Genomic DNA, 72,089 nt, shown 5'->3' with positions numbered 1-72,089 from the left:
TTTGTTTGTTTTGTTTGTTTGCTTGTTGTTGTTGTTTTGTTTGTTTTCTCAAGACAGAGTCTTTCTCTGTCACCCAGTCTGGAGTGCAATGGCGCGATCTCGGCTCACTGCAACCTCCACATCCCAGGTTCAAGCGACTCTCCTGCCTCAGCCTCCCAAGTTGCTGGTATTACAGGCATGCGCCACCAGTCCCGGCTAATTTTTTGTATTTTTAGTAGAGATGAGGTTTCACCATGTTGGACAGGCTGGCCTCAAACTCCTGACCTTGTGATCCGCCTGTCTAGGCCTCCCAAAGTGCTGGGATTACAGGTGTGAGCCACCACGCTCAGCCTGTTTTTTGTTTTGTTTTTTTTTTTTTTGAGATAGGGTCTCAGTCTGTTACCCAGCTTGGAGTGCTGTGGCACGATCTCAACTGACTGCAATCTCCACCTCCCAGGCTCAAGCTATTCTCCCACCTCAGCCTCTTGAGTAGCTGAGACAGCATGCACTACCACCATGCCCAGCTGATTTTTGTGTTTTTTGTAAAGACAAGGTTTCTGGACGGGCGCAGTACCTCACACAGGTAATCCCAACACTTTGGGAGGCCCAGGTGGGCAGAACACTTGAGGCCAGGAGTTAGAGACAGGATTTTGCCATGTTGCCCAGGCTGGTCTCTAACTCTTGGGCTCAAGCAATCCTCCTACCTTGGCCTCCCAAAGTGCTAGGATTATAGGCATGAGCCACCATGCCCATCCATTGAAAGTGTTTTCTATTCCGTTTTAAGAGAATGTTCTTTAATTGAAACGCACTATCTTGTTTACTTTTTTCTTTTCTTTTGAGATAGAGTCTCACTCTATCGCCCAGGCTGGAGTACAGTCGTGCGTTCATAGCTCACTGCAGCCTCGAACTCCCGGGCTCAAGCCATCTTCCTGCCTCAGCTTCCTGAGTGCCTGGGCCCACGGGCATGAGCCAGGGCACCTTAAAAGAAGTATACATTGGAGCTTTTGTAGCATCAGAGGAGTAAAACAAAAAACAACAACAAAAGAAACATGTTGGGACTGTGCCCCTAGAAGGCCAGATATGACTTGAAATAGTATGAGACATAAATTTAAAGAAAACAACCCAGTGTGGCTGAAACCAGGATCCCCTAGTACCTCTGTGTTACTTGCAGACCAACAGTCTCCTGTCATCCAGCCCTTCCACTCCTTCCTCGGCATTTCCGCTGAGGAGTCTCAGTGGCATCTCCAACCCAGGGTTTGCAATGCATAGGTTCTTCCATCAGATCTGCCGGTGGCACCAGGATTCCTTTAGCAGCTAAAGCCAAGAAAAAAAAAAAAAAATCGGCTTACACCTATGGTCCCAGCTACTCGGGTGGCTGAGGCAGGTGGGGGGCATCTGCAGTCTTAGCTATTTGGGAGGCTGAGGCGGGAGGCTGCAGTGAGCTATGATGCTGCCACTGCACTCCAGTTTGGGTGACAGAGTGAGAACCTGTCTCTAAAAAAAAAAATAAAAATAACAATATATAAGTAAAATAAATTTAACAGAGTTTAATTGAGCAGAGAACGATTCACAAATTGGATAGCCCATGGAACCAGAGTAGGTTCAGAGAGACCCCAGCACTGTCTTATGTTGAGAGAAGATTTATGGACAGAAAAAGGAAAGTGATGTGCAGAAAACAGAAGTGAGGTACAGAAATAGCCAAATTCGTTCCAGCTCACCATTGGCCTTATTTGAGCATGGTTTGGACAGTTGACTTCCTTCGGACAAAACTTTGTGATTGGCACAAAAGTAGGTTTCAGCCTGTTTACACATCCAATTAGGTTTCAGTGCACTGCGTATGGAGAAACCTTTAGGCAAACCTTAAAATATGTTAGGGGGCAGCTTCAGGCTAAACTGAATTCAACACATCTTTTGGCGCTCAGCTTAAATATAGCTCTTTCCTTAAACATGAACAGTCTAAGAAGAGGGCCGTGCCTGTCTAGTGAGACCTGAAATTTCGGCTGGGTTTTGGAAAACCAGTGACACTTGCCCTAAGTTACCGTGAAGGCTCCAGGTGTGGTCTGGGTGATATCACCCATGTTCAGGGTGAACTTCATGATGAAGGACCTCCACTGTTGCACAAGGCCCTGTCATCAGAGAGACCAAAATAAATGCCCCTTTAGCAACTAAAACAGACCCTGAGGTTAAGGAAAGAAAAGTTCGCTACAAGCTGAGTTCACAGAGAGGCTAGAGTGGCAACTTCCTAAATTCCTACGGCTATAAGAAAAACCACACTCCTGCTAAACTCCCTAAGAAGACGAGCTACCAGGCAAATTATCAGACCCTTCCAACCCTTTTTTTTAAACAAGGTCTCACTGTGCAGCCCAAGCTGGAGTGCAGTGGTATGATCATGGCTCACTGCAGCCTTGACCTCCTGGGCTCAAGCAATCCTCTCACTTCAGCCTCCTAAGTAGCTGGGACCACAGGTTCATGCCACCATGCTCAGCTAATTTCTGTGTGTGTATTTTTTGTAGAGATGGAGTTTCACCATGTTGCCCAGGCTGTTCTCAAACTCCTGAGTACAAGCAATTTGCCTGCATCTGCTTCCCAAAGTGCTGGGATTACAGGCATGATCCACTGTGCCCAGCCCCTTCTAAGTCTTGACAACCCAGACTACTATTCAGACAGAGGAGCAGCTTTACACACATTCTTTTCTGATAAGCAACTGCAGACCTTACTCCAGTTTCACCAGCTCATAGAGGCTTCACACAAACTGTCTTTGTGTCCTATAGTTCACCTCTTCATATGAAGAGCCAAATCCCAACTCATTTTTTTTTTTTTTTTTTGGATACACAGTCCCACTTTGTCACCCATGCTGGAGTGCAGTGGTGCAGTCATGGCTTACTGCAGCCTCAGTCTCCTGGGCTCAATCGATTCTCCCAACTCAGCCTCCCAAATAGTTGGGACCACAGGTGTGTGTCACCATGCCTGGCTCTTTTATTTTTATTTTTTGTAGAGATATGGTTTCACCCTGTTGCACAGGCTGAGCTCAAGTGATCCTCCTGCCTTGGCCTCCCAAAGTGCTAGGATTACAGGCATGAGCCACCATGCCCCACCTCATTTTAATGCTAAAACATAGCCCCAAAGTGAACATGGAACATATGTTACATATATGTTTACCATTGGGCATGCACTCAGCTCCCCTCATAAATATGCATAGCTTCTCCCCCAAATCTGCAGAATATGCATGACTCTATTGTGTAATATGATCCCTATGAGGCATGAGACCCAATCTCTTTTCCCTCTTCAGAGAGCACCTTCTGTTTATGCCAGGGACACTCACTCCCCAGTTTGCAAACTGACATCACCAATAAAACTCTACTTTCTATTACGCTATTTGGCCACTCGGGTGGTCTTCTGCAAGACAGCTCTAAACTTTGCTTAAGGCTCTTGTAGGAGAGAAGGATAGGTCACCCCAAAAGATATCACTTTGGCATAAGGGTTATTTTGAGCTGAAGACAAATGAGAGGCAAGAGCTGCTAAAAGAAAACAGAATAAACCTCTCATGGGGGTTTGTTATACAGATTAGTTCATCACCCAGGCATTAAGCTTAGAACCTGTGAAAGGATAATATATCTTGAGGTCTCCAAGTCACTAAGCTGGGAAAAGTCAAGCTGGGAACTGCTTAGGGCCTCTGCCTCCCATTCTAGTCAAAGTCCTCCCTCTGCTCGCTGAGAGATGCGTATCTGCTCGCCTCCTTTGGAAAGGCTCATCAGAAACTCAAAACAATGCAACTGTTTGTGTCTCACCTATCTGTGCCCTGGAAACCCCCTCCCTGCTTCCAGTCTTCCTGCCTTTGCTTCAAGCTGTCCAGCCTTTCTAGACCGAATCAATGTGCTTCTTACATATATTGATTGATGTCTCATGTCTCCCTGAATGTATAAAACGAAGCTGTGCCCCAACCACCTTGGGCACGTGTCGTCAGGACTTCCTGAGGCTGTGTCACGGCACGTCCTCAACCTTGGCAAAAGAAACTTTCTAAGTTAACTGAGACCTGTCTCAGACTTTCTGGGTTCACATATCCATTGGTTATTTTTCCTGATCCTCTCCCTCCTCCCACGCTCCACCTTCCAAAAGGCCCCAATGTGTGTTGTTCCCCTCTTTGTGTCCGTGTGTTGTTCCCCTCTTTGTGTCCGTGTGTTCTCATCATTCAGCTCCTATTTATAAGTGAGAACATGCGGTATTTGGTTTTCTGGTCCTGTGCTAGTTTGCTAAGGATAATGGCCTCCAGCTCCATCTGTGTTCCTGCAAAGGACATGATCTCGTTCTTTTTTCACTCAAACAATAAAAGCAAGTCAGCTAAGGGAGTGGAAAACAAACAAAAAAAACCCCTCTGCACTCTCCTATTTGCCTGAAAGTGGGCTTAGACTGTTAATTATCAGAGACACAGGCCTAGAGGAATCTACGTAACAAACCTTACTCAATTTGCCTTTATCTTCCATTTGTTTCCTCCTGTATTTGTCTTCCCAAAGTTTGTAGCTCCTAGGAGCTTAAAAGGCCTTTTTCCTTTGCCTTTTTCCTTCTTGACAAATGTATTGTTCTTGGCTGATTTGTTGTATGCGCCCCAAGTTCTAACCATGTTTTTGAGTTATTCATCACTGAGTTTCACCACATGTGGATATGCACTGCATGTCTTAATAAATTCTGCTTTTCTTTTGTTCTTTTGACAGTTTAATTTCCAGAGCGGTAGCTGGAGAACTGAGGAGGACAGAGGAAAAAGTTGTTATTGTCGTTGTTGTTTTTCCTTCTGCTCTGGGGGCACCCTATCAAAATTCTTAAACATTTTGGAACAGGGAGCTCTTAAAAGAAAACTTCAGACAAGTGAAATTTGATGGAGTTTAATTGAGCAAAGAAAAGATTTGATTGGATCAGGCAGCCTCCAGAATCACAGCAGATTCAGACAGACTGCAGGGGTGCCTCGTGGTCGGAACAAATTTATAGACAAAAAAAGTAAAGTGGGCCGGGCACAGTGGCTCACACCTGTAATCCCAGCACTTTGGGAGGCCGAGGCGGGCGGATCATGAGGTCAGGAGATCGAGACCATCCTGGCTAACACAGTGAAACCCCGTCTCTACTAAAAATACAAAAAAAAAAAAAAAAAAAAAAAAATTACCCTGGCGTGATGGCTGGGGACTGTAGTCCCAGCTACTCAGGAGGCTGAGGCAGGAGAATGGCTTGAACCCGGGAGGCTGAGCTTGCGGTGAGCCAAGATCGCACCACTGCACTCCAGCCTGGGCGACAGAGTGAGACTCCATCTCAAAAATAATAACAATAATAAAAAAAAAATGTAAAGAGAGGTACAGGAATCGGAAGTGCGGTACGGAAACATTGAAATGGATTACTGCTCGGCGTTTGCCTGATTTGAACACAGTTTGAACACTCAGCAGTCTATGAGTGGTTGAAGTATGGCCACTGAGATTGGCCAACACTCAGCTATTGTTACAGATGCATGCTATTAAGTTAGGTTTTCAATTTTGTTTGCCTATTAAGCTAGGATACCCTTCATCCACAAGGACTCAAATATGGAAGTACAGGGTACTTCTCGGGCCATGTTTAGTTTGCTTTAACAAACATAACCATTTTATTTTTACTTTTACCTGTTTCCCCAAGAGCTGAGCGTTTTCATTTTGCACTCGGCCTTGCAAACTATATACCTGGTTCTATCCACAAGGGAATGATGCCAAGAACTGAGGTTGCTTAAGTCGTTATTACTCATACTGATAGCAAGAGTGGGTTTCTTCAAAAGTTTGCTCTTAAATGTGCATATTTCCTAAGTCTATACCATTGATAGCATTTCTCTGGCAAGGACCTAAATTCAGCTCTTGGGGTTAAAGTTAGGGAATCTGGATTGCTGATCAAAATTCCGCTTAGAAGAAACAAAAATAGGCTGGGCATGGTGGCTCATGCCTGTAATTCCAGCACTTTGGGAGGCCAAGGAAGGCGGATGGCTTGAGCCCAGGAATTTGAGACCAGCCTGGGCAACATAGTGAGACCCATCTCTACAAAGTATACAAAAATTAGGAGGGAGTGGTGGCTCGTACCTGTGGTCCCAACTACTTGGGAGGCTGACGCAGGAGGACACTTGAGCCTGGGAGGTCGAGGCTGCAGTGAATGATGATTGCGGCACTACACTGCAGCCCAGGTGACAGAGCAAGACCCTGTCTCAGAGAAAAAAAAAGAAGGAAGGAAGGAAGGAAGTCTTTACTGTTTAAAGAATGGATACAGGCTGGAGATGTGGGTGGATATTTGGCATTTTCCAAGTGGGAGTTTCACTTGCACGTCATCTAAATGCAATGGAAAATCAAACAAGGCATACTTGAAGAGGCAGGATTTTTCTGAACCTGAATCCAAGCTTTCTATTCTGCAGAATCTGACTGTCATCCTGCCATCCGCAGCTGGAAAATGTCCATTGCTCAATTACCCTCACCAAGAGGTGGCTGGGCAACTAATCATCACCTCATAACATCACCCCAAGGTATCCACCCATACAAACTGTGCTTCCATGCAATGTGTACTTCCTGTATCTCCCGCTTTTTTTTACAACACTGCTAAGGAAACCCGCTCCAGCCAGAGGCAGGGCTTCTGAGGCCATTTGCAGATCTGAATAAGGAAAACCCTATAACCCTAACCCTAGGAGTCTTTACCATTTGTGGGTCCATCCAATTTGGGATTTGCTCTTGAATCCCTGTACCACCCACGTCAAATTTCATAAAAGATTTGGATTTGAAAAAATCATTGCAAGTAGGCTCCTAAATACACTGCTTCCTTAGCTAAATTATATCCAAGATCTGAGGTGCGGGTGCTGCTTTCAGCCAAGCCTTTTGAGATTATTTATTGTTGGCCCATCTCAACTCTAATTCACGTTGCTTTACTCATCCTCCGAAAACGGTCTTGAGACAGAAGAAACTACATATCTTTTCTCCAACTTTAGACCAGTGCCTGGATTATTCTAGGTTCTCCATTTATGTTCACCCTCTGGGGGATGAATGAGTAGCACGGATCGCATATACTAGTTGTAAATAAAATATATGTGCTTAGAAAAATCCAGATGACAAATGATGCACTTTGATACTTCCCTCTCTCTCTCTCCCCCGCTACCCTTCTGTCTCTTTCTTTCTCTAATTTTTGCTTTCTGTTATTCCTGTCTGAAACTTTAGGCAATGCATTCCATTCCTTCAAAGCTATTAAGGGTTTGAGGAGCTTATGTAAAATACTGACCACCTCAGATGGATAAAGTAGGTGGAGGTGAATTTATGGATGCAATCAAACAATATGGGTTGAAAAAGGTGTCTTTCCTTTTCAAATTCCTCTTCCGAGAATAAAGTTAAAATGTATGCTATCTTTACAAAAATGAAATAAATGTACACATTTATCGTATTAGGAATTTGGAGCTAGCTGTGCAGGCAGCTATATTAGCATGCCACCTAGTGTTTAAATTCATCTAATGATTAAAAACACGCAGTGCTCAATCAGGCTTGTATCCCTCGATGCGAAGGAAAGAATATAAATTATTTAAAGGGTAATTCAGAATGAGGAAATAATAGACATCCCTTAAGTAACTATATTTGTAGACTGAATTGTATAATTTATCTTTCTATTTAGGGAAAAAGGTTAATTAAGGGCTTAAGGGGCATATGGAAAATATTGACCACCTCGGATAGACAAGGCAGGTGAAGGTAATTTTCTCGATGCAATGGGTCATGATAGGTTAATTAAGCATTGAATTTGGAGTGTTTAGACCAATGGCAAAGGTTTGTATCATTTTGATAGATGACATTCTTTCAATTTTAATCTTAAGGTATTTTCAAAATAACCACTAGAAAAGGAAATATAATATTTATTAAGAGCTACCTATGGGCCTATGGGCTGTGTGCAAAGTCTTTTACAGATATTATCTCCATTAATCTTTGTAAGTCCCGTAATATACTTTTTAGTTGCATTTCACAGATGGAACAATTGAAGTATAGATAGGTTAGGGAATATGCCCAAAGATATTTAGCTGGCAAGAAGAACAATTCCCATTCACCCCATTTTGTCAAACCCTAGAGAATATTCTTTCCACCTCTGAACAACACTGTGTGGAAAAGAACGTGTCCCCTTGGTTGTACATAGCTTGCTTTTATCTACTACCTTCTCCTTGCCATGTGGTTAAAGAAAATGGAAGGACTGGAGCCAGGCAGGGAGAAGGACCTTGCATTTGGAGTTGACAACCTTGGGTCCAGACCTCATGGTCCTGCTCCCTTTACAGTGTAGACTCATCAAAGCCTCTTCATGTCTTCACACTCTGTGTTCTTCATCTGCAAAAATAAGAGCATTTGAGAAGATGATTTCAGAAGTTATTTCTCAGGCTAAAATCCTAAGATTCTGTTCTAGGGTATTCTAAATTCAAAATGAACCTCCTCCTAAGAGTGATGAGAAAACAAAGATGCTTTAGAGATCTTAGAATAAACAGTGGCAGAGAAATGCTCAGCCTTTGTAAGGAATTCTTTTGTGGACAAATAAGGTCTAATATGGTTGCCCCAAATCACTTAAGAAAAAGATATCCTTGTTTAGTAGTTAATATTAAGACAGTTGGGGGAGGAGCCAAGATGGCCGAATAGGAACAGCTCCGGTCTACAGCTCCCAGCGCGAGCGACGCAGAAGACGGGTGATTTCTGCATTTCCATCTGAGGTACCGTGTTCATCTCACTAGGGAGTGCCAGACAGTGGGCGCAGGTCAGTGGGTGAGCGCACCGTGCGCCAGCCGAAGCAGGGGCGAGGCATTGCCTCACTCGGGAAGCGCAAGGGGTCAGGGAGTTCCCCTTCCAGGGGTGACAGACGGCACCTGGAAAATCGGGCCACTCCCACCCGAATACTGTGCTTTTCCGATGGGCTTAGGAAACGGTGCCCCAGGAGAGTATAGCCCGCACCTGGCTCAGAGGGTCCTACGCCCACGGAGTCTCGCTGATTGCTAGCACAGCAGTCTGAGATCAAACAGCAAGTCGGCAGCGAGGCTGGGGGAGGGGCGCCCGCCATTGCCCAGGCTCGCTTAGGTAAACAAAGCAGCCTGGAAGCTTGAACTGGGTGGAGCCCACCACAGCTCAAGGAGGCCTGCCTGCCTCTGTAGGCTCCACCTCTGGGGGCAGGACACAGACAAACAAAAAGACAGCAGTAACCTCTGCAGACTTAAATGTCCCTGTCTGACAGCTGTGAGGAGAGCAGTGGTTCTCCCAGCACGCAGCTGGAGATCTGAGAACGGGCTGACTGCCTCCTCAAGTGGGTCCCTGACCCCTGACCCCCGAGCAGCCTAACTGGGAGGCACCCCCCAGCAGGGGCAGACTGACACCTCACATGGCCGGCCAGGTACTCCAACAGACCTGCAGCTGAGGGTTCTGTCTGTTAGAAGGAAAACTAACAGAAAGGACATCCACACCAAAAACCCATCTGTACATCACCATCATCAAAGACCAAAAGTAGATAAAACCACAAAGATGGGGAAAAAACAGAGCAGAAAAACTGGAAACTCTAAAAACCAGAGTACCTCTCCTCCTCCGAAGGAACGCAGTTCCTCACCAGCAACGGAACAAAGCTGGACAGAGAATGACTTTGACGAGCTGAGAGAAGAAGGCTTCAGACGATCAAATTACTCCGAGCTACGGGAGGATATTCAAACCAAAGGCAAAGAAGTTGAAAACTTTGAAAAAAATTTAGAAGAATGTATAACTAGAATAACCAATACAGAGAAGTGCTTAAAGGAGCTGATGGAGCTGAAAACCAAGGCTCGAGAACTACGTGAAGAATGCAGAAGCCTCAGGAGCCGATGCGATCAAATGGAAGAAAGGGTATCAGCCCTGGAAGATGAAATGAATGAAATGAAGCGAGAAGGGAAGTTTAGAGAAAAAAGAATAAAAAGAAATGAGCAAAGCCTCCAAGAAATGTGGGACTATGTGAAAAGACCAAATCTACGTCTGATTGGTGTACCTGAAAGTGACGGGGAGAATGGAAACAAGTTGGAAAACACTCTGCAGGATATTATCCAGGAGAACTTCCCCAATCTAGCAAGGCAGGCCAACATTCAGATTCAGGAAATACAGAGAACGCCACAAAGATACTCCTCGAGAAGAGCAACTCCAAGACACATAATTGTCAGATTCACCAAAGTTGAAATGAAGGAAAAAATGTTAAGGGCAGCCAGAGAGAAAGGTCGGGTTACCATCAAAGGGAAGCCCATCAGACTAACAGCGGATCTCTCAGCAGAAACCCTACAAGCCAGAAGAGAGTGGGGGCCAATATTCAACATTCTTAAAGAAAAGAATTTTCAACCCAGAATTTCATATCCTGCCAAACTAAGCTTCATAAGTGAAGGAGAAATAAAATACTTTACAGACAAGCAAATGCTGAGAGATTTTGTCACCACCAGGCCTGCCCTAAAAGAGCTCCTGAAGGAAGCACTAAACATGGAAAGGCACAACCGGTACCAGCCACTGCAAAATCATACCGAAATGTAAAGACCATCGAGACTAGGAAGAGACTGCATCAACTAACGAGCAAAATATCCAGCTAACATCATAATGACAGGATCAAATTCACACATAACAATATTAACTTTAAATGTAAATGGACTAAATGCTCCAATTAAAAGACACAGACTGGCAAACTGGATAAAGACTCAGGACCCATCAGTGTGCTGTATTCAGGAAACCCATCTCACGTGCAGAGACACACATAGGCTCAAAATAAAAGGATGGAGGAAGATCTACCAAGCAAATGGAAAACAAAAAAAGGCAGGGGTTGCAATCCTAGTCTCTGATAAAACAGACTTTAAACCAACAAAGATCAAAAGAGACAAAGAAGGCCATTACATAATGGTAAAGGGATTAATTCAACAAGAAGAGCTAACTATCCTAAATATATATGCACCCAATACAGGAGCACCCAGATTCATAAAGCAAGTCCTGAGTGACCTACAAAGAGACTTAGACTCCCACACATTAATAATGGGAGACTTTAACACCCCACTATCAACATTAGACAGATCAACGAGACAGAAAGTCAACAAGGATACCCAGGAATTGAACTCAGCTCTGCACCAAGCGGACCTAATAGACATCTACAGAACTCTCCACCCCAAATCAACAGACTATACATTTTTTTCAGCACCACACCACACCTATTCCAAAATTGACCATATACTTGGAAGTAAAGCTCTCCTCAATAAATGTAAAAGAACAGAAATTGTAACAAACTGTCTCTCAGATCACAGTGCAATCAAGCTAGAACTCAGGATTAAGAATCTCACTCAAAACCGCTCAACTACGTGGAAACTGAACAACCTGCTCCTGAATGACTACTGGGTACATAACGAAATGAAGGCAGAAATAAAGATGTTCTTGGAAACCAACGAGAACCAAGACACAACATACCAGAATCTCTGGGATGCATTCAAAGCAGTGTGTAGAGGGAAATTTATAGCACTAAATGCCCACAAGAGAAAGCAGGAAAGATCCAAAATTGACACCCTAACATCACAATTAAAAGAACTAGAAAAGCAAGAGCAAACACATTCAAAAGCTAGCAGAAGGCAAGAAATAACTAAAATCAGAGCAGAACTGAAGGAAATAGAGACACAAAAAACCCTTCAAAAAATAAATGAATCCAGGAGCTGGTTTTTTGAAAGGATCAACAAAATTGATAGACCGCTAGCAAGATTAATAAAGAAAAAAAGAGAGAAGAATCAAATAGATGCAATAAAAAATGATAAAGGGGATATCACCACCGATCCCACAGAAATACAAACTACCATCAGAGAATATTACAAACACCTCTATGCAAATAAACTAGAAAATCTAGAAGAAATGGATAAATTCCTCAACACATACACCCTCCCAAGACTAAACCAGGAAGAAGTTGAATCTCTGAATAGACCAATAACAGGAGCTGAAATTGTGGCAATAATCAATAGCTTACCAACCAAAAAGAGTCCAGGTCCAGATGGATTCACAGCCGAATTCTACCAGAGGTACAAGGAGGAGCTGGTACCATTCCTTCTGAAACTATTCCAATCAATAGAAAAAGAGGGAATCCTCCCTAACTCATTTTATGAGGCCAGCATCATCCTGATACCAAAGCCTGGCAGAGACACAACAAAAAAAGAGAATTTTAGACCAATATCCTTGATGAACATTGATGCAAAAATCCTCAATAAAATACTGGCAAACAGAATCCAGCAGCACATCAAAAAGCTTATCCACCATGATCAAGTGGGCTTCATCCCTGGGATGCAAGGCTGGTTCAATATACGCAAATCAATAAATGTAATCCAGCATATAAACAGAACCAAAGACAAAAACCACATGATTATCTCAATAGATGCAGAAAAGGCCTTTGACAAAATTCAACAACCCTTCATGCTAAAAACTCTCAATAAATTAGGAATTGATGGGACGTATCTCAAAATAATAAGAGCTATTTATGACAAACCCACAGCCAATATCATACTGAATGGGCAAAAACTGGAAGCATTCCCTTTGAAAACTGGCACAAGACAGGGATGCCCTCTCTCACCACTTCTATTCAACATAGTGTTGGAAGTTCTGGCCAGGGCAATTAGGCAGGAGAAGGAAATCAAGGGTATTCAATTAGGAAAAGAGGAAATCAAATTGTCCCTGTTTGCAGATGACATGATAGTATATCTAGAAAACCCCATTGTCTCAGCCCAAAATCTCCTTAAGCTGATAAGCAACTTCAGCAAAGTCTCAGGATACAAAATCAATGTGCAAAAATCACAAGCATTCTTATACATCAATAACAGACAAACAGAGAGCCAAATCATGAGTGAACTCCCATTCACAATTGCTTCAAAGAGAATAAAATACCTAGGAATCCAACTTACAAGGGATGTGAAAGACCTCTTCAAGGAGAACTACAAACCACTGCTCAAGGAAATAAAAGAGGATACAAACAAATGGAAGAACATTCCATGCTCATGGGTAGGAAGAATCAATATCATGAAAATGGCCATCCTTCCCAAGGTAATTTACAGATTCAATGCCATCCCCATCAAGCTACCAATGACTTTCTTCACAGAATTGGAAAAAACTACTTTAAAGTTCATATGGAACCAAAAAAGAGCCCGCATCGCCAAGTCAATCCTAAGCCAAAAGAACAAAGCTGGAGGCATCACACTACCTGACTTCAAACTATACTACAAGGCTACAGTAACCAAAACAGCATGGTACTGGTACCAAAACAGAGATATAGATCAATGGAACAGAACAGAGCCGTCAGAAATAATGCCACATATCTACAAGTATCTGATCTTTGACAAACCTGACAAAAACAAGAAATGGGGAAAGGATTCCCTATTTAATAAATGGTGCTGGGAAAACTGGCTAGTCATATGGAGAAAGCTGAAACTGGATCCCTTCCTTACACCTTATACAAAAATCAATTCAAGATGGATTAAAGACTTAAATGTTGGACCTAAAACCATAAAAACCCTAGAAGAAAACCTAGGCATTACCATTCAGGACATAGGCATGGGCAAGGACTTCATGTCTAAAACACCAAAAGCAATGGCAACAAAAGCCAAAATTGACAAATGGGATCTAATTAAACTCAAGAGCTTCTGCACAGCAAAAGAAACTACCATCAGAGTGAACAGGCAACCTACAAAATGGGAGAAAATTTTCGCAACCTACTCATCTGACAAAGGGCTAATATCCAGAATCTACAATGAACTCCAACAAATTTACAAGAAAAAAACAAACAACCCCATCAAAAAGTGGGCGAAGGACATGAGCAGACACTTCTCAAAAGAAGACATTTATGCAGCCAAAAAACACATGAAAAAATGCTCACCATCACTGGCCATCAGAGAAATGCAAATCAAAACCACAATGAGATACCATCTCACACCAGTTAGAATGGCAATCATTAAAAAGTCAGGAAACAACAGGTGCTGGAGAGGATGTGGAGAAATAGGAACACTTTTACACTGTTGGTGGGACTGTAAACTAGTTCAACCCTTGTGGAAGTCAGTGTGGCAATTCCTCAGGGATCTAGAACTAGAAATTCCATTGGACCCAGCCATCCCATTACTGGGTATATACCCAAAGGACTATAAATCATGCTGCTATAAAGACACATGCACACGTATGTTTATTGCGGCATTATTCACAATAGCAAAGACTTGGAACCAACCCAAATGTCCAACAATGATAGACTGGATTAAGAAAATGTGGCACATATACACCATGGAATACTATGCAGCCATAAAAAATGATGAGTTCACGTCCTTTGTAGGGACATGGATGAAATTGGAAATCATCATTCTCAGTAAACTATCGCAAGAACAAAAAACCAAACACCGCATATTCTCACTCATAGGTGGGAATTGAACAATGAGAACACATGGACACAGGAAGGGGAACATCACACTCTGGGGACTGTTGTGGGGTGGGGGTAGGGGGGAGGGATAGCATTGGGAGATATACCTAATGCTAGATGACGAGTTGGTGGGTGCAGCGCACCAGCATGGCACATGTATACATATGTAACTTACCTGCACATTGCGCACATGTACCATAAAACCTAAAGTATAATAATAATAATAATAATAATAATAAAAGAAAAAAAAAAGAGATTATGCTAGAAATAAAAAAATAAAAATAAAAATAAAAAAAATAAAAATACTTAGATCATTTTGTTATATGTAAAAAAAAAAAAAATATTAAGACAGTTATTTGTATTTCACTTGACACATTCATATTACATATTACATATTAGTAAAGACAAGGCAACAGTATCGGCCCATTGAAATAAGTCAAACACACATAATTTTCTAATTTTTTTTTATTTCCATAGGTTTTGGGGGAACGGGTGGTGTTTGGTTTCATGACTAAGTTCTTCAGTGGTGATATGTGAGATTTTGGTGCACCCATCACTGAGCAATATACACTGCACTCAATTTGTAGTCTTTTATCCCTCACCCCCTTCCCACCCTTTCCCCCAGTGTCCCCAGAGTTCACTGTGTCACTCTTAGGCCTTTGCATCCTCATAGCTTAGCTCCCACTTATGAGTGAGAACATACGATGTTTGGTTTTCCGTTTCTGAGTGACTTCGCTTAGTCTCCAAACCCATCCAGGTTGCTGCGAATGCCATTAATTCATTCATTTTCATGGCTGAGTAATATTCCATTGCACATATATATACCATAGTTTATCTACTCGTTGATTGATGGACACTTGGGCTGGTTCCACATTTTTGCAATTGCAAATTGGCGAACACACATGATTATGTTACTCCTGGGGTTGCACCTTTGAGAGACACTCCTGGAGGACAGGTGAGTCTCAAAGTGGGGCTTAGCCCACAAGTGTTCTTGGCTTAGCTCGGGAAAGAATTTAGGGGCAAACCAGAGGTAGAAGAAAACTGCTTTTTAAAGTGACAGTGTTACAGCTCCATGACTGCTCTTGCAGAACAGGGCTACCCTGCAGGCAGAGAGTAGCAGCTCAGGGCACATTTTTTTTTGAAGTCATATTTATACCCATTTATTTTTATTTGTATTTTTTTCCTTGTTGGAGACCGTGCCTCACTCTGTCTCCCAGGCTGGAGCACAGTGGCACGATCTTGGCTCACTGCAACCTCTGCCTCCCTGGTTCAAGCAATTCTCCTGCCTCAGCCTCCTGAGTAGCTGAGACTACAAGCATGCTCCACCACACCCAGCTAATTTTTTTTGTATTTGTAGTAGAGACAGGGTTTCACCATGTTGGTCAGGCTGGTCTCAAACTCCTGACTTCAAATGATCTGCCCGCCTCAGCCTCCCAAAATATATACCCATTTTTAATTGCATGCAGATTAAGGTGCGGGTTATGCAGAAATTTCTAGGGAAAGGGTAGTAATCATTGAGTTATTGGGTCATTGCCATGGAAAGAGGTGGTAACTCCCGGCTGTTGCCATGGCAATGGTAAATTGACATGGCACACTGATGGGCGTGTCTGACTGAAAGCTGCTTTGGTCTGCCCTGTTTTAGCTAGCCCTCAATCCGGTCTGGTGTCCAACCTCCACCTCTGGAGTCAAGTCCCGCCTCCTACTTCAACACCATAGGGTTGATGTACATGGAGATTTGGGATTGGCATGGCTAGGGTGCCAGTCTCAGCCCAGTAACACCTAAGCTGTGTTCTCCTGAGCAAGTTACAGAGCATTTCCAAGTCCCAGGTACTCTTCTTGGTATATAAGGGTGCAAAGGGTTAAATTATGACCTCCTCAAAGGTTACATTAAAGTCCTAAACCCTGGTACCTGTGCATGAGACTTTATTTGGAAATAGGGTCTTTAAAGATGCCATCAAGAGAAAGTGAGGCCATACTAGATGAAGGTGGGTTCTAAATTCTGTATGACTATAATCTCTCTATATAATCTCTCTGTATATAATCTCTCTATATAAGGAGACAGAGATTTCAAGACACAGAGCGCAGACATTCATGTAATGAGAAAGGCAGAGATTGGAGTGATATGTCCACAAGCCAAGGAATTTCAAGGATTGGCAAGGACGGATTCTACCCGGGGCCTCGGAGGAAGCACCTTGATTTTTGAACTTCTAGCCTCCAGAATTGTGGAAGAATGAATGTCTGTTTTCTTAAACCACCAAGTTTATGGTGACTTTTATGGCAGCTCTGGGCAATCTCACACAAGTGTTTATACCTAAATCATGAGGCCGAATTAAGAAGGAAATAAGATACTTCATTAATGCTCTGGCACATTCTGGAGGCATCAAAGCAGTGCTCCTCCCAGGTTGTTGATGCCTACGTCTCTTTGCTTTCTAGAACATGGCTGCTCACCACGCTGTCTTATCAACTGTTGCTGAAATTTCCAGACTGCCAGGAGACCAATTGCTATGTCACACTCAGTGCTAGCATGTGTGAAGAAAAAATATCCTGGGCCCCCAAAATGACTCAGGAAAACTCAAGCTGGAAACTGCTCAGGGCAAACCTGCCTCCCATTCTATTCAAAGTCACCCCTCTGCTCACTGAGATAGATGTATATCTGATTGCCTCTTTTGGAAAGGCTAATCAGAAAGTCAAAAGAATGCAACTGTCTGTGTCTCACCGTCTGTGACCTGAAAGCCCCCTCCCACTTCAAGTCTTCCAGCCCTTGCTTCAAGTGGTCCCGCCTTTCCAAAGCGAACCAATGTACTTCTTACATATGTTGATTGATGTCTCATGTCTCCCTAAAATGTACAAAACGAAGCTGTGCCCCAGCCACCTAGGGCACATGTCGTCAGGACTTCCTGAGGCTGTGTCACAGGCGCGTCCTCGACCTTGGCAAAATAAACTTTCTAAGTTATCTGAGACCTGTCTCAGACTTTGTGGATTCACACACGTTTTACTGAATTATTGCACCACTCTTGATTCAATTTCTATCTATTGTTGACCAACATAAACCCTTTTGGTTGGTTAGTGGCCACGTTTAGACTTGTTCCTCTTAGTGCACTGTTTAAATGCCTCGTATGTTGCCTCCTGATGACACAGGGCCTTATATTTAGAGCAAAGCAACTGAGCAGATGGCACAAGTGTCTGTAGGTGCTTGTTTTCTGGCACGGAAAGACATGTTTAGAAAGTGGAAATTAGGCTTGATGCAGTGGCTCATGCCTATAATTCCAGCATTTTGGGATGGTGAGGCAGGAGAATCACTTGGGGACAGGAGTTTGAGATTGGCCTGGGCAACATAGCAAGACCCATTCTCTACAAAAGAATAAAAAGAGCTGGGTGTGGTGGTATGTGTCTGCAGTGCCACCTACTCCAAAGGCTGAACTGGGAGGATTGCTGTGGAGTCCAGGAGTTCAAGTCTGCAGTGAGTTATGACTGCCCCAGTGTACTCAGCTGTCAACATGAATGACATAGTAACTACCTACACAGGAAGGTCATGAGCTACTGACTTCTTCAGAGGCAACAAATGGTCATCGATGTCCTTCACCCCAGGAAGGCAACAGTACCTAAGACAGAAATTCAGGAAAAACTAGCCAAAATGGACAAGACCACAGAGGACGTCCTGGTTTTTTGGTTGTTTTTGAAATGGAGTCTTGCAATGTTGTCCAGGCTGGAGTGCAGTGGCGCAATCTTGGCTCACTACAACATCCGCCTCCCAGGTTCAAGCAATTATCCTGCCTCAGCCTCCCAAGTAGCTGGGATTACAGGCATGTGTCACCACGCCTGGCTAATTTTTGTATTTTTAGTAGAGACGGGGTTTCATGATGTTGGCCAGGCTGGTCTCAAACTCCTGGCCTCAAGTGATGCACCCACCCCAACCTCCCAAAGTGCTGGGATTATAGGAGTGAGCCCCCGTGCCCAGCCAGGATATCCTCTTTGTATTCATATTCAGAATTCGTTTTGGTGGTGGCAAGACAACTGGTTTTGGCACGATTTACAAATCTTCAGATTCTGCAAAGATAAATGAACCCAGAGATAGACTTGCAAGACACAGCCCATGTGAGAAGAAAAAGACCTCAAGGAAACAGCAAGTGGAATGAAAGAACAGAACAAAGAAAGTCAGGAAGACTGCAAAGGCCAGTGTTGGTGCTGGCAATAGGCAAGGTGGAGACTGAGTGAAAAACAGAAGAAGTAGCAATTCTGCAGTGACATTATCAGCAGCCATTGTGTGGATTTTTTACAAGAGAATTAGTAAATTATAAGCTTTCGGGAAATAAAACAAATTTCAATCAACATTTATCCACAGGAATCCAAAAAAAAAGCAGCAAGTGGAATAACTAGTGGGCCTTTAATAATCTGGAATGGTAGATGAATTTATTGGCTATTAAATGCACTCCTTGCCAACTTGAAAGCACCAAAGTTAGTGGCTTTGGTAGCCTGATTGTAATTATCTCTTCTCATTAGGACCCTGAGGCTGAGAGAGTTCCTCTTCCTTGTCACACAGACAAAATGGGAACACCCCACAGCAAGGCTTCAGCCACGTCCTGCCCTGGTTCAGTTCTGAGAGTTGGTAGGTCACGGGCACGATGGTTTCCTGGTGTTCCTTCAGGGCTTCAGCCACCTTTTTAATCACAAAATCATGGAGGGGCTCTGTGGCAGGTGTCAAGGGTGTGGACTCTGAGGGGTCCCTGGAGAGATCAAAGAGCAGAGGGGGGTTGTGGTAGGTAACCTGTTCTCCGAAACATCTGCAGAACGAGGTGACATAGCAGCCACCAGAAGCTGGTGGCTGGAATACCGGGGTCACGTAGTGAGCCTTCCAAACTGACCCACCTGGAGGAGAAAAGAGAGACTTGTCAAATGATGCGCACTTCAGTCAGATCAAAGGAAGAAGTCCTAGTGTTCTATAGCAGGGGTCCCCAGTCCCCAGGCCACAAACTGGTACCTGTTTGTGGCCTGTTAAGAACCTGGTCACACACACAGGAGGTGAGTGGTGGGGCGAGAGAGAGAAGCTTTATCTCTGTATTTACAGCCATTCCCTATCGTTGGCATTATTGCCTGAGCTCTGCCTCCTGTCAGATCAGTGGCTGCATTAGATTCTCATAAGAGCATGAACCCTGTTGTGAACTGCCCATGCGAGGGATCTAGGTTGCATGCTACTTATGAGAATCTAATGCCTGATGATCTGTCACTGTCTCCCATCACCCCCAGATGGGACCATCTAGTTGCAGGAAAGCAAGCTCAGGGCTCCCACTGACTCCACATGATGATGAGCTGTATAATTATTTCATTATATAATACAATGTAATAATGATAGAAATAAAGTGCACAATAAATGTCATGCACTTGAATCATCCCAAAACCATCCCCCACCCCAGTCTGCAGAAAAATTATCTTTTACAAAACCGGTCCCAGGTGCCAAAAAATTGGGGACCCCTGTTCTAAACACTGTAGAATAACTCCAGTTAACAATAATACGTTACATAGTTACAAATAGCTAGAAGGAGGATATTCAATGTCCCCAACACAAAGAAATTATGCATGTTTGAGATGATGGATGTGCCAATTAGTCTAATCTGATCACTATGCGTTGCCTATCTCAAAATATCGCTAGATACCCCCAATTTTCATGTGCAATGTGTGCATATTATTATGTGTGTGTCACTTTCTAAAAATTTTAAAAACTTCCAATTTCTGGGTCATAAACTCATTTTCTTCTAACACTTTCAATCTTACATTTTATCTTTAGTCTGCCTAGAATTGATTTTTATAAATGAAAGTTTAGCCATGACCACTTATGCCTACAAAATAACCTGCCCATAGAAGATATTCAATAAATATTTTTTTATCTCCAAAAAAAAAAAAAAAAAAAAGAAAGAAAGAAAGCATATCAGAGGCATGCACCCAAGGTGCTGGCTTCTCTTGTCTTCTTCCATCTTCTCAAGGCTGGTTCTTGGGCTTCTTTTTGCCCACAGGTCAATGCTAAATATTACGCAATCCTTACAACAAAACGAGAACATTAGAGTCTGCTGGTGAAATGACATGCACATTTTCCAGCAGATATCAGTCCTGTTTCTAAAAATGTATATATATTTTTTGGTTTTATTTTTGTTTGAGATGGAGTCTCACTCTGTCTTCCAGGCTGGAGTGCAATGGTGTGATCTCAGCTCACTGCAACCTCTGCCTCCTGGGTTCAAGTGATTCTCCCGCCTCAGCCTCCCAAGTAGCTGGGACTACAGGCGTGCACCCCCATGCCTGGCTAATTTTTGTATCTTTTAGTAGAGACAGGGTTTCGCCATGTTTGCCAGGCTGGTCTCAAATTCCTGACCTCAAGTGATCTGCCCACCTCGGCCTCCCAAAGTTCTGGGATTACAGGCGTGATCCACCACGCCTGGCTAAAAATGTATGTTTCGTAAAAGTGTCCCCCTGACTTTATAGGCAAATCTTATGTTCATACATCTATTTTCTTTATTAAAGTGTAATTGATAAGTCAAAATTGCATAGATTTTCCATGCACAATGTGATGTTTTAATGTATGTGCAACTGCTGAGATAATTAAGTGAAGCCAATTAGCATCTCCATTATCCCCGCCTGCCTTTCTGCAAAAGAGAAATTCTGAGAAACTTCTCCAAAAACATGTGTTCAGTGAGACCTGGAATGAAAGGACCGGTCTAGAGAGTAAAGGAAGAATGTGTTCAGGATACACCTGAGTGACCCTGCTCCTGGCAGGGAACAGGAAGCAACGGGTTGAGCACTCACTGTCGTCCTTGGGGATCCACCGCACGGCGTGCAGGTAGGAGCCACAGTAGTGGAACAGAAATTCATGCTCCGAGTGCCTGACGTTGCCCTGCAGCAAGGGCATGAGGTCTCGGCCGTCAATGACCCTGCAGAGACACAGACAGTGCAGATAAGGAGAATGGGGAGAAGGGACGTTGGGTCCCAAGCTACCTGAAGGGTACTTGCTGAAGACTGCGTCGTGCCTCAGGGCCAGAGGACAGCGTACTGAGTCTTTAGGAAAACTCATGCATGCTCTCTGGGAGATTACACTCCAGTGGGCAAGAGAAGAAAGCTAAGTTCTGATCCTGAAATGATGAGGCCGAGGAATGTGACAATGCATGCCCCAAAGGTGAAAAGATCAGACAGCCTTGGCTGCGCCACAGAGCTCTCCACAGCTCAGCAATTTGTGGCAATTTCATAAATCTGAACTTCATTTGCAATTATATTGCTACCCTTTGAAAAAATTTTATGTAATCACTAAAAAGTCATATACTTCTAATTTTATATGAGAAATGGAGTAAATGAACGCACAAACAGAAAACCAATCACCATGTTCTCACTCACAAATGGGAGCTAAACTTTGGGTACACATGAACATAAAGATGGGAACATCAGACACTGGGGGGGCTCCAAAAAGCGGGAGGGAGGGAGGAGGGAAGGGTTGAAAAACTACCTGCTGGGTATTATGTTCACTACTTGGGTGACGAATTGAACAGAAACCTCAGCATCACATAATATATCCAAATAACAAACCTGCACATGGGCCCCTGAATCTAAACTAAAATGAATTTTTAAAATTTCTATTAGAAAATATATCTTATGCCTTATATTAGAAAGCAATAATAATAAAACCTGCTTTGTAATGGGACACATAATAATACATCCCAGATAAGGATTTTTCTCTTTTTTTTTTGAGATGGAGTTTCACCCTTGTTGCCCAGGCTGGGGGCAGTGGCGTGATCTCTGCTCATCGCAACCTCTGCTTCCCAGGTTCAAGGGATTCTCCTGTCTCAGCCTTCCGAGTAGCTGGGATTACAGGCATGCGCCATCACACCCAGCTAATTTTGTATTTTTAGTAGAGATGGGGTTTCTCCATGTTAGTCAGGCTGATCTTGAACTCCCAACCTCAGGGGATCCACCCACCTTGGCCTCCCAAAGTGCTGGGATTATAAGCATGAGCCACCGCGCCCAGCCAGGATTCTTTTTCTTTCTTGGAGACAGAGTTTTGCTCTTGTTGCCCAGGCTGGAGTGCGATGGCACGATCTTGGCTCAATGCAACCTCCATCTCCCAGGTTCAAGCAATTCTCCTGCCTCAGCCTCCTGAGTAGCTGTGATTACAGGCATGTGCCACCACGCCTGGCTAATTTTGTATTTTCAGTAGAGACGGGGTTTCACCATGTTGGTCAGGCCGGTCTCAAACTCCTGACCTCAGGTGACCCATCTGCCTTGGCCTCCCAAAGTGCTGGGAATACAGGTGTGAGCCACCGTGCCATGCCTAAAAAGGATCTTAAAAGAAATAAAACTATATTTACTATCAGATACAATGATTTCCCATGTTAATTATCACTGAAAAACCTGCCGGAAATAATGAGTAAGATTAGCAAGATCACACAATACAACACCAACTTTTAAAAATGTCTATATCTTTGCAATGAATGGCTGGGAATGACATTATTTTTAAAGTATCATGTACTATAACATGACAAAGCATGAAGTATTTAGGGATAGCATTTTTATGTGAAAAATTTGTATGAGAAAAGCCACAAAGCACCAAATAAGAGAAATAAATGGAGAAATGAACTATATTTATTGATTGGAAAATTCAAAGTTTTTTAAGACATCAATTTTCTGCAAATTGATCTATAGATTTAAAGCAATCTCAATCACAATTTCAGAAAGGTTTATGTTGAAATGAAGAAACTTATTCTAAAATTTACATGGGAAAATGAAGATCCTAGAATGGTTTAAAATTTTTTGAAGAAGAAAATAGTTTGAAGACTCACTACATAACTCCCAGATTTACTATAAAGCTAGACTAATTGAGACAGTGTAGTGTTGAAATAAGGGTTTCAATGGATCAATGAAATAGGAGAGTCCAGGAATTGACCGATATGTATACTGCTTTTCAACAAATGCTCAAAATACTTCAGTAGAGATAGGACTGTCTTTCAATAAATGACAGTAGACAAATGGGATATCCAAATGCAAGGAAAATAAATCTCAGCCTATACCTCAAGCCACATTAAAAAATTAACTCAATATGGACCATAAGTCTAAATGTAAACCCAAAACTATAAAACTTCTAAGTGAAAACATAGGAGAAAATCACTGTGATTTTTTGATAAGAAATTTTTTTTAAGTTTTATCACAAAAATCACAAGTTATAAAAGAAAAAAAGATAAATTAGCCATTATCAAAATGTAAAACTTCTGCTTTTCAAATGGCAATGTCAAGAAAATAAACATGTGACCTCACTCCATTAGTGGGGAAAAAGAAGAAAAGAAAAAAATTAAAATATTAAATATTAATTTTAAAAACTTTAGAGCATTAGAACACCATCTTCATTACTCTTTTAAACTTGATTACTCAAGCTTTATAGTAAATTTTGGAATTATGTAGTGAGTCTTCAAATGATTTTCTTCTTCAAAAATTTTAGGCTATTCTAGATTCTTTATTCTAGAAAATCCTGCGAAATACTTTTGATCTGCAGTTGATTGAATTCACAGATGCAGAACCTCTGAGTTCAGAGGGATGACTATTTGCTTCTACTCCACGGCTTGTCTTTTTCTTTTCTTTTAAACTTTCTTTTAAGTTCGTATTTAATACTTTAATTTTTTCTTTCTTTTCTTTTTTTCTCCACTAATGGACTGAGGTCACATGTTTATTTACTTGATATTGACATTTGAAAAGCAGAAATTTTAAATTTTGATAATGACTAATCTATCACTTTTTTCTTTTATAGCTTACGACTTTTTTGATAAATCTAAAAAAATTATTTTCTTATCTGAATATTACAATGATTTTCTCCTATGTTTTTATTTAGAAGTGTTATAATTTTGGGTTTACATTTAGGCTTATGGTCCTTTTAGGGATGGTCTTGTCTGTACTGAATATGTACAGACTTTTTCTCATCATCATTCCCTAAAGGATACAATATAACAACTATTTTACGTGGCATTTACATACATTGTATTAGGTATTATGAGTAATCTAGAGATGATTTAATATATACAAGAGGATGTGTGTAGGTAATATGTAAATATTACAGTATTTTATATCAGGGACGTGAGCATCTGGGTATTTTGGTATCCATGTGAGGTCTTGAGACCAGCCTCCATGGATACCGAGGGACAGCTGTATTGGTAAACCACATACCTGATAAGTCATTTTTTCCCAACACTTTGATAAACCATTGCATCCTCAGATTCCCGTGTTTCTACACATTAATGGTGTCCTCTGTTTTATCTTTACTCTTCTTTTTTGTTTATTCTACTTTCTTGTTCAGGATCTCTGGTTATAAATCTGTCCATCTCTATTTTTGGTTGTAATTTGCTTTATCTGTTTTGTGTGGTGAGGTGGTGAAACAAATTGTGTTAATTCTAAAAATAAATTACTATTTGGCTTTTACAGTATTAGCAGCCTTCATTTCTGTACAGGTGAGAGCCACTTTTGAGTTCTTCTTGTTGATTTCATTGTGTTGGGGATTGAAGGAGACAGAAGAGAGGTATCCACAGGCCCTCATGATGCTGGTGTCATAGACAGTGAGCCTGATACTGTGAATTTGCTGTTTGTTCCCTTCTACATAGTAGAGCTATTCTCTATTAGCAAGGACATATTTAACTGGTCAATGCACATGCCAAAGAAGTCATGAATTCAAATAAAGAGGCTTGGGAGAACCAAACATAGGAATAACCAAAAAATCAACCTGATGAGTAGTACCCAGCACGCCAACCTGTACATGAAGCTGAGGTTAGGTCTCCCACCACAATGCCTTAGTCATCTTCGTGATTTTCTTCCACTTCCCATTTAACTACAAAGATGGTGCATCCTCTGAGGACTTAGCCTATGGCTATTGGAGTCATGGTTGCAGGCAGGAAAGGACAGCTGTACTATACATCTTACGAAGGACACCAAACTCATAACCCTAAACCCCTGACCAAATGAGCATGTAATCTCATGGCACCTAATGCACTGGAGTGATGAGTGACTCCAATCAACTCGTTCTTCTTTTTAACGTGAGGACAACGGCTGGAACTTGGCAGCAATTGCCTTCCACCCTCATGCAACGTAACAATATTGTGCCTGGACATTTGCCTTCTCCTTAACAGGCTGTTGGGCTATGTGGAACGACAGACTTCTTAAAAGAACTATTTCTAAATGGTAGAACAGGGAAGCTGGGCTTCTCCATCGTTTTTTTGATAGGTTCTTTTTGCAATAACTTCACAGTGGTTTTTAAAATATTTTTTCTGGGCTGGACACGATGGCTCACACCAGTAAATCCCAACACTTTGGGAGGCTGAGGAGGGAGGATCACTTGAGGTCAGGAGTTCAAGACCAGCCTGGCCAACATGGCGAAAACCCATCTCTACAAGACATACAAAAATTACCCAGGCGTGGTCGTGGGTGCCTGTAGTCCCAGCTGCTCAAGAGGCTGAGGCATGAGAATTACTTGAACCCGGGAGGCAGAGGTTGCAGCGAGCTGAGATCGTGCCACTGCACTCCAGCCTAGGCAACAGAGCGAAACTCTGTCTCAAAAACAAAATAAATAAAAATAAAAAATAAAATATTTTTTCTTTCCTGTGTTAGCATCATCAATGCCTAACTTCTTTTCAGGCAGAAAATAAAAACGTCTTCATCTAAAGTTCATTCCGGAAATTATAAAATAAATTCCAGCCTTAGTGTGTTGATACAGATATCTGCTAGCATCAAACATATATTTTTAAATATTAGAAAGGCAAACTTGGGGGTGTGTGTTGATTAGTTCTTGATAGTTTGTTTTTCAGTAAGTTAACCATGACTTCTAAAATATTTTTCTTTTCTGTATTAGTGCCAACAGAACCTATTTCTTCAGAAATAGATTAGCTTTGTTACGTGAAGAAAGAAATATTACAAGAACTCTGTGGGCTTGGAGGAGAGACATAGTTGTGGTTCTAACCTATCTGGATTCCCTTGCAGAGCTGTGATCAATGAACTGTCAATCAATCAGCAGCAAACCTACCTAGGTTGGTTGCTGCCGGGGAATAGAGCAATGTAGTATGAACGATCTCCTCTTGAAGAAATTCAAAGTATTCATGATAGAGTTCAAAGCATCCTCAAACATCTTACCTTCTTCTCAGTCTTCCAGATCTTTCACACCAGAGACTAGGATTATTTTTCCCTTTCTTATAGAGATGAGTGAGTTTTACCTACCATGTCTTCATCTCCAAAGCTTCCTGTCTCCATCTTTCTCTCAATTGAAAATGTTAAAGTATCTAAGATGGTCCTCATTAGATTAGTATCTAAGACGGATCTCTGATATTTGTTCAGGACCTCTGGTTATAAATCTGTCCATCTCTATTTTTGGTTGTAATTTGCTTTATCTGTTTTGTGTGGTGAGGTGTTCCTCAGAAAACCAAAAATAGAGCTACCTTGTGATCCAGAAATCCAACTACTTGGTATATACCCAAAAGAAAAGAAATCAACAGATCAAAGGAATATCTGCATTTCCATGTTTACCGCAGCACTCTTCACAATAGCCAAGCTATGTAATCAACCTAACTGCCTATCGGCAGACAAATTAATTTTTTTAAAAGTGTTATATATGCACAAGGGAATACTATTCACCCCTTAAAAAGAAGGAATTCCTGTCATTTGCAGCAACATGAATGGAACTGGTGGCCATTATGTTAAGTGAAATAAGCCAAGCCCAGAGAAAGGCAAACATCACATCTTCTCACTCAGTGTGGGAGCTAAAAATAAATAATAGTGATTCTTAGGCAGATAGAAAGTAGAATAGTGATGACCAGAGGGGAGAGATGAGAGGAAAATGAAGGGGAAAAAAAGAAAATAAATATGTTTATTACCACTGAACTGTATACTGAAAAATGGTAAAGATGGTAAATTATATATGTGTATTTTACCTCAATAGAAAAAAAGAAAAGACTGGTCTCTTCTGAAGAATGCTGAATAGACACAGTCATATAGGAAGGTAAAACTGTGTAGATACTAGGGAAAAAGTGGGTCTGCCAGGATAGAGTCAGTCTCCTTGTTCTGAATCTTCTGAGAAGGAAGAAGGGTGAAAATAAGCTCTTGTTAACAGTTTATATGACATCACCTGTCCTGAGGGAGACTTCCTCCTGACACTGATGTGACAGTTGGTAAAATATCCATTAAACTTGTAGGTTCCTTAATCAACCGTCCAGCTGGTACCTTTCCAGGCCATCGGACAATTCCTGGGACACGGATTCCACCTTCCCAGCCTCCCATGCCTTTTCCACCTATGAGACAATGCAATTAAGTTCAATTATTGTGCCTAGTTAAAATAGTCACTGTATTCAATGTATTTAAAAGGTAAGCTAGTATCAAAAGAGATCACATTTGTATAATGTCTACTCTATGTAGAGTCCTAGTGGGGTAAGTAGTGCACGTCTACAGAATTATATTTTCCCGTGCTGCTGGTAGGTTTTTGATTAAATAACTAAACATATGTAATATTGGACATTTACATTCTATTTGCATGGCTATTTTCTCTACTTAAAGTGTTCCTATCTCAAATATACACCTACTTCATTTCTAATCTCCCTCATACCTTTGCTCAAAGTAACTTCCTATATTTTTTTAAATTAATGTTTTTCTTGTATCCAGCCCCCAAGGTTATGGAACTCACAGTAACCTCAATGAGGCGTGCCTGAACATTTTATTTGAAATGGCAGTCCCACCCCAGAATTCTTTATTCTCGTGTTTTTTCATATTTACAGCCACCTTCTAATATGTCATATTATTTATTTATTTTATTTTATTTTCTGCTGTGCCTCCCTCCAGTAGGATATAAACTCCATGAAGATGAGGATTTCTGCCTATTTTGCTCACTGTTCATTCATGCACCCTGAAAACAAATGGAATACTATGGACATATGGTAACTTATTGTCCACATCAAGGTATTATTGAGAATAAAAGCAGAAAGTTGTCTTAATTATACCAAGATGACAGGTATACACCAGGATTTCCAGGAGGAAATTAGGAGAAGTGGCCACTTTCCTGTGTTAATTGACTCATTTTATTAAGTTAATCAGAGTAAAGTTTACATTATGTCATGGTATGCTGAAAAGTTAATTTTTTTTTTTTTTTTTTGAGATGGAGTCTCGCTCTGTTGCCAGGCTGGAGTGCAGTTGGCGCTATCTTGGCTGACTGCAACCTCCGCCTCCCGGGTTCAAGCGATTCTCCTGCCTCAGCCTCCTGAGTAGCTGGGACTACAGGTGCCCGCCACTATGCCCAGCTAATTTTTGTATTTTTAGTAGAGATGGAGTTTCACCATGTTGGCCAGATGGTCTCGATCTCTTGACCTTGTGATCCACCTGCCTTGGACTCCCAAAGTGTTGGGATTACAGGCGTGAGCCAAAAATTTTTAAAAACAGTTCTCATAAGCAAACATACAATGGCTAACATGCACACGCATGCTTATAGCAGTGCAATTCTCAATTGCAAAGATATGGAACCAGCCTAAGTACCCATCAACCAACAGGTGGATAAAGAAAATGTGGTGTACATACACCATGGAATTCTACTCAGCCGTAAAAATAAATGAAATAATATCTTTTGCAGTAACTTGGATGGAGCTGGAGGCCATTATTCTAAGTGAAGTAACTCAGGAATGGAAAACCAAACAGCCTATGTTTTCACTTATAAGTGGGAGCTAAGCTACAAGAATGCAAAGGCATAAGAATCATATAATGGGCTCTGGTGACTTTGGGGAATGATTGGGAGTGGGCTGAGGAAAAAAATACTACATATTGGGAACAGAGTACATGCTCAGATGATGGTGCACTAAAATCTCAGAAATCACCACTAAAGAACTTATCTGTGTAACCAAAAACCACTTGTAGCCCCAAAACTACCGAATTTTTTTTTAAATAGAATGTCTATAATAACAATTTCCACTAAGGATTTGTTTTGGGTCCTAAATGCACACTTTAGTGCTACATGCTCTAAAGAGTACACATTCATACCCTCTGCAAGATGGAGGCAGAGCCTTTACCTCATTCATACAGAAATTATAATTTCCTACCGAATCCAAGACTGTAGAATCTGCAGTTGCATGAATAACAACGTATTTTCCTCTAGAAAATACTTTAAAATCTCTCTCAAGACATATGATAAAATATACTCGACATTTTCCAGATAATTATCTTTTTTTTTCTTTTTCTTTTTCTTTTGTTAATCCTCATTTCACAAATGAAGATAATATTCTACTAACATCAGGTTACACATTATAGACCTGGCCAATGTAGTAGCTTATGGACCTATTTTGTTGACTAAATGTTACAGCAGGACAGAAAATCAGTATATGTGAATTTAATCATGAAACCCAAGACAGGCTTGGCTACTTTCTATGCTATACTATATCCTTGGAAGAGAGCATCAAAGACTTCCTAATGATGAAGGATCCCTGGTTTCTGACCTCTGTTCTCTCACGTTCCCCCTCATTTAATCTCTCAATAATCTCATAAATGGAATGAATGAGTAGATATTTCTTTAAAGACCCCATAAAAGCATCTGCTCGTGCTAACTCCCCATAATTTGATAGGGTTGTCAGAAAGGCATATTTCTAGATGCTCCCTGTACATACATGGCTTCCTTCCACAGAAATGTTAACAAATATAAGACCAATTTTCTGACCTTGGTCCGATACTTCATTTTACTAAGACTCAAATTAAACAAACTTGGTCAGTTTTTCAGGTCTCATTCCTTTGTGTCATGGGCTTTAATTATAAGAACCACAAAAAAGCTTATTCACCACCAGATCACTTGCGTGAGTTCCTCTCCTCACCTTTGTATATCCCATTCCATCCACCAAGTTGGGCATGCCCTCGCCTAGCTTCCAAATGCCCTCCGTGGTCTGATGTAAAGTAGACAAGGGTGTTGTTCCTTAGGCCAAAATCATCGATAGCATCAAGAATCTTGCCTAAAATAATATACAAGAGACAAGTAAAAATAATGACATTATGAGATATTTCACCCCTAAGTCAAATGGGCACGAGCTATCTAAAGGAAAACAAGGATGGTGTGACCCTTACTATGTCAAAAGCCACAAAAGAAAAGAAATGTGCATTAACAGTTTAAATTGACAAACCATTGAAAGAGAAAAAAACTGAGAGTCAGGCTGGACGCGGTGGCTCGTGCCTGTAATCTCAGCACTTTGGGAGGCTGAAGTGGGTGGATCACAAGGTCAGGAGTTCAAGACCAGCCTGGCCAAGATGATGAAACCCTGTCTCTACTAAAAATACAAAAATTAGCCGGGCATGGTGGCACAGGCCTGTAATCCCAGCTACTCGGGTGGCTGAGGCAGAGAATTGCTTACACCCGGGAGGCAGATGTTGCAGAGAGCTCAGATGGTGCCACTGCACTCCAGCCTGGGCAACAGAGCGAGACTCATCTCAAAAAAACAAAAAACAAAAAAACAAAGAAACCGAGAGTCCAAAATTTTTAAGAAATAAAAGATGACCTGCTTTAAGAAAAAAATATTATGGCAATACAAATGAACATCAGTTGCTACTGATATCATTTAAAAGGGCAAATTCTCCTTGATAATTTCCTTCATGCAGAATGAAAACATTAAACAGAGAAATACAGTTTTTCCCACTGGATATGAAAAGAAGGACTGTGGTGGTATTCTGACTGATGTTGCACAGAAGGGCAGTCACGGCTTATGCAACCTCTCTGCTCACGGAAGGCAGACATTGTTACAGAATTTGAGGAGACAGAGGCAAGAATAAGACACTCCCACTGTTGGGTTCACATAATTTACTTGATATATTCTTGCAGATGATTTAGATAAGTAATTCTTTAACCATTTTCCCTTCCCTTCTTATTTGATATTTTAAATGGAGAATACGATGACTAGGTGGGGAGAATTAGACTCAATGGGCAAGTTAAAAGAGGAAGAATGTATTCAAAATAAACTACATTTCCAATCATTTTTATAGGAAAATAGCTAAATTCCTAGAGTTCCCAAACCCAGTCTTTATTATGCATAATTATGAAAAAACTTATTAGTCTCAAATGTGTCTAATTCTATGTGTTCTACTGTCGCTTATCTCAGATAACATTACACTAACATTCCTAAAGTACTATACCTTAGAAATTTTCTTCTAGAGCCAAGGCAAACAAGTAAGGGCAAGTTAAGAAAGAATTTATATTTTAAAATACTTTTAAAAATTTACCACAATACTTTTAGCAAAAATCGCACTGAAAATTGATCCAAGAGAAAATGATCAATGGATGCTAAACCTGGCATTGAATGTTTGATAAGAACCAAAATATTGGCTTCATCTCAAAGTATCTCCCATAAAATAGTTAATAATTTCAAATTATTAAGTAATGACAAAATAAGTAACTTTACAGTGGAGAAAACTGGAAGACACCATTTAATCAAGTGATGAAGAATTTTATAACCATTGTTGGGGCTAATTGACTTCCTTGTCTACTGGGCTGAGAACACACCATCACTTCCACTTCCATTGAAGGAAATGTCAAACCAACCCAATTCAAGGAACATTCTAGATGATACCTGGTCTTTATTCTAAAAAAATGTCAAGGTCTTTGAATTCAAGAAAGAATAGAGATTGGTCAGTCTTTGTCCACATCAGAGGAGTTTAAACAGATACAACAAGAAAATCCATGGACCAGAAGAGAAAGAGGATAGAGGAAGTAGGGGTTTTGTTGGTTGGTTTTCGTTTGTCCATTGGTTTTGCTTGCTGTGTATAAATTTTCGTATGAGGACAGCTGGAGAAGTTTGGCTGGGATTTGTGAATTAAATCCTAAGAATCCACCCATGTTAATTTCCCGATTTTGGTGATTCGCAGTGATGATGTAGGAGAATGTCTTTGTTTTAGAAAATACACACTGAAGTTTCTAAATTTAATGAACATCCTATCTGCATCTTATTCCCAAATATTCAGAAGCATAGGAAACATGTGGAGGTGGAAGAGAGAAAGAGAGAGAGAGGAAGAAAGAGGACGATCAGGAGAAAGGAAGAGGGAGAGAGAAGATATATTTGATAAATTGCTAACAATTGGGAAAGATGGGTGAAGGGGACGTGGGAGTTGTTTTTACTCTTCTTGCTACTTTTCAGTAAATAGTGAAAAGTAGCAAGAAAAAACAACAAGGCTAATATTTTTCTGATTATAAAAATACAAAATAGCCTGGGAAATACAAAAAAATAAAGAAAATTATAAGGAGGAAAATAAAGACCACCAATTTCCTGCCCCATTGCCATTTGACTATTTAAAAAAAAATTGTTACATACCATATTAGTCTGTTTTCACGATGCTAATAAAGACATACCTGAGACTGGGTAACTTATAAAGAAAAAGAGGTTTAATGGAATCACAGTTCTACGTGGCTGGGGAGGACACACAATCATGATGGAAGGTGAAAGGCACATCTTACACGGTGACAGACAAGAGAGAATGAGAGCCAAGCAAAAGGAGTTTCCCCTTATAAAACCATCAGATCTCATGAGACTTATTCACTACCATGAGAACAATATGGGGGAAACTGCCCCCATGATTCAATTATCTCCCACCAGGTCCCCCCCCACAACATGTGGGAATTATGGGAGCTACAATTCAAGATGAGATTTGGGTGGGGACACAGCCAAACCATATCACATACTCTTTTAGATGCACCTCTCTCTCTCTCTTTGGGTTGATATTGTATGCACAGTTTTCAACTTGCTTTTTTCATCCAATATTATTTCTTGTAAAATCTTCATGTTAAAAAATTATTCAAGGCTGGGCATCATGGCTCACACCTGTAATCCCAGCAATTTGGGAGGGCAAGGAAGGAGGATCCCTTGAGCTCAGGTATTTGAGACCGCCCTTGTCAACACAGTGAGACCCTGTCTCAATTAAAAAAATAAATTAAAAAAATTACTTTTACAACTTAATGGCTGGAAAAGTGTCCATTGTGTGTGTGTGTGTGTGTGTGTGTGTGTGTGTGTATTTTTTTTTTTGAGATGGAGTTTTGCATATGTTACCCAGGCTGGAGTGCAATGGCACGATCTCGGCTCACTGCAACCTCCGCCTCCCAGGTTCAAGCATTTCTCCTGCCTCAGCTACAGGCATGCGCCACCACACCCAGCTAATTTTGTATTTTTAGTAGAGACGGGATTTCTCCATGTTGGTCAGGCTGGTCTCGAACTCCTGACCTCAGGTGATCTGCCTGCCTCAGCATCCCAAAGTGCTGAGATTATAGGCGTGAGCCACCACACCCAGCCTAAACAATTTATGATACTTTAAGTACCATAAATTATTTAACCAATGTACTGTTTCACTATTCTGGTTAATTTGCATACTTTGCCATAATTTAAAATGCCATAATGAACAACTTTTGACATTAATAATAGTTCATTTTCTCAATTCCTCATCAGTATCTAATGTTTGATAGGTGATTATGGTACATTATGAATGATCATGGATTTCCTCCTGTGTCCTCTCTAATATTTGTACTTTTAATCTGTAAAAGATATTTAAAATTTTGCTGATTTTTTGGAAGGAATTATGTGTTTCCATTATTGATTTATAAGAACTCTTTATTTGTTAAGGAGTTAAAACAGTGTCATGTTGTTGCTAATATTTCCTCAGTTTGCATAGGGCCTTTAGTCATGCTACTTATCAGATAACCTTTTGCTATTACTAACACTATACCTCATCCAGATGTAAATTTACCGTTTAACTATAGCTTCTTCCAATTTTTGTTTTGTTTCACTCAATGTCCTTAATGTGTATGGAAAAGCATGCTAATTGAATTGGTAATGGTTTTTCCTAAACTAACTCTGTGAATTTCCTTGGGCTGCTGAAACAAATTAGTACAAATGAGGTGGCTTAAAACAACAAACATTTATTCTTTCACAGTTCTGGGGGCCAGATGTTCAAAATCAATGTGTTGGCAGAGTCACTCTCTCTCTCTGAAGTTTCTAGGGGAGGACCTTTCCTTACCTCTTCCTCACTTCAGACAGTTGGCATCAGTCCTTAGCCTTCCTTGGCATGTAGCAGCCTCATCCTAATTCACCATATCGGATTAGGACCCACCCCCAATGACCTCATCTTAACTTGATTCCACCTGCAATGATCCTATTTCCAAATAAGATCCCATTCTCACATATCTTGGATTACGACTTGAACATATCTTTTTGGGGGGATGTAAGTCAACTCATAATATAAACTTTCCCCAACACCTTTCACCCCTGCCACCTTGATTTAAAAACTGTATTGTACCGAATGTAATGTCCTTCTCTTTCCCAGACCTGCTCTAAGGCTATTATTTTCTGCTTCATTGATCTAAAAGTCAAATCTTATATTTCTGTGTTTTAATTTTTGTAGTTATCTTTTTGATAGCATTTCTTATGATCTCAGAAGTGTTTCTTGATGTTTTCTACCAAAGACTTTCTCATCAGATGTTTCTGGAAAATTTATTTCCTATCAGTTTGTTCAGTATGTATTTCATCATCACCTCTATAATGACCACTCCCCAGAGAATAGTAATTAATGCTCTAATCAGAGCTACCTTAGCCTTCAATATTAACTTTGAAATAACTAATACATTTATACAATCCACTCTTCCTTTCCATGTATTCAAGTTTTCTTTCATGAGTCAGCTTCAAGATACTCATTTACTGCTTGAAAAATTATTTCTAAATATTTTAGTTATTGACATTGGAGCTATAATGAATAGTAGCTGCTGATCCATTGTATCTTGAAATGCATTATTTTTAACAAAAAGAAAAGGTCTTAATTTTGGTGCATATACCCAACAGAGAAACACTGTAGACTTCATATATATGTATAACTAATATATTTTTATGTATAGCTAATATATTTATGTATAGCTAATATATAAATGTAACTAATTATACTATTGGACTAATACTATACTAACATATACTACACAAAAACAAATGTATTTATTATATTATATATCAATCTTTAGAACATATATACTACATAACATGTAGTATATATGTATTTATGTATATAATAAAAATGTTTTATAAGTTATATTGTTAAATATATATAAAATATAGATAATATTAACAGCATGATATATAACATGTATATACTTAACTATATATAAATGTATATAGTTAGGTAATACTAGAAAGCATGCAAGAATTTTCCTGGCTACTATCTAATTAATGCATATCTTATAAGTCTGTCAAAATATTAAGAATTAAAATATTCAAAGCATCGGTCAACATTATGCTTAAAAGTAAAAATTGAAACTACTTCATTAATACCAGAAAAATAAGAATATTTTTGTCATTATGTAACTTATTTCTGTACATAACCTGACGACTACAATTAACATTAAAGTTAAATACATACTTTAACACATAAAATACAAACTTAACATTAAATGTAGTGAACATAACTATGTTGGAAACCCCAGAAAGCTTAATAAAACCTCTATGGTACTGATGTATACATGTACATAATACATAATATGCATAGCATAATTGTGATATATATATAAGATAGAACCATATAATATATTAAAATCTAATAAATGTATATTAATGATATGTTTATATTATATATGAATATATTATTATAGCAATGTATATAAGTAATATAACTATAATATAAATTATATGTAATATAATTTTGTTATAATATCATATGTCATCTATGTGCTAATATGTGTTTTATTAAACTCTAGGGTTTTTAACATAGGCAATTCTGTTCTTTACAAATAATATTAAATTACTTTGAGTTGTTTGTATTCTTAATATTATTCAATTATATTCAATTATTCTATTTATATCTTAAAATTTAGAGAGATTACATAGTGGCCATGGAAATGATTATTTCTGAGACAGGATTTTGCTCTGTCACCCAGGCTAGAGTGCAGTGGTGCAATCATGGCTCACTGCAGCCTCAAACTCCTGGGCTTAAATGATCCTCCCACATCAGCCTCCTAAGTAGCCAGGATTACAACCATGGAAATGATTCTTACCTTTCTAACATCAACTGAAATAAATAAATAAATATAGAAATTATATGCTACAGAAATACATAATATATATTCATTACATATAAAACTTTCAAATAATTAATACTAATATGTATAACAAATAATATAAATATATATAATATAAAGGGTTAAGTTATATTTTATATATGTATCTCATATATTGCATATAAATTATATATATATATGACATAGAAATACATGTTTACAGCCTCCTTTGCAGTTCTGCCCTGTCCGGGGTTGCTGCCTAAGCTGTGTTGCTGTCCACAGACATGCCTGCCCTGGGATGCTGCCCAAGCTGTGTCACTGTCCACAGACATGCCTGCCCTGTCCGAGGTTCTGCCCAAGCTGTGTTGTTGTCCACAGAAAGGCCGGCCCTGGGATTCCACCACTCACAACTGTCTGTACAAGAGGCTCAGCCAAGACCCTCATCCTTGTCTCATCTCCTGCTGATGAGGCCATTTCTCCTACTCATTGTTGCACGTTTTACTTTCTTATCTGCATTCTTGAGAAACCTGCTCTTCAGATCCAAGCTGATGGACTCTTGCCCATGCAGAAATGCATGACTCATTCGGCATCAGAGATTTTCCCCCTGGGTGGGCCAAGGGTGGTACCTGCATTGAAAGCCTCTTACTGGGCTCGAAGGAAGCAGGAAGCCAGGTTGGGGGAAGTTTTCGGAGTTTTTCTGACTCCTGTGAAATGAGTCTGTAGGAGTCTAATGGGGCTACAGGAGGCTTCAGAGAAGAATCTAGCTCTCCTTCTTCATGCTTCAACATTACTTCTTTGCCCTGCATAAGAGGCAGCTGAGCTAGGGAGTAAGAGCTTTGGAGCCCAACCCTGGTTTATCTCCAGGAGCAGCCACCAAAGGCCACACACTTTTGCCTCCTTCTCCGTGAATGGGGATAAACATGATGATGAAGACGATACTCGTCTCCAGGGATGTTGTGGGGATTCATCCAGAATACACTGGTAACGGTGCATGGCCCATAGGAAGTATCACTTTTAAAAGTGTTTATTATACCAGCTGGAAAGGCTACTATTAGGTTGGTGCAAAAGTAATTGAGGTCTTTGTCATTACTTTCAATGTATCCATCTATAATCTATCAATCTATCATTACTTTCAATGACAAAGACCTCAGTTACTTTTGCATGAACCTAATAAGTCAAAAAAATAAAAGAGGAACAGATACTGGTGAGGCTGCAGAGAAGATGCAACACTTATATACTATTGTTGGGAATATAAATTGGCTCAGCCACTGTGGAAAGTAGTTTAGATATTTCTCAAATAACTTAAAACAGAACTACCCTCTGACCCAGGAATCCCATTACTGGGTATCCACCCAAAGGAAAATAAATCATTCTACCAAATAGACACAGGCACTTGAGTGATTATCACATTATTCACAATAGCAAAGACATAGAACCAATCTACATGGATAAAGAAAATGTGGTACAGATGCACCATGGAATACTATGCAGCCATAAAAAAGAACAAAATCACATGCTTTGCAGCAACATGGATACAGCTGGAGGCTATTGGCCTAAGCAAATCAACACAGAAAAAGAAAACCAACTACCACATGTTCTCACTTATAAGTGGGAGTTAAACATTGGGTACTCATGGACATAAAGATGGGAAAAATAGACACTGGGGACTCCAAAAGGGGAGAAGGAAGGTGGGGGACAAGGGCTGAAAATCTATCTATTGGGTGCCATGCTCACTGCCTGGGTGACAGAAACTATTGTACTTCAAACCTTGGCATCATGCAATATACCTAGGTAACAAACCTGCATGTGTACTCCCTGAATCTAAAATAAAAGGTGGAAATTATTAAAAATGAAAATAAGTGTTTATTCTATCAGTAGACTCCATTATTCCAGGGCACTGCTGTGGGAAACCCATGATAACTTTTTTTTTTTTTTGAAACGGAGTCTCACTCTGTCGCCCAGGCTGGAGTGCAGGGACGCGATCTCCGCCACTGCAAGCTCTGCCTCCCAGGTTCACGCCATTCTCCTGCCTCAGCCTCCCGAGTAGCTGGGACTACAGGTGCCCGCCACCACGGATGTGTTTGTATTTTTAGTAGAGACGGGGTTTCACAGTGTTAACCAGAATGGTTTTGATTGCCTGAACTCGTTATCCGCCTGCCTTGGCCTCCCAAAGTGCTGGGATTACAGGCGTGAGCCACCGCGCCCAGCCACCTATGATAATTATAAAAGGCAGGAAGGTGATATCTCTACCAGGAATGGCCACAAATAAACTTTTCTAATAAGAAAAGCAACAATTCTTAGGACTTGGGGTATTGTTACAGCTTCTGGGATAAATAATTTCAGGGTAAATGTATGTTTGCTTGAGAATTGCTAAAATTATATATTAAAGCAAATGTTTATTCTTCCTGAAGGCTTGATTCTGGCTGTGTGGACAAAACATTAAAAAACTCTGGGCACCAGTATCATGTACATCTCAGTTGCACTTTTTCAAAATATAATTTTCAGATATCACAGCTTGTCCAACCAGATTCAACATACCCATCCATTTGTGTAATATTATCTGAATGTCACCAGAAAAATCCCATCGAAATTAAAGTCACACCCAAAGTGCCTTGTTTGAACACTATGACACATCATCAGTTTTATTAAATTAGATACTTTGGGAGCTTTGTTAATTTAAATTTTTAAAGCAAATAGTAATGTCTTTTAGTTATCACAGCCTGAGTTTGAATGACCTATTTCATTGATTTTCAAAGATCAAATCAAAAATAAGATCGCCACGATTTTTGAGATTGAGTGCAATATTAAGAATGTAAACTTTAAGGACTAGTGCTGGTGGAGGCAGAAAGTAAGAGGGGTATGCATAGCTATCTATCTATCTATGTATCTATCTATCTATCTATCTATCTATCTATCTATCAACTATCTACCTACCTATCATCTACGTATCTGTCAATCTATCCTATCATCTATCTATCTTATCTATCAATCACCTATCTTATCTGTCATCTATCATCTTTCATATGTATCATGTACTTATCTATATATCTATCCATCTGTCTATCATCTATATATCTGTTTATTCATCTATCTATTCATGTATCCATCTATAATCTATCAATCTATCATCTGTCTCTCTGTCATCTATCATCTGTTTATCTATGTATCTATCTCTCAATCATCTATCTTTCTATCATCTATCATCTATTTATCATCTATCATCCATCTATCATCTATCTACCTATCATCTATCAACTATCTATCAGTCCATCATCTATCTATCCATCCATCATCTATTTACCTATCATCTATCTATCCATCATCTATCTCTGTCAATCATCTGTTTCTATACATATGTACACAAACACTACAGACACAGACACACACACTTATACCTACATAAACATCTATTCATGTGCATGTATTTGGTTTGAGTATTATTTATATTTTTAAATACTTTATATTTTTTATGTGTTTAAGACTATGCAAATTGGCTTTGCTTTTTCCAGGCTTAATTTTCCAAAGTGTCTTTCTATTTAGTGACATATATTTCACAATATCTGTGTCTGGAAAATATTATACTTTAAATTTGTGTCCTGCACATATGTGAGTTTCACTCATGGTTTTCTTTCATTAATGTTGGAAAATTGAAGCCATTTTGCTAATCAATATATTTACCATATAAGTCCAGTACATCCCATTTACATTGTTCTCTCTACAGGATGAGTTCTTGAGGGTACTGGATTCTGACTTACCAGTTAATTCCCAATCCCCAACTAAGATCTTGGTTCTCAACAGACCTGAAATAAAGGTTGGCTATGTCACTAAAGAGTCTGAAAATATGATTTCTCTTTCTATCAAAAAGATATGTGGGCTGGGTGCGGTGACTCACGCCTGTCATCTCAGCACTTTGAGAGGCTGAGGCAGGCATATTACCTGAGCTTGGGAGTTCAAGAGCAGCCTGGGCAACATGGAAAAACCTTGCCTCTACAAAAAATACAAAAATTAGCCGGGCGCAGTAGCATGTGCCTATAGCCCCAGCTACTCAGGAGGCTGAGGCAGGAGAATCGCATTACCTCAGGAGGCAGAGATTTCAGTGAGCTGAGATCACGTCATTGCACTTCAGCCTGAGTGACAGAGTGAGATCTTGTCTCAAAAAAAAAAGACATGTGCACTCATATGTTCATCACAGCACTATTCACAAGAGCAAAGACATAAATCAACCTAGGCACCCATCAATGGTGGATTGGATAAAGAAAATGTGGTACATATACACCATGGAATAATACACAGCCATAAAAAAGAATAAGACCATGTCCTTTGCAGCAACATAGATGCAGGTGGTGGACATTATCCTATGCAAATTAATGCAGACATAGAAAACCAAATACTGCATGTTCTCACTTATAAGTGGGAGCTACTATCACCCAGACTGGTGTGCATGGAGTGCAGTGGTGCGATCATGGCTCACTACAGCCTCAATTTATGGGCTCAAGCAATCCTCCCGCTTCAGTCTCCTAAGTAGCTGGGACTACAGGCGCATGCCACCACACTCAGCTAATTTTTGTATTTTTGTAGAGACAGGGTCTCACTATGTTGTCCAGGCTGGTCTCAAACTCCTAGGCTCAAGTGATCCTCCTGCCTCAGCCTCCCAAAGTGCTGGGATTACAGATGGGAGCCACTGTGCTCAGCTGGATTTTTGTTAAATAGATTTTAGCTGATCTTGTCGCAAAAAAGTAACAGTGTGAGATGATAGATACATTTGCTTACTATATTACTATTACTTAATATTACTATATTATGTTACTTAATGATTACTATTTGCTTCACTATAGTAATCATTTTACTATCTATACGTATCTTTTAACATCACGTTGTGAATCTTAAAATACACAATAAAATTTATTTTTAAAAACAAAACCAAATAAGTGGGAGCATAACATCAAGTATACGTGGACACACAGATCAGAACAATAGATACTAGGGACTACTAGAGGAGTGAAGGAAGAGTGGGGGAAGGGTTGAAAACTAACTATTGGGTGCTATGCTTAGTGTCTGGGTGGAGGGTTTGATCATATCCTAAACCTCAGCATCACATAATTCACCCAGGTAACAAACCTGCACATGTACTCCCTGAATCTAAAACAAGAGTTTAAATTTTGTAAAAGAAGACTTGATTTGTTATCTGGCCAGCACTGGAGATGCAGTCAAGTAGACAAAGACCCCAGTTGATAAGTGGACAGCATGCAAAGAAAGGAGAGGAAATGCATATAGTTTTTTTGCTGACTTTCTCAGCAACTATTACCTCATTTATGTCTCAGACCACTCTGTCCCATAGGCATAATTATCTTCACTCTACAGGTTGACCAAGAGCAGTTTTCAGGTGTCCTGTCCTATCAGAACACATTAGTTTCTGTCCACTTAGGTCCTGTGACTTACCCACCATGGAGTCCATCTCTTCCACATTATCCCCATACAAGCCGTGCTTGCTGGTGCCAATGAAATCGTCCGTGGTGGGGAGAGGTATGTGCACGTGAAGAAAGGAGAAAAAGAGAAGGAAAGGTTCCTTATGGTGCCTGAGAAGACATCAATGAAACTACTTGTGAGTTTTCAATATCTATGAATGTGAAAAATATTGTCTTGGCTTCTCATAGACATGACCTGCTTCCTTCTTCTCCAAGCTGCAGAAGATAGAGTGGCTCCACCCAAGGGCCCCATCCTGCATAGAATGGACTCCATGATCCTGCAGCACCTCAACTGCTCCCTAATCCCTTTGGTGATGCTGCTGAAACCATCTCTATAAACTTCATAAAATCAATCAGAGAGGAAGGGAGGGGGAGAAGCAAAATGAACTAAGCTTGCAGCATACTCAGCTTTGATCCTGAGTTCAGCTTGCCCTCTAATCTATGTCTTCCTACTTGTTTGGTACCTATTTGTCCTAGAATCACATAGACCCTGTTACAGGATGATAACATAACATCATGAAATGTTAAGTTTTCCATTTGCAATAATCTTTCAGGTTGTGCATACCAGGTAAACTGCTGATGTCCGCTTCTCTGAAGGACCCTATGAGAAGCTGACTTACCAAAGCATACCTTTCCATATTCTGATGATTTCATTCCCTATTACCCCAACCCATCAATGACCCCAAGACTCTCCATGATTCCCCTAAAAAAATTCAGCCCAGAACTCCTTGGAAGGATGGGTTTGAGGACAGGCACAGTGGCTCACGCCTATAATCACACCACTTTGGGAGGCTGAAGATGGTGAATCACCTGAGGTTAGGAGTTTGAGACCAGCCTGGCCAACAGGGTGAAATCCTGTCTCTACTAAAAATACAAAAATTAGCCAGACATGATGGGCTCCTGTAATCCCAGCTACTGGGGAAGCTGAGCTGGGAGAATCGCTGAACCCAGGAGGCAGAAGTTGCAGTGAGCTGAGATTGCACCACTGCACTCCAGCCTGGGCAACAGAGTGATACTCTGTCTCAAAAAAAAAAAAAAAAAAAAAAGATGGATTTGAGGTCTCCTCTCATGTTCGCACTAATTGCCCTGCAATTATTAAACCTTTCTCTGCCATAAACACTGCTGCCTCAGTGTATTGGTATGTTACTGTGCAGCAGGCATATGAACCTGGTAGTCCTGTGACACCATCACAGTTCCTTTGATTCTCAAATGCCAGGACAGCTGTGGAATATACTGCAAGCCAACACGGACCTCCCATATCATGCGAGTGCAAAAAGTCAAATCCAGCTCTGTTTGGTGGGTGTTCTCACTGCTCATGAAGCCTCAAACTAGAGTCACACCCTGAGATGCATCAAGAGACAGTGGTATGGAAGTCATTTCTTAGCCAGATCAAGAGTTTCACGAGCCATAAGCCAGTACAAACAGGAATGTCTTGGCGAGCCATTTGCACCCTGTGGGTTCTCACATGAGAATACAGGGAACTAGGCTGACCCACTTTTAATTTTGATAATCCATCTGCATGAATGATAAGTCCTCAGCTACCCAGGGAAACACACAGCACAAATGCCATTCGTTGGGAAATGTCTGCTCTGATGAGATATCAAAATATAAAGAAATAAAAATAAATGAATTTTAAAAACAAGACTTATGTCATGGTGTCTTGAACAGTGACCCCTCAAAATTCATGTTCACTTGAAACCTCAGAATGGGATCTTATTTGGAAATGGGGCCTCTGGAGATTTAATTACTTAAGGTGTGATCATTCTGGATTAGGATGAGTCCCAAATCCAATAACATTGTCCCTATAGGAGAAGAGGAGACACAAGCACAGAAGAAGAGGCCCTGTGGAAATGGAGTAATGCAACCACCAGCCAAGGGGTATCTGGAGCCACCAGGAGCTAGAGGAGGCAGAAGAGATCCTCCCCTAGAGCCTCCGGAAGAAACTGGATACAATTGTAGTAGATTGAATAGTAGCCCCCAGAAATATACGTCCATATATTTTAAAGCCCAGAACCTGGAATGAGACTTTATTTGGATATCAAGACCTTTGCAGAGGTAATTAGTTAAGGATCTGAAGATGAGCTCATCCTGGAATTAGGATGGGCACTAAATCCAATGACTATTGTCGTTATAAGAGACAGAAGATGAGACACAAATACAGAGGGGAAGGCCATATGCAGATGAAGCAGAGACGAGTGATGCGGCCACAAGCCCAGGGATGCCTGAAGCCACCAGGAGTGGGGAAGGGCAGGAAGAATTCCCCCCTAGAGCCTACAAAGGAAGCACAGCTCTGAACATTAAATATTTAAAATTAAATAGTTTGCATCCCAAACTAAGCTGCCAAAATAAAGAGTCATGTCAAAGTGATCAGCTGAATAATGCCCCATTCCAAAGATATCCACATCCTAATTTTCAAAACCTGTGAACATGTGATATTACATGGTAAAATGTTTTCGCAGATGGGAATGAATTAAGGATCGTGAGAGGAAGTGATTATCCTGGGTTATCTGGGTAGGTCCAGTGGAATCAGAAATGTCCTTTTATAAGAGAGATGCAGAAGGGTCTGAGTCAGAAAACAAAACCCTACAAGCTAAAGAATGCAGGCAGCTTCAAGAAACTAGAAGAAAGAGAAAACAGATTCTCCCCTAGAACCCCTAGAAGTAAATAGCCCCGCCAGCATCTTGATTTTAGCCCACAAGTTTAATTTTGGATTTCTGACCTCAAGAACAGCAGAATAATAACTTTGTGTTGCATTAGGCCACTACATTTGTGGTAATTTTTTTTATTTTTTGAGACAGGGCCTCACTCTGTTGCGCAGACTGGAGTGCAGTGGTGCAATCAGGGCTCACTGCAGCCTCAACCTCCCAGGCTCAACCAATCCTCCCACCTCAGCCTCCTGAGTAGCTGTGACTACAGATGCATGACATCATATCCAGCAAATTTTTTTGTATTTTTTGTAGAAATATGGCCTCCATGTGTTGCCTTGGCTGGTCTCAATCTCCAGAACTTAAGTGATCACTTACCTCAGCCTCCCAAAGTGCTGGAATTACAGGCATGAGCCATTGGACTCAGCCTTATAGTGATTTGTTATAGCAACTGTAGGAGAGTCATACACTGAGAATCCAGATAAAAATAGTTTTGAGCATTCATGAACCTAAGCCATGAGCTTACTGTCACGACATCCAAGTCTTTATATTTCCTCTTCACCATTGTTTTTTCCATTCAATATTGTGTTATTGTGGATCATATGGAACTTTTGAAACTCGACAGAGGTTTTGGTAAACAATGTACATCTCAACAATAGGATCTGTTCTTCAAGTACTAATGTAAATTCCTAAGGAGAACTGTGTGGGAATGTTTGAAGATGAACTGGCAGACAGAAGATAATAGGATTGCTTATCATATACTTTCAGAGTGGTTGGTGCTAATTTGCACATATTGATGCTCTTTCTGTAAAAATTCATAGAACTCTGCACATTTGGAAAGGTACCAGGGAACAGAAGGATTTGCTCTAAGTGACACCAAGCATTCAGTTGCATCTACAGAGCAAATATGGCTTTATTACTCTCAGACAACATTTTTTTTTAAGACAGAGTCTCCCTCTGTTGCTCAGGCTGGAGTGCAATGGCGTGATCTCAGCTCACTGCAACCTCCGCCTCCCGGATTCAAGCGATTCTCCTGCCTCAGCCTCCCAGCTAATACATGTATTTTTAGTAGAGATGGTGTTTCACCATGTTGGTCAGGCTGGTCTCAGATGATCCACCCGCCTCGGCCTCCCAGAGTGCTGGGATTACAGGCATGAGCCACCTTGCCCAGCCCCAGACTACGTATTTATCACCTTCACTTGGGCTACAGAGTAAGGACAAAGCTATGTACCAGAGTACACAAGACACCTTACATCCTGAAAATCCAGATCCTAGAACGGCTATTGGTAAAGATTAAGCCTCAATCAATATGGAAAAAGCAAATGAAAAATGTGTTCACAGACTTTTTTTAAAGAAAGAAGGTCCAACAACAAGAGGATAGATACCCTTGAAAATTTCCAGTCATTGTGTTCTGGATGCATAAAGTTTTTATAACAATCACCTTTGACCATTTACCTCATCCAGTTCGTGAAATAGCCCTTACATATCACATGCTCAAAGAGAAGCCTTCAGATTTTAATTTCCCCAAGTAGCTTTTTTTTGTTTTTTAACAACAGGGACATAATGCAATGGAAAACTTACTTTTTTCATCTGATTTCCTGATATATATATATTTATCTATATCTATATCTATATGTATCAGGGAACCAGACAAAATATTATAAAATATATTATGTATATACATATATACTGTATATGTATATGTGTATACATATATACTGTATATGTATATGTGTATATACATATATACTGTATATGTATATGTGTATATACATATATACTGTATATGTATATGTGTATATACATATATACTGTATATGTATATGTGTATATACATATATACTGTATATGTATATGTGTATATACATATATACTGTATATGTATATATTTCCTCTTGTAAGTTAACATGATGACAAGATGCATTGTAAATTAACGTAAACAATCTGTGAGTTTGAGTTACTAGGGTCTCCCTCCATGGTCTGACCACATATAAATTTCAGAGCCAATAGAGAGACCATGATTTTAATAACAGGAGCCCAAACAAGGTACCACCTCTTTAGGTACCAACCGAAGAGTCCAACTCATCTTCAATACACTTCACATTACCTTTCTAAAAAGGAAATCGCCTCCTTCACCATAATGGATCCAGCTCGTTCAGCCTTCATGGGCTGCTCCGTGATTTCATGCCCCCGCATAAGGAGGCAGTCCCAGTATAAATCGGACGTGTAGCTGGAGAACCAAGCATAGCCCAAGAGGAAAATAAACAGAATCATGGAGAAGATCAGGAGCCAGGGAACGGAGATCCAGCCACTCAGCTTCCCAAAGGTTAGGGTGAGGATGGCAATGGCAACTAGCTGCACACAGAGCCAGAGCTGACTCTCAAAGGCTAATTCCGTGTTACGAGAGGGGTCCGGCCAGCAGCTATCAACAAGAGTGAACGGCATGCCATAGTAGTAGTCAAACCCATAATTATATGGATGGTGGCAATGGTCACTTCGGGAGTCGCAGTTCAAGCCTTGGTGCCATTTGCCTAAAACCAAACACACAAACACATCTATGCATCAATATGTCAACATATGCCAGCAATTTGCAAAGACCATGTGAGCATTCTTCAAGTGAAACAATCAGCTAATACACAAAAATAAAGTAGCAGAGATATTCTCCTTCCTGTAAAAAATCCGAGTGCCACTTAGCCACATTTTTTTTGTTCTTCTTTAGTTTACAGAGGAAGTTTGTATTCAGATCCAGTTGTGAGCAACAGGATAGGATAAAAAATAAGGGAGAAAAATAGAATTGTGAGTTTCTGTCAAGGATGTGAACTAGAAATTTTCTCATTGACTGAGAAGACAAAGTCATAGCCACAAAGATAGATACACCACAGAGGCAAGGCAGGTTACAGATGATGGAAGAATAGATACATCACAGAGACAAGGCAGGTTACAGTTGATGGAAGAATAGATGTATACATAGAGCTAGCTAGCTAGCTAGAGATGATAGATAGGTAGGTAGATATATAGATAGATAATATGTAGACAGAAAGATAGGTAGATAGATAGATAGATGAATGGATGCATATGTAGATATAGCTAGCTAGATAAATAGAGATGATAGAAAGAAAGATAGATGATAGATAATATGTAGACAGAAAGATAGGCAGATAGATGATAGAGATAGAGTCAGTGGTTGGATGGATGGATAGATAGATAGATAGATAGATAGATAGATAGATAGATAGATAGAATAGAGGAGAGGAGAGGAGAGGACAGATTCAAATAAATGATGGAGGATAAATGGAGCATGTATAGATGTGTGTGTAGGTGGATGGATGGATCGATAGATGACTGGGTAATTAGATAGATGCACAAACAGATCTGTGTTGTGGGTGGATGAATAGACAGATGGGATATGATGGATAAAAATAAATTATGGTGTATACATCTATGTATACATATGTGTATGTATATATCAATAGAGAGATAGGTGTGATAAATATGATAGATACAAATAAATGATGGATGGATAGATGGGGCATGTAGGTAGTGTAAGTGGATGCATGGATAGATAGGTGGGTGGCTGAGCAGGTGAGTAGATAGATAGGTGGATGGAGATATATGGGTGGATAGACAGATGGATAGATAGCATGGATAGATGAATGGATAGATAGATATGATGGATAGATGGATTGATAGATAAATAGATGATAGATGAATGGATAGATAGATAGATAAATAGATGATAGAGATAGAGTGAGTAGTTGGATAGATGGATAGATAGATAAATAGATAAGATAGGATAGGACAAATTCAGATAAATGATGGAGGATAAATGGAGCATGTATATATGTGTGTGTAGGTGGACGGATGGATACATGGATGAGTGGGTGATTAGATAGAGAGATGCATGAATAGATCTGTGTTGTGGGTGGATGAATAGACAGATAAGATATGGATAAAAACAAATTATGGAGTATGCATCTATGTGTACATATGTGTATGTATATATCAATAGAGACATAGATGTAATAAATATGATACATACAAATAAATGATGGAGGACAGATGGAGCATATTTGTATGTATAGGTGGATGAAAGGATAGATGGGTGAGTAGATAGATAAATAGACAGGGATAGAGATATATGGGTGGATGGGTGAAAGGATAGAGAGATGTCTAAATAGACGAATGAATGGCTAGATAAATAGATTTAGATGATAGATGGATAGATAGATACATGATAGATGAATGAGTGGATGAATAGATTATAGATGATAGATAGATGATGGGTAGATAGATTCATAGATGATAGATAAATGATAGATGATAGACCGATCAATAGACTAACAGGTGGATAGATAGGTAGATGGATGGATAGATGCATAGAGATATATGGGTTGATGGATGGATGGAGAAAGAGAGAGAGATGACTGATGATAGCTATAGATAAATCATGAAGGATGGACCCAGTGTGGATGGATGAATAGCTGGCTGGCTGCAAATCCTAGGGGCTCTCATTAAAACTGATTGAAGTAAGGGACTTACTCAGTAAAACGTACCACACCTTGAATGATCACCAAAGGGTGCCTGTGAGTCCTGCTAGCATGTGGATGATCAGCAAACCTCCAGAGGCTGCAATAATGTATATCTACCAGGAATATTAACAGCTTCCTGTATGTGGTGAGGGCCCCATCAAGAATGCCTGTGCTTCCATCAACCTCTGAGTGCCTGTGGGGGTAGGTAGAGGAGAGGCAATGCTACTGGCTTAGGCTTCCTGTCCTGCAACCCCACGGAGATTGCCTTCTCTTATCAACAGCAGATGTATTACAAAAATTGAAGGGATTTAAAATAGCATGTTATTCTCACGCCAGCTGAAACCCAGGCTTCCCAAACAGGAATAGTAGTTGGAGTTCCAACTACTGGGTGGTTGAGGACTTCTATCATCCTTGGCAGTGAGAAGAAAATATGTGTGGTCCAGTTTTAGTGAAATAAAGAGGCAGGTGACAGGATACATGGTGAGAGGCTATGCAGGCAGGCAGAGCCAGAAAAATTTTATGTTCTTGTAATATATTCATTTTAAAACATCTCCTATCACTGAGCTGTGTGAAGAATCAGACTGGGTGTCGTGGCTCACACCCATAGTCCCAGCACTTTGGGAGGCCAAGGCAGGAGGATCACTGGAGGCCAGGAGTTGAAGACCAGCCTGGCCAACATGATGAAACCCCATCTCTACTAAAAATACAAAAATTAGCTGGTCGTGGTGGCACGCGCCTGTAGTCCCAGCTACTCGGGAGGCTGAGGCACGAGAATCCCTTGAACCCAGGAGGTGGAGATTGCAGTGAGCCGAGATCGTGCCCCTGTGCTCCAGCCTGGGAGACACAGTGAGACTCTGTCTTAAAAATAATAATAAAAAAAAGAAGTCCTGGCACAAGTAATCCTCCCACTTCAGCCTCTGGAGTAGCTGGGACCATAGGCACATGCCACAATGCCCAGCTAATTTTATATTTTTAGAAACAGGGTCTTTCTATGTTGCCCAGGCTGGTCTGAAACTCCTGGCTTCCAGCGATCCTCCCACCTTGGCCTCCCAAAGTACTGGGATTGTAGGCATGGGCCACTGCACCTTTACATAAGACATCGTAAAATACAGTGTTTCCAAGAAAGTCAGCAATCAAGGGTAGAACAAAGGACATGGTTACCTTATGATCAATGACTAACACCAGTTCTTGTGTCTTACCTATAAGCCCCGTGCTGTATCCTTGCTTCTTTAGCAAGGCTGCAAATGTTGTCTCATTAAGAGGGAGGCCTGCGGGGACTGCAAGATTTTTGATGACGCGTCTATTACCACTAGAAACCATACCTAGAAGTGGTGTGGAAAAAAGTACTATGAGTAGGTGTTGCTATGGTGGGAATATTTTTCTCACTCCAAAATTTGCACATAGAAACCCTCATCCGCAAGGTAATGTTTAGGAGGTAGGGCTTTTAGGAGGGGATGAGGTCAGGAGGGTGCAGCCTCAAGAATGGAATCAGTGCCCTTACAAGGGACCCTAGAGAGCTCTCTCACCCTTTCCACCATGTGAGGACATAGCAAGAGGGCGTTGTCTATGAACCAGGAAGCAGGTCCCCAGCAGACACTGAATCTGGCATGCCTTGATCTTGGACTTCCAGCCTCCAGAACTGTGAGCAGTAAATGTCTGTTGTAGATAAGCCTCCCAGTCTATGGTATTTTTGTCATAGCAGCCCAAACAGACTAAGAAAAGATCTTTTTTTTTTTTTTTGAGATGAAGTCTCGCTTTGTCACCAGGCTGGAGTGCAATGGTGCCATCTCAGCTCACTGCAACCTCCACCTCCCAGGTTCAAGTGATTCTCCTGCCTCAGCCTCCCAAGTAGCTGGGACTACAAGTGCACGCCACCACACCCAGCTAATTTTTGTATTTTTAGTACAGACAGAGTTTCATCATGTTGGCCAGGATGGTCTGCATCTCCGGACCTCATGATCTGCCCGCCTTGGCCTCCCAAAGTGCTGGGATTACAGGCATGAGCCACTGCACTCAGCCAAAAAAGACCTTTTCTTTCTTCTCGTCCAAAGTCAGTGTCAGCAGACTGGCAGTAGGGTTGATACATGCGATTTTATTCTGCCTCCAAGAACCGCTATCTGGAATCCACATAATTTGGCATTAAAGTGCGGCATCTGTACCCACAAGCGAAGACCACTTCCCTCAGCTTTTTTTTTCTTTTTTTCTCTCTCTCTCTCTTTTTTTTTTTTTTTTTTTTTTTTGTTGTTGTTGTTGTTGACATGAAGTCTCACTGTGCTGCCCAGGCTAGAGTGCAGTGGCGTGATCTGAGCTCACTGCAACCTCTGCCTCCTGGGTTCAAGCAATTCTCCTGTCTCAGCCTCCCAAGTAGGTGGGATTACAGGTATGTACCACCATGCCCAGCTAATTTTGTATTTTTAATAGAGACAGGGTTTCACCATGTCGGCCAGGCTGTTCTTGAATTCCTGACCTCAACTGATCTGCCCTCCTCAGCTTCCCAAAGTGCTGGGATTATAGGTGTGAGCCACTGTGCCCCCAGCCCACTTCCCTCACCTTTAAAAATAAAACCATATGACTGGATGTGGTGACTCACACCTGTAATCCCAGCACTTTGGGAGGACAAGGCAGGGGGATCACCTGAAGTCAGGAGTTTGAGACCAGCCTGACCAATATGGGGTAACCCCGTCTCTACTAAAAATACAAAATCAGCTGGGTGTGGTGGTGCATGCCTGTAATCCCAGCTACTCAGGAGGCTGAGGCAGGAGAATCGCTTGAACCCAGGGGCAGAGGTTGCGGTGAGCCGAGATTGCGCCATTGCACTCCAGCCTGGGCAACAAGAGTGGAACTCCATCTCAAAAAAAAAAAAAAAAAAAAAAAAAATAGAACCATGGAACCCAACAATTTCACTCCTGGGGAATGTCAAAAGAATTGAGGTTCCTGAGGAAACCAAAAGCATTGAAAACTGGTATTCAAAGAAAAACTTGTACATGTATGTTCATAGCTGTATTCCTCACAGTCACTAAACAGTAGAAACATCTTGACTGTCCGTCAATTGATGAATGGATGGAGAAACTGTAGTGAATCCATGCGAGGGAATAGTATTCAACATAAAAATAAATGAAGCTCTGACCCAGGCTACCATAAAACATTATGCTTGGTGACAGAAGCCAGTCACAGACTGTCACATACTGTATGATTCCTTTTATGTGAAATGTCCAGGACAGACATGTTTGTAGAGATGGAAAGTGGATTCTTGGTGACCGGGGGCTGGGAGAAGGGGGAATGGGGAGTGATTGCTTCATGGGGACAAGATCTCCTTTGTGGGTGATGGAAATGTTCTAGAATTCAATAGAGGTGATGGTTGTACCATATTGGGAAAGAGCTACATGCTACTGAATTGCACATTTAAAAATAGCTAATTTTGGCCAGGCACGGTGGCTCATGCCTAAAATTCCAGCACTTTGGGAGGCCGAGGTAGGCCGATCACTTGAGCTCAGGAATTCAAGAGCAGCCTGGTTAACATGGTGAGACCCCATCTCTACCAAAATACAAAAATTAGCTGGGCATGGTGGCGGATGCCTGTAATCTCAGCTACTCAGGAGGCTGAGGAGGGAGAATCACTTGAGCCCTGGAGTTTGAGGCTGTGATGAGCTGAGATTGTGACACTGCATTTCAGCCTGGGCAACAAATGGAGAGCCTATCTCAAAAGCAAAAAACCAAACAAACAAAAAAAGTCACCAGGTTGGGTGCAGTTGCTCATGCCTGTACTCCCAGCACTTTTGGAGGCCAAAGAGGGAAGATGGCTTGAGTTCAAGAGTTTGAGACCAGCCTGGGAAACACAGCAAGACCCTAAGTAATTAAAAAATTAGCCAGGCATAGTGGTGCACACTTGTGGTTCCAGTTACTTAGGAAGCTGAGGTGGGAGGATCACCTGAGCCTGAAAGGTTGAGGTTGCAGTGAGCTGTGATCATACCACTGCACTCCATCCTGGGCAACAGAGCAAGACCTTGTCTCAAAATAATAGTAATAGATTAAAAAGTAATGAGAACATGACAACTAGAGCTTACGATCATTTCCTTCTTCTCATTTCATTTTTGTTTTATCTAAAATTGATATATGTCCGGGTGCAGTGGCTCACACCTGTAATCCCAGCACTCTGGGAGGCCGAGGTGGGTGGATCACCTAAGGTCAGGAGTTTGAGACCAGCCTGGCCAACATGGCGAAACTCCATCTCTACTAAAAATACAAAAATTAGACAGGGCTGGTGGCACGTGCCTATAATCCCAGTTACCCAGGAGGCTGAGGCAGGAGAATCACTTGAACCCAGGAGGCAGAGGTTGCAGTGAGCCGAGATTGCGCCACTGCACTCCAGCCTGGGTAACAGAGTGAGACTCCATTTCAAAAATAATAATAATAATAATAATAATAATAATAATAATAAATAAAATAAAGTTGATATAAATTGAGCAAGGGGATAATACTACTGTCTCCATGGGTAAAATGCTGTGATGAAAGTTGTCCAAAAATCTGATAGCAATTTTTTGGTTTATGACTTTGTGGGTTTTTGGTTGTTGTTGTTGTTCGTTTGTTTTGAGACAGAGTCTTGCTCTGTCACCCAGGCTGGAATGCAGTGGCACAATCTTGGCTCACTGCAACCTCTGCCTCCCGGGTTCAAGCGATTCTCCTGCCTCAGCCTCCTGAGTAGCTGGGACTACAGGCGCATGCCACCATGTCCGGCTAATTTTTGCATTTTCAGCAGAGACGGGCTTTCACCATGTTGGCTAGGCTGGGCTGGAACTCCTGACCTCAAGTGATCCACCCGCCTTGGCCTCCCAAAGTGCTGGGATTACAGGCATGAGCCACCGCGCCCGGCCATGACTTTGTGGTTTGAAAGGAAAAAAAAGATATTTTTTGGTGACAGACTGAATGTGTAAACACATGTTGTATTAATTACTTCATTCCAAGAGAGCTTATCTTTGTTGACCTGGGAAACTCAAATGTACACCTTGTGACTTGGAATTCAGATAAAAAGCTGTCATTGCATCAAAAGACAACTGAACCACACAGGGTGATCTTGCATCTCTTAGAAGCGCAGCGATTTTGATGTGGCCGGTGGTAGCTGTGTGTGCCAGTGCATCTACGCACATGTGTGCTTTTTCTTTTCTTTCCTTTGTATCTTTTTTTTTCTTTCTAAGACATGCTCTATCAACGAAGCTAGAGTGTAATGCTGTGATCACGCTCACTGCAGCCTCAAACTCCTGTGCTCAAGCGATCCTCCCACTTCAGCCTCCCAAGTAGCTGGGACCACAGACACATGCCACCATGCTGAACTTATTTTAAAAACATTTTGTGGAGATGGGGTCTTGCTCTGTTGCCCAGGCTGGTTTGAAACTCCTGGGCTCAAGCAATCCTCCCACCTTGGCCTCCCGAAGTTCTGGGATTACAGGCGTGAGCCCTTTTTTACTTGTTAACGTAGTCAAGCCACATTTTTATTTCCTCACATCCTAACATGAGGGCAGAGTCCAGCAGAGCCCGCCAGTTTGCGCACCTGATCGGATGGGGTATCTTCCTGTCAAGAACGCGGCCCGGCTTGGGCTGCAGACAGAGGCGGCAGCGACGTGCTGAGTCAGTCGCACGCCTTCCCTGGCAAGGCGGTCAATGTGAGGCGTCCTGAAGGGGGAGAGGGAAGGTGTATTGGAGAGAAGGAAAAGGTGGGGGGCGGAGGAAGCAGAGAGGAAGAGCAAGAGAAAGACAGAGAAGGACAAACAGAAAGGCACAGGTGGAAAGAGAGACGAGAGACAGACAGGGAGAGAGGGAGAGACCCAGAAAGCAAGGCAGAGAGACAGACAGACAGAAAGAAAGAATGAAAGAGAGAGAGACAGATGAGAAAGAGAGCAACAGAAAAGGATAGAGACAAACAGAAAGAGAGAGATGAAAAGAGAGAGAGAAAGAGACAAAAGGTAAGACACATGGAGAGAAACAGAGAGAGATGGAAAGAGAGAGACAAGCAGAAAAAAGGAGAGAGAAAGAGAGAGAAAGACAGAAAGAGGGAGACAGAGAAAGACAGAGAGGGACAAACAGAGAGAGAAGACAAGAGAGAGAGAAAGACAGAGAGAGAAACAGAAAGAGAGAGATGGAAAGAGACATGTAGAGATTAAGAGACAGACAGAAAGAAATGGAAAGAGAGATAAACAGAGGGAGGGAGACAGAGAGAAACAGAAAGAGAGGTGGAAAAAGAGAGACAGACGGAGGGAGACAGAAAGAAAAACAGAGAGAGACAAACATAAAAAGAGAGATGAAAAGAGAGAAAGAGACACAGAGAGAGATACAGAGAGACAGATGGAGAGAGAGAAGAAGAGAGGAAGAGAGAGACAGAGAGAGATGGAAAGAGACAGACAGAGGGAGAGAGAAGGAAAGACAGAAAGACATAGAAAGAAATGGATAGAGTGAGATAGACAAAGAGAGAGATGGAGACAGAGACAGACAATCAGAGAGACATAGAAAGAGAGACAAGCAGACAGAGAAAGGGGGGAGACAGAGACAGACATAGAAAGACATGGAGAGACAGAGATGGAAACAGAAGGACAGAGAGAGGGAGAGAGAGAGGCAGAAAGAGATAGAAAGAAATGGATAGAATGAGATAGACAAAGAGAGGGAGACAGAGAGAGGCAAACAGAGAGAGAGACAGAGAGACAAGCAGACAGAGAGGGGTGACAGAGACAGGCACAGGCATAGAAAGAGATGTAGAGACAGAAAGAGGAGAGAGAGAGACCGAGAGAGAGAGAGGGAGATCTGAAGATAAACAACATCTCTGTTTATTATGATTTCCAGGTGCCCAGAGCAGGTAACTGCACACGGAATTCATTTTTCTTTTTTGCCCGTGTCAAGGTGAAGTATGACTGAGATTCCAGGCAGCTGTTGTTCTGCGGGGTTCGTATACATGGGTGCCGCTATATGGTGTCCATTCACTGTACTACAGCCTTACAAAATATAACGCTTAAGGGATTGGGGTCTGATTTATCGAGGCTAATTGCTTACAGACCTTACTTCTGCCTAACTACTCACAGACCACCCACTCACTGGTTTGATAGATACATTTCCCTGCAGTCTACATAGGTTGCAACACTGTCATATGATTAAATATTCAAAAGAAGGAAATCCCATCATTTTCGACAACACAGATGAACTGGAAGGGTATTAGATTAAATGAAACAAGCCAAGCACAGAGAGACAAATACCGCATGATCTCACTTATGTGTGGAATCTAAAATAGCAAACTCAGAAGTAGACAGTAGAATGGTGGGTATCGGGGCTGGGGTGAGGGTCGAGAACAGGTAGGTTAAAGGATACAACATTTCACGGAGCCAAACATGAATAAATCCTCTATTTGATTTATTCCTCACATAGAGGAATAAATTTAAGAGATCTGTTGCAGATTGTGGTGACTATAGTTAATAACAATGTATTCTATTCTTGAAATTGCTATAATTTTAACCATTTTCACCACATATAAATAATAAGTATGTGTGGTTGTGCATGTTAATTAGCTTGATTTAGCTATTCCACAATGGATCCATGAATCAGAACATCACGATGTACACCAGAAATACACAAAACTATAATTCGTCAATTAAAAAATAATTTAACAAGAGATTTCTGGAGGCTGGAGAGACTTCTGGAAAAAGAATCAGTCTCCTCTTGGATGAAAATAAAATATAATGAGTTCTACATTTATTCGTGAGGTAAATTATGACAGGTAACTGGTGCAAGGAGAATTTCCAGATTTACCAAGGTGTGCATCTGATTTTTTTTTTTTTGGATATGGAAGTCACCTACCAACTTTTAAAACATTATTTATTTTGCAAAGAAAAAAATTGTAAACTGCATTCCTGGGGCACATGTGCCTGGTTTTAGATTTCACATTATAATCTCACTTCTCAAATTGCTAGTATTTTCAGCAAAACACCGATACCCTATGCTAACATACTCTCTGTAAATGTCTGCTATTTATGGACACCGTGTTTCTGTGCTTTTGGGTGAGTCCTCTCTTCTTTTCTCATAAGCAATGGTTAATTTTCGGCGACTACTTTTTCGTGACTCCTAGCTCTGTTGTCGAAAACTGGGATGACTACCTTCGGCATCTATTAGTCACACAACGCAATGATCTTAAAAGTGTATGATGTATGTCTTATAACGATGTACTCCTAAGTTCAGTATAAGAACGGCTAATACAGATAGCTCCTATTATCCACCACAAAGCTCAGAGTTTGTTTCATATCTGTTTTTCTTCTTTCAGAATGCCCATTGTTAAAAATACAAGCTCATCACCTTAAAGAATCTATTGGCTCGCCAAATTAGGAAACAGAATGAATTCTGCTGAATATACATATTCACATTTATATATTTATGAATGTATATAATTGAATATATAAATATATATTCATAAATTCATACATATTTATTAATATATTTATATATTAGAAATATATATTTATAATGTATACTTTATATATTTATATATAAATAATATATACTTTATATATATAAATATATATACTTTATATATATAAATATATACTTTATATATAAATATATATACTTTATATATTTATATATACTTTATATATTTATATATACTTTATATATTTATATATACTTTATATATATACTTTATATATTTATATATATATACTTTATATATTTATATATAAATATATATACTTTATATATTTATATATAAATATATATACTTTATATATTTATATATAAATATATATACTTTATATATTTATATATAAATATATATACTTTATATATTTATATATATATACTTTATATATATATAAATATATATACTTTATATATTTATATATATATACTTTATATATTTATATATAATATATATATTTATATTATATATATACTTTATATATTTATATATAATATATATATTTATATTATATATATATACTTTATATATTTATATATAATATATATATATATTATATATATATACTTTATATATTTATATATAATATATATACTTTATATATTATATATAAATATATATACTTTATATATTTATATATATACTTTATATATTTATATATAAATATATATACTTTATATATATATAAATATATATCTTTATATATTTATATATAAATATATACTATATATATACTTTATATATTTATATATAAATATATATACTTTATATATATATACTTTATATATATAAATATATATACTTTATATATTTATATATATACTTTATATATTTATATATAAATATATATACTTTATATATTTATATATAAATATATATACTTTATATATTTATATATAAATATATATACTTTATATATTTATATATAAATATATATACTTTATATATTTATATATACTTTATATATTTATATATAAATATATATACTTTATATAAACTCAGGGATATAAAGCCTTCTCTGCATTAGACAAATAAGAAAACTAAGGCCCAGAGAGGTTCAGCGACTTCTCCAAGACTTCAAAGCTAGCAAATGCAGAGCCAGGACTCGGGTCCAGATAGCCGTGCTCTTACTATGACCATCCTGGTTAATGCTAGAGGCGCTGGATGTGCTGATTACCCTCATCTGATCTCTATACTTTGTATGTATCCAAACCTCACTATGTACACTGTGAAGATGGACAATTATTATTTCTTAAGTTTAAAAACTGAAAGATTCAAATTAAAATTATTAAAAATGTAATTGTAAAACTATTAAATAATCTAAATAATTTAAAACTATCAAAAAGTTTAAAGTAACTAAAAAAAAAAATCCCAACAAATACATTTGGTTTTGCATATAGATGCAGTCGTACAATCAGCCTGCCGAACCTGAATGACTGATGAACATGTGACTGGCCATGAAACCGCCTTACCTGATGGTGTCATTGCCGTAGCAGCCCAGATCTCCAATACCCAGGTCATCAACCATGATCAGGACAATATTAGGCTTGTCGTCATGCACCCTGTGTGCCTGGCATGTGTTCAAGAGTGCACACACCAAAGACATGAAGACCAAGGGTCTCCTGGAAAGCAAGCAGGGATTTTATTGGTATCAGGCTTCTCTGGGTGGATTCAGGATTCACCTCCCAACACAACACAACAGGGATCTTTGGAGATGACGTGGATCTCCAAGACGTCTACCCAAGCTCAAGAGTGTCTCTCTCCAAGCACCGAGCACTGCTGCTGAATGGTAGCAGAAGTGCCCAACGTAATGCGCTCTTGGCTTCTCACTTTGCATAAAATAAAGGCTAAAACAACAGATGTTAACATGGATGCAGTGAAAAGGGAATCCTTTTATACTGTCAGTGGGAATGTACAAGCGCTGTGGAAAACAGTATGGAGATTCCTTAAAGAACTAGAAGTAGATCTACCATTTGATCCAGCAATCCCACTCCTGGGTATCTACCCAGAGGAAAAGAAGGCATTATATATAAAAGACACTTGCGGCCAGGTGTGGTGGCTCACACCTGTAATCTCAGCACTTTGGGAGGCCGAGGCAGGTGGATCACCTGAGGTCAGGAGTTCGAGACCAGCCTGGCCAACATGGTGAAACTCTGTGTCTACTAACAGTACAAAAATTAGCCGAGTATAGTGGCACACTCCTGTAATCCCAGCTACTAGGGAGGCTGAGGCAGGAGAATCACTTGAACCCAGGAGGCGGAGGTTGCAGTGAGCCAAGATTGTGCCACTGCACTCCAGCCTGGGTGACAGACTGAGGCTCCATCAAAAACAACAACAACAACAACAACAACAAAAGACACTTGCACATGCATGTTTATAGCAGCACAATTTGCAGTTGCAAAAATGTGGAACCAGCCCAAATACCCGTCAATCAATGAGTGGATTAAGAAAATGTGATATATAGAGATAGATAGCTATAGATTGTATACAAAGTGAGAAGCCAAGAGAGCATTTCTTTGGGCACTTCTGCTGCCATTCAGCAGCAGTGCTTGGTGCTTGGAGCAAGACACTCTTGATATCTATAGATCTATAGATATCTATATATATCACATTTTCTTTATCTGTATAGATCTGTAGGTATCTATCTATCCATATCACATTTTCATATTCATACACACACACACCATGGAATACTACTCAGCCATAAAAAGGAACAAAATAATGTCATTTGCAGCAACCTGGATGGAGTTGGAGACAATTATTCTAAGTGAAGTAACTCAGGAATGGAAAACCAAACACTCTATGTTCTCACTCATAAGTGGGAGCTAAGCTATGAGGCTGCAAAGGCATAAGAATGACGCAATGGACTTTGGGGACTCAGGGAAAGGGTGGGAGGGGAGTGAGGGATCAAAGACCAGACATTGGGTGCAGTGTACACTGCTCACGGGATGGGTGCATCAAAATCTCACAAATCACCACTAAAGAACTTATCCATGTAATCAAACATCACCTGCTCCCCAAAAACTATTGAAATTTTTTTAAAAGGCTAAAGTAGATGCCCTTCCAGGAGGGAAGTCTGAAAACATGTACTCAGAGGCAAATCATTGCAGAGGATGGAGATGATAAGACTCCTGAGGTTAACTCCCTCTTCCAGGGACTTAACCTCATTTAAGGGACTTAAATGAGTCTCTACAGGTAAGAGATTTAACCTTAACTTAATCCTAAAATTAGAATTTTTATTCTAATTTAAGGGCGTGTGGGTGTGTGTGATCCTTACAGTACTATTCACAGTGGCCAAACTGTGAAATCAACCTCAGTGTCTATCATTGGATGAATGGATAAAGAAAATGTGGTACATATACACCGTGGAATACTATACAGCCTTAAAAAAGAATGAAATTCTGTCATTTACAACAACGTGGATGAACCTGGAGGTCATTATGCTAAGGAAAATAAGCCTGGCACAGAAACACCAGTACCACATGATCTCACTTCTATGTGAAATCTCAAAAGGTTGATCTCATAGAAGGAAAGGATAGAATGACGCCTGCTAGGAGCTGGGGGGCCAGTGGAGGGGTTGCAGAGATGTTGGTCGAAGGATACAAAATTTCAATTTGACAGGAGAAATAAGTTCAAAGAATCTATTGTACTTGTGGTGACTATAGTTAATAAGAACGTATTTTAGAGTTGAAAATTACTGATAAAATCTACTCAAAGTGTTCTCATCACAAATAGGTAAGTGGATGAGGTAACTTGCGTTAGCATAATTGAGCTATTCCAAAATGCTCAAAACATCAAGTTGTACACCATAAATCTACGCAATGTTTATATGTCAGTTTTTTTGACTCAAGGGACAATAAAAAAAGAAAAAGAAATTTAAAAAGGAAAAAAATTAAAAAGAAAAATGAATTTAAAAAAGAAAAAATAAAAATAAAATATTCATAATATAAAAAGAATAAATACATGCAATTTATCATTACTCCAAATTTTTAAAAAGTCAGGTTGCAGTGGCTTACACCTGTAATCCCAGCTCTTTGGGAGGCTGAGGCAGGAGAATCAGTTCGTCACCAGCCTGGGCAACATAGTGAGACCCCACCCCTACAAAAAATATAAAAATGAGCTGGGTGTGGTGGTGCATGCCTGTAGTCCCAGCTACTCTGGAGGCTGAGGTGGGAGGATCGCTTGAGCTCAGGAGTTCAAGGCTGCAGTGAGCTGAGATTGTGCCACTGCACTCTAGCCTGGGCTACAGGACGAGACCCTCAAAAGAAAAAAAAAATGTGAGAATAGCAGCTTTGGTTGGAGAAAAGAAAAACAAGCAAAAAAATAAACAAATAAAATAAAATAAGGAATTACCAAGTAAAGGAAAAGTGGAAGTTGGGGAAAGAACTGAATTGAGGAAAAGAAAGAAACGTGGAATCTGAGGACCACCTGAGTCCACTTCATAGTTTTGCTCAGTCCTGGCTGAGGTCATATTTTCTTAAGGAAACACATGACGCTCTTCTCAGCATATCCCTACTCAGTTATCAGGTAATGAATATTGGACATGTGGATTATTGATTCAATTCCTGTCTCATCTCTATACATGTTTCAAAACCCACTTCAAATATCTCCTCTGAGAGGAAAAATACAAACAGGAGTTCATCCCTATTGGCTCTCAGAGTCCTTTGTAAATACTCTGAAACAATGATACCCACAGAAGATTACAATTTTTTTGCTGTATGCAAACATCTCCTTGAAGATTGAGAATGTCTTGCAGGCAAAAGCTACATGCTCAGGACTGTGGGCCAAATCCCCGAAGTGACAGAAATGCTTTTCATCTATGCAAAGTTAGTTGAATTTTTTTATCACCTCCTGTTTTTACAATACTTTAAAATCATGTATACGGCTGGGTACAATAGTGGCTCACACCTGTAATCCCAGCACTTTGAGAGGCTGAGGCGGGAGGATTCCTTGAGCCCAGGAGTTCAAGACCAACCTGGGCAACAAAATGAGAACCTGTCTCTACAAAAAATAAAAATAAAAAATTAGCTGGGCATGGTGATAAGCACCTGAGGTCCCAGCTGCTCTGGAGGCTGAGGCTGGAGGATCTCTTGAGCCCAGGAGTTGGAGGTTGCAGTGAGCTATGACTGCACCACTGTCATCTACCCTGGGTGACAGAGCAAAGCCCTGTGAAACCCTGTCTCTAAAATAAATAAAAATAAACATAAACTCATATGTATCTGTTGGAAATTTACAGTTTACATCTCTATCAATTGCCTAACTCCTACCTTTTTAAAAAACTTACACACTTACTAAGTCGAGAGAATGAACTTAGACATCTTATGGCCAGCCATATAAAGACAGCATGTTGACTCATAGTAGGTTACAAGAAAAGAAAAAGAAAAAAGAAAAAAAGGCAGATGATATTAAATGCCTCTACCTATAAGGCTGGATTCACAAATACACAGAATTATACATTAGATTCAATGTGCTCACAATGCAGTATGCGGCTTTACCTACCTGGGTCTCATTGTGCAGCTCGGAATACCTTCTTGTTGTCTTTGGCAGAAGACACAGACAAGATTAAAAAGACCAAAAAAAAAAAAAAAGTATCATTCATGTGTCAATTAAATTAGTTCCCAGCATGAAATTCTCACTAGATTTGGGAGCCATATCCCTAATTCCGACGTTTTTAAATCGATTTTCCAAGGCCACTACTGCACAAATCCTGGACTTTCCATGAGTTCATTCTTTTGATCTTTTTTTTTTTTTTTTTGAGCCAGAGTCTCGCTGTCACCCAGGCTGGAGTGCAGTGGCGCCATCTCAGCTCACTGCAACCTCTGCCTCCCAGGTTGAAGCCATTCTCCTGGGGCTCTTGGATGAATTGTCTCAGTGGCAAAACCTGCCCTGAAACATGCTGGCCCCAGAGAATTGTCTCAATGTCCTGCCAAGCCTAAAAGTTTAAACTCAGAAAGCTTCTGTGTCCTGAATAAGGAAAGAGGCAATTAATCAAAATGAGCTGCCTCTTTTTTGACTGCAAAATGCAGAAACCACTGAATGACTAATGGTTATATTTAATTGGCAGTGGCAGAGGGGTTAGGACTAAGGGATATGACAGCCAAATGCATTACAATGAAAGAAAAGCCCATCTGTAGTCTGCAAGTTATTACCCATATTTGTACCTTAAAATAACACTAAGGACAAAATACAAACGCATTCCTCCTTAAATTCATTTTGCTCCAAAGCATGGATGCTCTGGTCACATACTACACACACTACACAGACACACACGCACGCACACTCACACACACACACACGTTCTTGGTTAAGAAAGAAAAAGGAAGAGAGGGAGGGAGGGAAGAAGGAAGAAAGGGTATGAGAGTAACAGAAAGGAGAGAAACTTACTCACGCTAAAATTGGTTTGGAATCAATTTCTCAGTGCCTAACCTGATCCATTGAGTTTCAGAATACAATAGGTCAATGGATCTTTGGACTCTGCCCATTTCAATCAGAGGTTAAAAAAAAAAAAAAAAAAAGCTGAGAAAACGTATCCAAACAAGCCTTCCCCAACTCACCTATCAGCCGTATTATCTCTCTAATGTCTAGAAACAGAACAGACAGGCTGTTCTGCAAAGGCTTTGCCTCTTCTGGCAGCTGCCTCGAATCATTACGAAAGCATTAGCTGCTCCATCTCACCTCTCTCTCCCACGGGAGGGCTGGTCCATGCTAGGCTCACCCAGATGGTTCCTGTTGCTAATGTGCAAATGAGGCAATCTGCACCCCGCATTTGCAACTCCTACATGCACCCCGCATGTGCAACTCCTACATGCACCCCGCATGTGCAACTACACATCCAGGAAAAGAAAAAAAACAACAGCACACCAACAACAAAACATTACATTCAGCCAAATACCTACAGCCTTTCTTGCTGACGCTGAATGTTCTTATCTGTGACGACCACCAAAGCCATTCATCGCACCAGAATTAAGACTGGCTGTTTTGAGCCAGAGCAATCCTGTTTGATGTCCCTTGCCTTGCGGTGACCTCATGGTCTATAGCAGTGCCTCAGGGACATCTGTGCTCCCAATTAAAGGTGGTGGGTAGGTGGGAGGGAAATGGAAGGTCTTCCCTGTCTTTATATCTTAATAATATTCAACAAGACAAAGTGTGGGGTATAATTTGGAAGATGGCAGGTGTGCTGTTCATCAACACCCACCCCAAATGGATGGCTATTATATTAAACACTGATGCAAAGCCAGATAGCAACTCTCCCAGCATTTTAAATAAAGATTTGAGAATATCAGAGGGCATACATAACCCTCTCTAAACCGAACACCATCTTGTGAGATGGAACACTCCATTAAACATGCTATTGTATGATTCTATAAACTCTAGAAACCAGATTTTGTTTTGTTTTGTTTTTGAGACTGGTTGTCTCTCTATTACCCAGGCTGGAGTAAAATTATGGTGATCACAGCTCACTGCAGCCTCGACTTCCAGGCTCGAGTGATCCTCCTGCTTTAGCCTCCTGAATAGCTGGGACTACAGGCACCCACTAGTCCATGGATAATTTTTGTATTTTTACATAATCTCACTCTGTTGCCCAGGCTGGTCTCAAACTCCTGGGCTCAAGCAATCCTCCCATCTTGGCCTCCCAAAGTGCTGGGATTACAGGCGAGAGCCACTGCGCCCAGCCTGGAAACCAGATCTTGCAACAGACCAGAGATGCAGATTTCTTCAGGTAAATGTACCTGGAGAGGAATTTTGAACTGGAATTGTCTAAAAACACCAAAATAATATACGTTAAGAAGATGTGAACTTATTCCCTAAAATGAAAATTTACATATAAAGAGCATGTGCATTTTTTTTTTTTGAGATAGAGTCTCACTCTGTTGCCCAAGCTGGAGTGTAGCAGCACGATCTCAGCTCACTAAAATCTCTGCCTCCTGGTCTTAAACGATTTTCCTGCCTCAGCCTCCTGAGTAGCTGGAATTACAGGCACCTGCCACCATGCCTGGCCAATTTTTTTTTCTCCTGATTTTATTTTATTTATTTATTTATTTATTTTTCTTATACTTTAAGTTCTAGGGTACATGTGCACAACGTGCAGGCTCGTTACATAGGTATACATGTGCCATGCTGGCCTGCCACATCCATCAACCCGTCATTTACATTAGGTATCTCTCCCAATGCTATCCCTCCCCCTACCCCACCACAGGCCCAGTGTATGATGTCCCCCACCCTGTGTCCAAGTGTTCTCATTGTTCAATTACCACCTATGAGTGAGAACATGCAGTGTTTGGTTTTCTGTCCTTGTGATAGTTTGCTCAGAATGATGGTTTCCAGCTTCATCCATGTCCCTGCAAAAGACATGAACTCATCCTTTTTAATGGCTGCATAGTATTCCATGGTGTATATGTGCCATGTTTTCTTAATCCAGTCTATCATTGATGGACATTTGGGTTGGTTCCAAGTCTTTGCTATTGTGAATACTGTGCATGTGTCTTTACAGTAGCATGATTTATAATGCTTTGGGTATATACCCAGTAATGGGATTACTGGGTCAAATGGTATTGCTAGCTCTAGATCCTTGAGGAATTGCCACACTGTCTTCCACAATGGTTGAACTAGTTTACACTCCCACCAACAGTGTAAAAGTGTTCCTATTTCTCCACATCCTCTCCAGGATCTGTTGTTTCCTGACTTTTTAATGATCCCCATTCTAACTGGTGTGAGATGGTATCTCATTGTGGTTTTGATTTGCATTTCTCTGATGACTAGTGATGATGAGCATTTTTTCATGTGTCTGTTGGCTGCATAAACGTCTTCATTTGAGAAGTGTCTGTTCATATCCTTTGCCCACTTTTTGATGGGGTTTTTTGTTTTTTTCTTGTAAATTTGTTTATGTTCTTTGTAGATTTTGGATATTAGCCCTTTGTCAGATGGGTAGACTGCAAAAATGTTCTCCCATTCTGTAGGTTGCCTGTTCACTCTGATGGTAGTTTCTTTTGCTGTGCAGAAGCTCTTTAGTTTAATTAGATCCCATTTGTCTATTTTGGCTTTTGTTGCCATTGCTTTTGGTGTTTTAGACATGAAGTCCTTGCCCATGCCTATGTCCTGAATGGTATTGCCTAGGTTTTCTTCTAGGGTTTTTATGGTTTAGGTCTAACATTTAAGTCTTTAATCCATCTTGAATTAATTTTGTATAAAGTGTAAGGAAGGGATCCAGTTTCAACTTTCTACATATGACTAGCCAGTTTTCCCAGCACCATTTATTAAATAGGGAATCTTTCCCCATTTCTGGTTTTTGTCAGGTTTGTCAAAGATCAGATGGTGGTAGATGTGTGGTGTTTCTGAGGCTTCTGTTCTGTTCCATTGGTCTATATCTCTGTTTTGGTACGAGTACCATGCTGTTTTGGTTACTGTAGCCTTGTAGTATAGTTTGAAGTCAGGTAGCATGGTGCCTCCGGCTTTGTTCTTTTTGTTTAGGATTGACCTGGCAATGTGGGCTCTTTTTTGGTTCCATATGAACTTTAAAGTCGTTTTTCCCAATTCTGTGAAGAAAGTCATTGGTAGCTTGATGGAGATGACATTGAATCTATAAATTACCTTGGGCAGTATGGCCATTTTCATGATATTGATTCTTCCTAACCATGAGCATGGAATGTTCTTCCATTTGTTTGTGTCCTTTCATTTCGTTGAGCAGTGGTTTGTAGTTCTCCTTGAAGAGGTCCTTCACATCCCTTGTAAGTTGGATTCCTAGGTATTTTATTCTCTTTGTAGCAATTGTGAATGGGAGTTCACTCATGATTTGGCTCTCTGTTTGTCTGTTATTGTTGTACAGGAATGCTTGTGATTTTTGCACATTGATTTTGTATCCTGAGACTTTGCTGAAGTTGCTTATCAGCTTAAGGAGATTTTGGGCTGAGACGATGGGGTTTTCTAAATATACAATCATGTCGTCTGCAAACAGGGACAATTTGACTTTCTCGTTTCCTAATTGAATACCCTTTATTTCTTTCTCTTGCCTGATTGCCCTGACCAGAACTTCCAACACTATGTTGAATAGGAGTGGTGAGAGAGAGCATCCCTGTCTTGTGCCAGTTTTCAAAGGGAATGCTTCCAGTTTTTGCCCATTCAGTATGATATTGGCTGTGAGTTTGTCATAAATAGCTCTTATTATTCTGAGATACGTCCCATCAATACCTAGTTTATTGAGAGTTTTTAGCATGAAGGACTGCTGAATTTTGTCAAAGGCCTTTTCTGCATCTATTGAGATAATCATGTGGTTTTTGTTGATGGTTCTGTTTATGTGATGGATTACGTTTACTGATTTGCGTATGTTGAACCAGCCTTGCATCCCAGGGATGAAGCCAACTTGACTGTGGTGGATAAGCTTTTTGATGTGCTGCTGGATTTGGTTTGCCAGTATTTTATTGAGGATTTTTGCACTGATGTTCATCAGGGATATTGATCTAAAATTCTCTTTTTTTGTTGTGTCTCTGCCAGGCTTTGGTATCAGGATGATGTTGGCCTCATAAAATGAGTTAGGGAGGATTCCCTCCTTTTCTATTGATTGGAATAGTTTCAGAAGTAATGGTACCAGCTCCTCTTTGTACCTCTGGTAGAATTTGGCTGTGAATCCATCTGGTCCTGGACTTTTTTTGGTTGGTAGGCTATTAATTATTGCCTCAATTTCAGAGCCTGTTATTGGTCTATTCAGAGATTCAATTTCTTCCTGGTTTAGTCTTGGGAGGGTGTATGTGTCGAGGAATTTATCCATTTCTTCTAGATTTTCTAGTTCATTTGCGTAGAGTATTCTCTGATGGTAGTTTGTATTTCTGTGGGATTGGTGGTGATATCCCCTTTATCATTTTTTATTGCGTCTATTTTATTCTTCTCTCTTTTCTTCTTTATTAGTGTTGTTAGCAGTCTATCAATTTTGTTGATCTTTTCGAAAAACCAGCTCCTGGATTCACTGATTTTTTTTGAAGGGTTTTCGTGTCTCTATCTCCTTCAGCTCTGCCCTGATCCTAGTTATTTCTTGCCTTCTGCTAGCTTTTGAATTTATTTGCTCTTGCTTCTCTAGTTCTTTTCATTGTGATGTTAGGGTGTCAATTTTGGATCTTTCCTGCTTTCTTTTGTGGGCATTTAGCGCTATAAATTTCCCTCTACACACTGCTTTAAATGTGTCCCAGAGATTCTGGTATGTTGTGTCTTTGTTCTCATTGGTTTCAAAGAACATCTTTATTTCTGCCTTCATTTCGTTATGTACCCAGTAGTCATTCAGGAGCAGGTTGTTCAGTTTCCATGTAGTTGAGCAGTTTTGAGTGAGTTTCTTAATCCTGAGTTCTAATTTGATTGCACTGTGGTCTGAGAGACAGTTTGTTGTGATTTCTGTTCTTTTACATTTGCTGAGGAGTGCTTTACTTCCAACTATGTGGTCAGTTTTGGAATAAGTGCGATGTGGTGCTGAGAAGAATTTGGGGTGGAGAGTTCTGTAGATGTCTATTAGGTCCACTTGGTGCAGAGCTGAATTCAAGTCCTGGATATCCTTGTTAACCTTCTGTCTCTTTGATCTGTCTGTCTAATATTGACAGTGGAGTGTTAAAGTCTTCCATTATTATTGTGTGGAAGTCTAAGTCTCTTTGTAGGTTACTCAGGACTTGCTTTATGAATCTGGGTGTTCCTGTATTGGGTGCATATATATTTAGGATAGTTAGCTCTTCTTGTTGAATTGATCCCTTTACCATTATGTAATGTCCTTCTTTGTCTCTTTTGATCTTTGTTGGTTTAAAGTCTGTTTTATCAGAGACTAGGATTGTAACCTCTGCTTTTTTTTGCTTTCCATTTGCTTGGTAGATCTTCCTCCATCCCTTTATTTTGAGCCTACATGTGTCTCTGCACATGAGATGGGTCTCCTGAATACAACACACTGTTGGGTCTTGACTCTTTATCCAATTTGCCAGTCTGTGTCTTTTAATCAGGGCAGTTAGCCCATTTACATTTAAGGTTAATATTGTTATGTGTTAATTTGATCCTGTCATTATGATGTTAGCTGGTTATTTTGCTCGTTAGTTGATGCAGTTTCTTCCTAGCATCGATGGCCTTTACAATTTGGCATGTTTTTGCAGTGGCTGGTACTGGTTGTTCCTTTCCATGTTTAGTGCTTCCTTCAGGAGGTCTTGTAGGGCAGGCCTGGCGGTGACAAAATCTCTCAGCATTTGCTTGTCTGTAAAGGATTTTATTTCTCCTTCACTTGTGAAGCTTAGTTTGGCTGGATATGAAATTCTGGATTGAAAATTCTTTTCTTTAAGAATGTTGAATATTGGCTGCCACTCTCTTCTGACTTGTAGAGTTTCTGCTGAGAGATCCGCTGTTAGTCTGATGGGCTTCCCTTTGTGGGTAACCCGACCTTTCTCTCTGGCTGCCCTTAACATTTTTTCCTTCATTTCAACTTTGGTGAATCTGACAATTATGTGTCTTCTCGAGGAGTATCTTTGTGGCGTTCTCTGTATTTCCTGAATTTGAATGTTGGCCTGCCTTGCTAGGTTGGGGAAGTTCTCCTGGATAATATCCTGATGAGTGTTTTCCAACTTGGTTCCATTCTCCCTGTCACTTTCAGGTACACCAATCAGATGTAGATTTGTTCTTTTTACATAGTCCCATATTTCTTGGAGGCTTTGTTCTTTTCTTTTTACTCTTTTTTCTCTAAACTTCTCTTATCACTTTATTTCATTAATTTGATCTTCAATCACTGACACCCTTTCTTCCACTTGATCGAATCGGCTATTGAAGCTTGTGCATGCATCACATAGCTCTTGTGCCATGGTTTTCAGCTCCATCAGGTCATTTAAGGTCTTCTCTACACTATTTATTCTAGTTAGCTATTCGTCTAATCTTTTTTCAAGGTTTTTAGCTTCCTTATGATGGGTTCGATCATTTCCTTTAGCTCGGAGAAGTTTGTTATTACCGACTTTCTGAAGCCTACTTCTGTCAGCTCGTCAAAGTCATTCTCCATCCAGCTTTGTTCCGTTGCTGGTGAGGAGCTGCAATCCTTTGGAGGAGAAGAGGCACTCTGGTTTTTAGAATTTTCAGCTTTTCTGCTCTGGTTTCTCTCCATCTTTGTGGTTTTATCTACCTTTTGTCTTTGATGTTGGTGACCTACAGATGGAATTTTGGTGTGGATGTCCTTTTTGTTGATGTTGATGCTATTCCTTTCTGTTCGTTAGTTTTCCTTCTGACAGTCAGGTCCCTCAGCTGCAGGTCTGTTGGAGTTTGCTGGAGGTCCACTCCAGACCCTGTTTGCCTGGATATCACCAGTGGAGGCTGCAGAACAGCAAATATTGCAGAACAGCAAATATTGCTGCCTGATCCTTCCTCTGGAAGCTTTGTCCCAGAGGGGCACCACCTGTATGAGGTGTCAGTTGGCCCCTACTGGGAGGTGTCTCCCAGTTAGGCTACAACGGGGTCAGGGACCCACTTGAGGAGGCAGTCTGTCCATTCTCAGAGCTCAAACACCATGCTGGGAGAACCACTGCTCTCTTCAGAGCTGTCAGACAGGGATGTTTAAGTCTGCAGAAGTTTCTGCTGCCTTTTGTTCAGCTATACCCTGCCCCCAGAGGTGGAATCTACAGAGGCAATAGGCCTTGCTGAGCTGCAGTGGGCTCTGCCCAGTTCGAGCTTCCCTGGCCGCTTTGTTTACCTACTCAAGCCTCAGCAATGTTTGATGCCCCCCCGCCCCAGCCAGGCTGCCGCCTCACAGTTCGATCTCAGACTGCTGTGCTAGCAGTGAGCAAGGCTCTGTGGGCGTGGGACCTGCCAAGCCAGGTGCAAGATATAATCTCCTGGTGTGCTCTTTGTTAAGACCATTGGGAAAGTGCAGTATGTGGGCAAGAGTGTCCCAATTTTCCAGGTACAGTCTGTCCCGGCTTCCTTGGCTAAGAAAGGGAAATCCCCTGACACTTCCCAGGTGAGGCAATGCCCTGCCCTGTTTCGGCTTGCCCTCTGTGGGCTGCACCCACTGTCCAACCAGTCCCAATTAGATGAACCGGATACCTCAGTTGGAAATGCAGAAATCACCCGTTTTCTGTGTTGATCACGCTGGGAGCTGTAGACCAGAGCTGTTTCTATTTGGCCATCTTGGAATGGAATCCCAATTTTTGTATTTTTAGTAGAGACGGGGTTTCTCCATGTTGGTCAGGCTGGTCTCAAACTCCTGATCTCAGGTGATCCACCCACCCCAGCCTCCCAAAGTGCTGGGATTACAAGCATGAACCACCGTGCCTGGCTGCATTTTTAACACAAACAATAAAATACAAAGAATAAAAGTGTCTGTAATTCAGATTCCCATGGCAGGTCCATGACCATCGGTTTGCAGTCTCATTGGTGAATTAGTTAAGTGACTCTGCTTTCTACAGATTCCTCTCCTCCCAGCTTCCAGGACTCAGACCTACTTTAGGCATTCCGACCTATGCCCTGTCTAACTTGTTCTCTATGCTGCGGGGAGATTCTGATCTCCACAACCCTAGGACTTTGACCCCTGAGGCTTTACTAGAACTGGAATTTGTAGAGGAAAGAATCCAGACCGCCCAGTTATCTAGAGTACAGTCA

General features: G+C 40.5%; 1 protein-coding gene across 1 annotated transcript; it reads right to left on the bottom strand.

Annotated features, from left to right (window-relative positions):
- Positions 1 to 18,711: 18,711 nt before the first annotated feature.
- Positions 18,712 to 63,031, bottom strand: ARSF (arylsulfatase F). Its single transcript, XM_009234568.2, has 10 exons — positions 62,997 to 63,031; positions 58,970 to 59,119; positions 54,597 to 54,718; positions 50,251 to 50,373; positions 46,630 to 47,053; positions 41,852 to 41,988; positions 30,222 to 30,356; positions 27,509 to 27,671; positions 21,178 to 21,302; positions 18,712 to 19,251 (listed from the first exon to the last, which is right to left on the bottom strand). The coding sequence occupies exons 1-10, from the start codon at positions 63,005 to 63,007 to the stop codon at positions 18,869 to 18,871; spliced, it is 1,773 nt and encodes a 590-aa protein (XP_009232843.2). The 5' UTR covers positions 63,008 to 63,031; the 3' UTR covers positions 18,712 to 18,868.
- Positions 63,032 to 72,089: the final 9,058 nt, after the last annotated feature.

Source organism: Pongo abelii, chromosome X (genome assembly GCF_028885655.2).
Source record: "Pongo abelii isolate AG06213 chromosome X, NHGRI_mPonAbe1-v2.0_pri, whole genome shotgun sequence".
Lineage (NCBI taxonomy): Eukaryota > Metazoa > Chordata > Mammalia > Primates > Hominidae > Pongo > Pongo abelii.
Note: the sequence above shows the minus strand (reverse complement) of the source record. Positions and strands in the feature narration are given on the sequence as shown.

Bases quoted from the DNA above. Each gene is read 5' to 3' on its own strand.
- ARSF (XM_009234568.2), bottom strand. The intron at 47,054-50,250 runs GTAAGACACAAG...GTTTGGTTTTAG, and splicing joins ATACAGCACGGGGCTTATAG to GCAAATGGCACCAAGGCTTG. The intron at 21,303-27,508 runs GTGATGTCATAT...GTGTCTCTGCAG, and splicing joins GGAAGTCTCCCTCAGGACAG to GGTCATTGACGGCCGAGACC.